General features: G+C 49.5%; 1 protein-coding gene and 1 long non-coding RNA gene across 4 annotated transcripts in view; both read left to right on the forward strand.

Moving 5' to 3' along the window:
• The first annotated feature begins 1,241 nt into the window (after window positions 1-1,241).
• LOC144674656 (flap endonuclease 1-like) lies at window positions 1,242-58,204 on the forward strand. 2 transcript variants are annotated; one of them, XM_078535912.1, is made up of 12 exons: window positions 1,242-1,321; window positions 4,750-4,852; window positions 18,459-18,516; window positions 19,603-19,697; window positions 28,943-28,997; window positions 35,015-35,112; window positions 36,084-36,220; window positions 37,769-37,829; window positions 48,232-48,363; window positions 52,472-52,623; window positions 56,598-56,742; window positions 57,878-58,204. In XM_078535912.1, the coding sequence occupies exons 1-12, from the start codon at window positions 1,245-1,247 to the stop codon at window positions 58,076-58,078; spliced, it is 1,314 nt and encodes a 437-aa protein (XP_078392038.1). In that variant the 5' UTR covers window positions 1,242-1,244; the 3' UTR covers window positions 58,079-58,204. The 2 variants fall into 2 exon arrangements, with proteins under 2 accessions (XP_078392038.1, XP_078392039.1); XM_078535913.1 differs by lacking the exons at window positions 36,084-36,220; window positions 37,769-37,829.
• Window positions 58,205-70,659: 12,455 nt separating this feature from the next.
• Window positions 70,660-71,478, forward strand: part of LOC144674870 (uncharacterized) — a 15,546-nt gene continuing 14,727 nt past the window's right edge. The window contains exons 1-2 of one of the 2 annotated variants that reach the window (XR_013574668.1): window positions 70,660-70,846; window positions 70,953-71,033. This is a non-coding gene — a long non-coding RNA (uncharacterized LOC144674870). Of the gene's footprint in view, window positions 70,847-70,920; window positions 71,034-71,478 lie in introns of those variants that run through there. The other variant, XR_013574663.1, reaches the window with a different exon arrangement.

Here is a 71,478-nt window from a genome sequence, read left to right on the forward strand (position 1 = left end):
CAAATCCGCCAGGGGAGATGGTGGAATTTGAATTCAATAAAAACCTGGAATTAAGAGTCTGATGATGGCCATGAAACCATTGTCGATTGTTGTAAAATTCCATCTGGTTCACTAATGCCCTTTGGGGAAGGAAATCTGCTGTCCTTACCTGGTCTGGCCTACATGTGACTCCGATGTGGTTGACTCTTAGCTGCCCCCTGAACAAGGGCAATTAGGGATGGGCAATAAATGCTGACCCAGCCAGTGATGCCATGTCTCATGAATGAGGGTCAGGGTCAGATTTAATATTGTCAGAGATGCCTTAAAGAGCTTTACAGCCAATGAAGCACTCTTTGAAGTGTAGTCACTGTTGTAATGTAGCAATGTAGTGGAATTCGCCAAGGCTCCTTATACAGCACCTTCCAAACCCACGTCCACTACCATCTAGAAGGACAAGGGCAGCAGATAGATGGGAACACCACCACCTGGAAGTTCCCCTCCAAGTCACTCACCATCCTGACTTGGAAATATATCGCCGTTCCTTCACTGTCGCTGGGTCAAAATCCTGGAACTCCCTCCCTAACAGCACTGTGGGTGTACCTACACCACATGGACTGCAGCGGTTCAAGAAGGCAGCTCACCACCACCTTCTCAAGGGGCAACTAGGGATGGGCAATAAATGCCCCCACCCAGCCAGCGAAGCCCACATCCCGTAAATTAATTTAAATAAAGAAAACGCAGCAACCAATTTGCGCACAGCAAGCTCCCACAAACAGCAATGTGATGATGACCAGATAATCTGAGCCCTCCGTTTAACATCTCACACAAAAGACAGCCCTTCTGACACTGCAGCAGTCCCTCAGTACTGTACAGGATATTTGTGCTGGGTGGGGCTTGGACCCGGACCCTTGTGATTCAGAGGTGGGGTTGCTGCCTGCAGAGCTACAGGTACAGGATTGATGAGGGTTAGAGTTACAGTGAGGGGTTAGAGTTTTGTTTAGAATCATAATCAGCTGATGATAGTTTGTGGTATTTGGGACAATGTGTGTAGTGCCGATAGGATTAGGAGCAGGACATACACTTTGTGTAGGATTAAAATGCCTGTGATAAGGCAGCAATTTGGCAGCCTCGTGGCCACACTCACTGGGACCAGCCCTTCAGTCCCACGCTGGGATTCGAACTCCTTTCCTCTGTTCATTAGCAGAGCAGTAACCCTGTAACTGAGGTGACGCGCGTTGTTTCTGGTTGAATCCCTAGGGAAGGTGATGGCGCTCGATGCTGCTGTTGTGATGAATCAGTTCCGCACAGCTCGCCCTGACAAACGCTACCTGCAGCACTTGAGGTGGGTGTTCCATTCATGACATCAAGCAGACCCCCCCTCCCCCGCTCGAACCAGTAAAAGCACCGGGGGCTTTCCCAGCTCCGAAACAGGGGCAGCCTTCGTCAGGCTGAGGTGGGGGGCATTCCCAGTTGCCCCATGAGTAGACTTGGTGTGAATGGTAATCCACGTGTCCAGCCACCCTTGGCCGCTTGGTTTCCCTTCCTGTTTCCGTTGCCTGTAGAGCTCTGGTTCAGGCTTCGTTTGACTGTTTTTCTTTGTCCCCAGCTGCAACAATGGGGTTTTTCCATCGCGAATTCCCTGAACTGACACGTTCGGAAGAAGCAAAGGAGGAAACTTAAGGGGAGATTTAAGGGGGGATGTGAGGAGAAAACTTTTTACCCAGAGGGTGGTGACGGTCTGGAATGCACTGCCTGGGAGGGTGGTGGAGGCGGGTTGCCTCACATCCTTTAAAAAGTACCTGGATGAGCACTTGGCACGTCATAACATTCAAGGCTATGGGCCAAGTGCTGGTCAATAGGGTTAGGGTAGGTAGGTCAGGTGTTTCTCACGTGTCGGTGTAGACTCGATGGGCCGAAGGGCCTCTTTGGCACTGTGTGATTCTGTGAGATGCAGGAGTCTGGGGTGGGGGGGCCACCTGAGGTTTGCTGCTGACACAAGTGGGGGCTTCTCTCCCCAAAGAAACATTACAGTAGATTCCCCCCAACCCCCCTCAGGCACCATCCCCCTCCCTCCCCTCTCCCAGCTGTGTGTGAATGCTTGGCTAATTCTTATTGTTAACGTTGTTCTTCAGAAGCAACTGGATTAACATATTTTCTCTTAATTCACTCTGAAATTATGGGTATTGCTGGCTGGGCCAGCATTTATTGCCCATCCCTAATTGCCCTTGAGAAGGTGGTGGGTGAGCTGCCTTCTTGAACCGCTGCAGTCCGTGTGGTGTAGGTACACCCACAGTGCTGTTAGGCAGGGAGTTCCAGGATTTTGACCCAGCGACAGTGAAGGAACGGCGATATATTTCCAAGTCAGGATGGTGAGTGACTTGGAGGGGAACTTCCAGGTTGTGGTGTTCCCATCTATCTGCTGCCCTTGTCCTTCTAGATGATGGTGGTCGTGGGTTTGGAAGTTGCTGTCAAAGGAGCCTTGGCGAGTTCCTGCAGTGCATCTTGTAGATGGTACACACACTGCTGTCACTGTGCGTCAGTGGTGGAGGTCGCAGGTTTGGAAGGGGCTGTTCAAGAGGATGTCATGTTTTCCTGCTATTAAATGGAAGGCATGTCAGGGTGTTCCAGAACTACCCTGCCAAGGAACCAGTGAGCCAAACGCACCCCTTTACTCTGTATCTAACCCCGTGCTGTACCTGTCCTGGGAGTGTTTGATGGGGACAGTATAGAGGGAGCTTTACTCTGTATCTAACCCCGTGCTGTACCTGTCCCGGGAGTGTTTGATGGGGACAGTGTAGAGGGAGCTTTGCTCTGTATCTAACCCGTGCTGTACCTGTCCTGGGAGTGTTTGATGGGGACAGTGTAGAGGGAGCTTTACCCTGTATCTAACCCCATGCTGTACCTGTCCTGGGAGTGTTTGATGGGGACAGTATAGAGGGAGCTTTACTCTGTATCTAACCCTGTGCTGTACCTGTCCTGGGAGTGTTTGATGGGGACAGTGTAGAGGGATCTTTGCTCTGTATCTAACCCGTGCTGTACCTGTCCTGGGAGTGTTTGATGGGGACAGTGTAGGGGGAGCTTTACCCTGTATCTAACCCCGTGCTGTACCTGTCCTGGGAGTGTTTGATGGGGACAGTATAGAGGGAGCTTTACTCTGTATCTAACCCTGTGCTGTACCTGTCCTGGGAGTGTTTGATGGGGACAGTGTAGAGGGAGCTTTACTCTGTATCTAACCCTATGCTGTACCTGTCCTGGGAGTGTTTGATGTGGACAGTGTAGAGGGAGTTTTACTCTGTATCTAACCCCGTGCTGTACATGTCCTGGGAGTGTTTGATGGGGACAGTGTAGAGGGAGCTTTACTCTGTATCTAACCCCGTGCTGCACCTATCCTGGGAGTGTTTGATGGGGTCAGTGTAGAGGGAGCTTTACTCTGTATCTAACCCCGTGCTGTACCTGTCCTGGGAGTGTTTGATGGGGACAGTGTAGAGGGAGCTTTACTCTGTATCTAACCCCGTGCTGTACCTGTCCTGGGAGTGTTTGATGGGGACAGTGTAGAGGGAGCTTTACTCTGTATCTAACCCCGTGCTGTACCTGTCCTGGGAGTGTTTGATGGGGTCAGTGTAGAGGGAGCTTTACTCTGTATCTAACCCTGTGCTGTACCTGTCCTGGGAGTGTTTGATGGGGACAGTATAGAGGGAGCTTTACTCTGTATCTAACCCCGTGCTGTACCTGTCCTGGGAGTGTTTGATGGGGTCAGTGTAGAGGGAGCTTTACTCTGTATCTAACCCTGTGCTGTACCTGTCCTGGGAGTGTTTGATGGGGACAGTGTAGAGGGAGCTTTACTCTGTATCTAACCCTGTGCTGTACCTGTCCTGGGAGTGTTTGATGGGGACAGTGTAGAGGGAGCTTTACTCTGTATCTAACCCTGTGCTGTACCTGTCCTGGGAGTGTTTGATGGGGACGGTGTAGAGGGAGCTTTACCCTGTATCTAACCCCGTGCTGTACCTGTCCTGGGAGTGTTTGATGGGGACAGTATAGAGGGAGCTTTACTCTGTATCTAACCCTGTGCTGTACCTGTCCTGGGAGTGTTTGATGGGGACAGTGTAGAGGGAGCTTTACTCTGTATCTAACCCTATGCTGTACCTGTCCTGGGAGTGTTTGATGTGGACAGTGTAGAGGGAGTTTTACTCTGTATCTAACCCCGTGCTGTACATGTCCTGGGAGTGTTTGATGGGGACAGTGTAGAGGGAGCTTTACTCTGTATCTAACCCCGTGCTGCACCTATCCTGGGAGTGTTTGATGGGGTCAGTGTAGAGGGAGCTTTACTCTGTATCTAACCCCGTGCTGTACCTGTCCTGGGAGTGTTTGATGGGGACAGTGTAGAGGGAGCTTTACTCTGTATCTAACCCCGTGCTGTACCTGTCCTGGGAGTGTTTGATGGGGACAGTGTAGAGGGAGCTTTACTCTGTATCTAACCCCGTGCTGTACCTGTCCTGGGAGTGTTTGATGGGGACAGTGTAGAGGGAGCTTTACTCTGTATCTAACCCCGTGCTGTACCTGTCCTGGGAGTGTTTGATGGGGACAGTATAGAGGGAGCTTTACTCTGTATCTAACCCTGTGCTGTACCTGTCCTGGGAGTGTTTGATGGGGACAGTATAGAGGGAGCTTTACTCTGTATCTAACCCCGTGCTGTACCTGCCCTGGGAGTGTTTGATGGGGACAGTGTAGGTTTATCACAGTTTCTGATGTGTCAGTGTTGTGTTTTTGCAGCCAGGTGATTGGAGTATTTTACCGAACTGCCAGTCTCCTGGAGAAGGGGATCAAGCCTGTATTTGTGTTCGATGGACCAGCCCCAAGAATGAAGTTTCGAGTGGTCAGTATCATTGTCTCCAGTTTAGACACTCTTTGTCACAACTGCCAAGCTGATCCTCACATAAACAGTGAGATAATCCCCACTGGCTGAAGCGCTGGGTGGGAATGTGCCACAAAAGTGTAGAAATCTTAGACTTGTGCATTTTCAGTCCTGAAACATCACCTCCTTTTCTGATGATTTGGGCCCTGTGGCATAGATGTATTGTCACTGGGCTGGTAATCCAGAGACCCAGGGTAATGCTCTGGGGATCCGGGTTCGAATCCCGCCAGGGCAAATGGTGGAATTTCAATTCAATAAAAATCTGGAATTAAAAGTCTAATGATGACCATGAAACCATTGCCGATTGTTGTAAAAACCCATCTGGTTCACTAATGTCCTTTAGGGAAGGAAATTACCGTCCTTACCTGGTCTGGCCTACATGTGACTCCAGACCCACAGCAATGCCCTCTGAACAAGGGCAATTAGGGATGGGTAATAAATGCTGGCCCAGCCAGTGATGCCCACATCCCAGGAATGAATGATAGAGATAGTTTTGTGTATCAGTATTTTGCACTGACAATTACAGCTCTGCTGCTGCTGTGGTGGTTACCAGACAAGGTCATGGGTTCAAATTCCAATGCAAACAAGGGAAATAGGTGCAACAGTAGGCCACTCGGCCCCTTTGAGACTGCTCTCCCATTCGATATGGTCATGCCCAATCTTCTACCTCAATTCCCGCTTCCCGCACTATCCCCATTTCTCTTAATTCCCTTAGGACTCAAAAATCTATCAATCTCTGACTTGAATGTAGCCAGGAACTGAGCATCCACAACCCTCTGGGGTAGAGAATTCCAAAGATTCACAACCCTGTGAGCGAAGTAATTTCTCCTCATCCCAGTCCTGAATGACCGGCCCCTTATCCTGAGACTGTGTAGATCTTTTCCCTGACCAGCAGAAACAATCTCTCAGCATCCACCTTCTCAAGCCCCTCAAGAATATTTCGGTGAGATCACCTCTCATTCTTAAACTCCAGAGAATGCAGGCCTGGTCCACTCAACCGGTCCTCATCCCAGGAACCAGTCTCATGAACCTTTGTTGAACTTCCCCCTGGAGCAGGTAATCGCAACAGCACGGAAAGCCGGACAGGTGGCTGAGGTGGTGGTGAGGGAGCATTTTAGCAATAGTGACCACAACATGGTACAGTTTAAATATGTTATGGACAAAGAAATAGACAAGTTGCAAAAAAATGTTTTGGATTAGGGGAGAGCGGATTTTAGTAAAATAAGGCAGGATCTGGCCAAGGTAGACTGGGAACAGCTACTTGTGGGGAAATCTACAGAGGAGCAGTGGGGGGTGTTCAAACAGGAAATGGGGAAGGTACAGACTCAACATGTTCCCCCTAGGGTGATAGGAAGGAGTAACAAGCCCAGAGAACCAGGGATGACTAGAGATATTCAGGATACGATGAGAAGGAAAAGAGAGGTTTTTAGCAGGTACAAGGGAAGCAAATCAGCAGAGGCATTAGTGGAGTACAGAAAGTGCAGGGTGGAGCTTAAGAAAGCAATGAGGAGATCAAAGAGGGGATATGAGAAAGCTCTGGCTGGTAAAAGTAGGGAAAATCCCAAGATATTCTATAAGTATATCAATGGGAAGAGGATAACCAGGGAAAGAGTAGGGCCCATTAGGGACCAAGGGGACAATCTATGGGTGGAGCCAGAGGACATCGCTAGAGTGTTGAATGAATACTTCACATCCGTCTTCACTCAAGAGAATGAGGATGAAGGTGTGGAACTCGGGAAGAGAGACTGCGAGGTTCTTGAGCAAATTGATATAGGGAGTGACAAGGTATTGGAGGTGTTGGCAGGCTTAAAAGTGGACAAATCTCCAGGTCCAGATGATTTGTGTCCCAGACTGCTGAGGGAGGCAAGGGCGGAGATCGCAGGGGCTCTGACCCAAACTTTTAATTCCTCTCTGGCCACGGGGGAGGTGCCAGAGGACTGTAGAACAGCTAATTTGGTTCCGCTATTTAAGAAGGGTTGTAGAGATAAGCCAGGGAACTACAGGCCAGTGAGTCTCACATCAGTGGTAGGGAAACTATTGGAGAAAATTCAGAAGGAGAGAATCTATCTCCACTTGGAGAGGCAAGGTTTGATCAGGGATAGTCAACATGGCTTTGTCAGAGGGAGGTCATGCCTAACAAATTTGATTGAATTTTTTGAGGAGGTGACCAGGTGTGTAGATGAGGGTAGTGCAATTGATGTAGTTTATATGGATTTCAGCAAAGCCTTTGACAAGGTTCCACATGGGAGACTTATAAAGAAAGCAAATGCACATGGGATACAGGGTAATTTGATAAAGTGGATTCAAAATTGGTTTAGTTGTAGGAGACAGAGGGTGATGACAGAAGGATGCTTTAGTGACTGGAAGCCAGTGTCCAGTGGCGTACCACAGGGATCTGTGCTCGGTCCCCTATTATTTGTCATTTATATAAACGACATAGATGACTATGTGGGGGGTAGGATTAGTAAGTTTGTGGATGACACAAAGATTGACCGGGTAGTTAACAGTGAGGTTGAGTGTCTTGGGCTACAGGAAGATATAGAAGGGATGGTCAAATGGGCAGATAAGTGGCAGATGGAATTTAACCCTGAAAAGTGTAAGGTGATACACTTTGGAAGGAGTAATTTGACAAGGAAGTATTCAATGAACGGCATGACACTAGGAAGTTCTGAGGAACAAAGGGACCTTGGCATGTGTGTCCATAGATCTCTGAAGGCAGAGGGACATGTTAGTGGGGTGGTGAAAAAGGCATATGGGACACTTGCCTTTATCAATCGAGGCATAGACTACAAAAGTAGGGAGATCATGTTGGAGTTGTATAGAACCTTGGTGAGGCCACAGCTGGAGTACCGTGTGCAGTTCTGGTCGCCACATTATAGGAAGGATGTGATTGCACTGGTGGGGGTGCAGAGGAGATTCACCAGGATGTTGCCTGGGATGAAACATTTAAGTTATGAAGAGTGGTTGGATAGACTTGGGTTGTTTTTGTTGGAGCAGAGAAGACTGAGGGGCGACCTGATCGAGATGTACAAGATTATGAGGGGCATGGACAGGGTGGATAGGGAGCAGCTGTTCCCCTTAGTTGAAGGGTCAGTCACAAGGGGGCATAAGTTCAAGGTGAGGGGCAGGAGGTTTAGGGGGAATGTGAGGAAAAACCTTTTTACCCAGAGGGTGGTGACGGTCTGGAATGCACTGCCTGGGAGGGTGGTGGAGGCGGGTTGCCTCACGTCCTTTAAAAAGTACCTGGATGAGCACTTGGCACATCATAACATTCAAGGCTATGGGCCAAGTGCTGGTAAATGGGATTAGGTAGGTAGGTTAGGTGTTTCTCACGTGTTGGTGCAGACTCGATGGGCCGAAGGGCCTCTTCTGCACTGTGTGAGTCTGTGAATCTAGTCACCTGTGATCTGCACCAAATGGTGTTGGATTATCATTCGAAACGATGAAGAGAAATTCGCATCGAAATTTTCTATAATGCCTTCCATCAGCTGAGGATGTCCCATAGTGCTCACCAGTCAGTGAAGAACTTGTGAACTCTACGCACTGCTGTGATGTAGTGTTCAGCTGTAATGTAGGGGTCAGTGCTGGGGCCTCAGATATTTACAATCTATATCAATGATTTGGATGAAGGGATTGAAGGAACAGTGGCTAAATTTGTTGATGACACAAAGACTGGTAGGAGAGCAAATTGTTGAGAGGACATAAAGAGTCTGCAAAGATAGATAGACAGGATTAGTGAGTGGGCAGAAATTTGGCAGATGGAGAATAATGTGGGAAAATGGGAACTTGCCCACTTTGGCAGGAAGAATGGAAAAGCAGCAAATGATTAAACTGGAGAAAGATCGCAGAACTCTGCGGTACAGAGGGATCTGGGTGTCCTGGTACATGGATCAGGAAAGGTTAGTCTGCAGGTGCAGCAAGTGATTAGGAAGGAAAATGGAATATTATTGGTTATTGCAAGAGGAATGGAATATAAAAGTAAGATGTTTTGCTTCAGCTGTACAGGGCATTGAGACCACATCTAGAGTACAGTGTACGCTGTTGGGTTCCTTACTTAAGAAAGAAGGTTCACTCGGCTGATACCTGGGATGGTGGTGGCGGGGGTTGGGGGTGGGGGGGGTGGGGATTATCTTATGAGGAAAGGTTGGACAGGTTGGGCCTGTATCCATTGGAGTTTAGAAGAATGAGAGGTGATCTTACAGAAACATAGAAGATCCTGAGGGGACTGGATAGACTGGGTACTGACAGGATGTTTCCTCTTGTGGGAGAGACCAGAACTTGGTGGCATAGAACTGGAGCGGGAGTGAGACTGCGTGTGTGTGTGTGTGAGTGGAAGACAAATCCATGACCCTGTGTGTCAAAGGTGATAGTGTTACCAGGGTAGGGACAGCACGTACGGGTTACAGGTGAGAGAGCCTGGGTTAATGCCTAAAAAAAAACGCCTAGTTCACTAATGACCTTCTTCCCTGGGCAGGTGCAGTTCACACAAAGGAGATTATGAAGCAGCCTAGAAAGCCACCCCAGGAGTATGAATCGTGAGTTGTGTGTGAACTCACACCCAGGCCTGGATTTTCACCCACGTGTTGGGTGCTCAGAGTCGGTAGAATTCCCAGCTCCATGAACCTGACCTCCAAAAATGGCAGCCTGAGCTTCAGATTTCCGGTCTAGGGGGTGGGGGTGGGGGTGGCGGGGGTGGGGGGAGCGGGGGGGAGGGGGCGATGGGTGGGCTATAATAGAAGGCAGGGTGGGCGACCCCGGAAGCAGTAAGATGCCAGGGGGGTGCAGGGTGGTGGTCTGGCCTGAATTGGGTGACTCAGGTGCAGGTAAAAAGCGGGCCTTCTGAAAGGCCGATTTTAGAGGTTGACCATCAATGATGAGCCTTAAAGGAGACGTCGTTGAGATGTCAGGTGAGTGTCTAAGCTCTAAATGTCCAACTGTTAACTGAGCCTGGAACAGACGGCCCATCATGGGCTTCCCCTCTGGGAGAACTGTCTGTGTTGCTGCCCATTCAAAGTGGGTTCACAAGACACAGCCATGAAGATGGCATCGTCTCCCCACCACGACCTGGCACAGGAGGTAGAAATTAATACAAAGAAGAAAAAGCACGCTTATGACAGGTGTCAGGTAGGAAATACAACTGAGAACCAAGAGGAATGCAGAAGGTTCAGAGGGGAGGTGAAAACGCATATTAATAAGGATAAGCCCAGCAATGACAGACCAGTCAGTTTAACTTCATCAACATTCTAGAAACAGTTATTCAGGATAGAATCAGTCGTCACATGGCAAAATATGGGTTGATAAGGAAGATCCAGCCTGGATATCTAAAGGGGAAATCATGTTTAACTAACTTGCTGGAGTTTTTTGAAGAGGTAACAGAAAAGGTCGATGAGGGTAATGCTGTTGATGTGGTGCACATGGACTTTCAAAAGGCATTTGACACAGTGCCACACAACAGACTTGTGAGAAAAGTTATTGCTCATGGAATAAAAGGGACATTAGCAACGCGGATACAAAATTGGCTGAAAAATAGGAAGCAGATAGTAATGATCAATGGATATTTTTTGGGCTGGAGGAAGGTTTGTCGTGGAGTTCCCCAGGGGTCGGTATTGGGACCCTTGCTTTTCCTGATATATATTAATGATCTAGATCTTGGTGTGCAGGGGACAATTTCAAAGTTTGTGGATGATACGAAGCTTGGGAGTGTTGTGAACTGTGAGGAGGATGGTGTAGAACTTCAACAGGACATAGACAAGTTGGTGGAGTGGGCAGATAGGTGGCAGATGAAGTTCAATGCGGTGAAGTGTGAGGTGATGCATTTTGGTAGGAAGAACATGGACAGACAATATAAAATAAGGGGTGAAATTTTGAAGGGGGTGCAGGAGCAGAAAGACCTGGGTGTATATGTGCATAGATCATTGAAGGTGGCAGGACAGGTGGAGAGCGCAGTTAATAAAGCAGATAGTATCCTGGGCTTTATTATTAGGGTCATAGAGTACAAGAGCAAGGAGGCTATGCTGAATTGAAATAAGACACTGGTTAGATCTCAGCTGGAGTATTGTGTACAGTTCTGGGCACCACATTATAGGAAGGATGTGAACACATGGGAGAGAGTGCAGAAGAGGTTTACAGGAATGGTTCCAGCGATGAGAAACTTCAGTTATGAGGAAAGATTGGACTATTTCCATTATTTTTAAATCTATAGCTGTAATACCCTGTCAGTCTTTCCACACCACCCCCACTAGAGCTGTACCTTGAGTGTCCTGCCATCCATTCTTAATTAGCACATTCTCTTAGATAATATCACCACCTTTTACACGTCTTTGTTCCTTTTGTCTGTGACATCTTTTGATTATCTGCTCCTATCACTGCTTGCTTGTCCCCACAACCACCCCACCCTCAACTTCTCTCTCCCCCCACCCCCCACCCCCACCTTAAACCAGCTTATATTTCACCCCTCTCCTAACTACACTCAGTTCTGTTGAAGGGTCGTGTGGACCCGAAACGTCAACTCTTTTCTTCTCCACCGATGCTGCCAGACCTGCTGAGTTTTTCCAGGTAATTCTGTTTTTGTTATAGATTGGAGAGGTTGGGACTGTTCTCCTTGGAGAGAAGGCGGCTGAGAGGAGATTTGATAGAGATGTTCAAAATCATGAGGGGGCTGGACAGAGTAGATAGGGAGAAGCTGTTCCCACTCGTAAAAGGATCAAGAACGAGAGGGCACAGATTTAAAGTGATTTGCAAAAGAAGCAAATGTGACATGAGAAAAAGCTTTTTCACACAACGAGTGGTTCAGGTCTGGAATGCGCTGCCTGGAAGTGTGGTGGAGGCAGGTTCAATCGAGGCATTCAAGAGGGCATTAGATGATTATTTGAATAGAAACAATGTGCAGGGGTACGGGGAAAAGGCAGGGCAATGGCACTAGGTCATAATGCTCATTTGGAGAGCCGGTACAGACACAATGGGCTGAATGGCCTCTTTCTGTGCCATTAAAATCCTGTGATTCTGTGCTATTGTCGTTCCCAGTTGAAAAAGGTGATGAACGCCATGGAGATGACCCAGACTGGAGTGGGCCAGCTGGGCTGAGAACCACTCGCTCGGTTGAACAGACGCCCATGGAGATTACCGGGATGTGGGAGCAGCTGTGAGTTGGTGAATTGCCGGTGGCTGGTGTTGAAACCACCTTGGCACTGGGTGGTAATGGTGGGGGTCATGATGTCAGTTCACTGAGCAGGATGGGATGTTGGCATGAGAGGGAGTGGAAGGACGGTTAGAGGCAGGGATGTTTATCAGAGCGTACTTTCACAATCAGAAAAGCCGCACCAATATAACTCCTTCTGTGTCTCACACAGGCCCCAGCTCTGCTCACCCACCCCTGCCCCCAGGCCCAGATCACCCCTCGGGCACCAAGAGGAGGAAGAGGTGTCCGAGGAGGGGGTGTCACACCCGACTGGTCCACACTCCGCTAACTCAAATGGCAGCACATCGGAGGGATGTAGCACGCAGGTAGAGTCGATGGCACAGGGTGGCACAGAGGAGGTGTCAGAGTCAGAGACGTCTGTGCACAACCCCCTCCCACCCCCCCTCTCACAGTCGGGGGAGGAAAGGCACGATGATGCCCCTCTGGGCAGGATTGTGGAGCCTCAGGAGTCACCATTCGGGTCACAGTGGTTGTCCAGTCAGGAGCGGATGTGTGGACATCTGGCAGAGTTCCCTGAGGCAGTGAGAGCTCTTGGACTGCAAATGGAGGGGTCCATCACCGACATGAGCTCCACATTGTCCCCGGGGGCTTGACCGGATGAGCTCTGACCGTGAGAGATTGGCCGATCTCAGGGAGAGACACGAGCAGCAGGTCTCGGAGTTGACGCAAGAGCAGAGTCTCAGCCAGGGGAGGGTGCAAGTTTCCCTCAGGTTAGCCTGGGTCAGTCCACTCGGAGTGTGGGCGCTGACGCCCACTGAGGAGCTGTGGACCCTTAGGGCAGTCACACGTTGGGCACAGCAGTCGCTGGATTGGACAACCGCTGCAGAGCAGCAGGCAGGCCCAGCAGCCTCACCTGTAGGCCAGCCCTGAGCTGTGGGGGGGTGGGGGGTGACTGACGAGGGGGGGGGGAAGGTACCGAGTGCTCCCCAAACCCCCCTCACCCTCCTCCACCTCCTCAGCCCCTCCACCCGTGCCCTGAGCCCTCCTCTGCTCCACATGTGCCAGTGACCAGGGCTGCCCACACAGAGCCCCCAGCCTGAAGGAGGCAGGCCCCCAGCGAGTGCCTGCACAGCAAGGCTAACCACCACACTCCACATTGCCGCTCAGAGCCTGCCTCCACCTCCTCCGAGGCAACCCGAGGGGGAGGGCAGGGTGGGGGCACTCTGTCGGAGTTAGCAAGAGTGACGGGCACCATCTCACCTCGAGCACTAATGGCCTCCCCACTTCCCACACTGTATTTAGCACATTCAGGTAGCTCTTTAATATATTTACAAACACTCATAGGTGACTCGGTGTCTGTTTATAAACTACAGAACATGAGAAATAGGAGCAGGATTAAACCACACATCCCACCGAGCCTTCTCCGCTATTCTATGCCATCGTGGCCGATCTTCTACCTCAACACCATCTCCCCACACTATCCCCATACCCCTTAGTGTCACTAGTATCTGGAAACCTATCGAACTCTGTCTTGAACGTACTCAATGGTTGAACCTCCACAGCCTCTGGGGTAGAGAGTTCCAAAGATTCACCACCCCCTGAGTGAAGAAATTCCTCCTTATCTCAGCCCTAAATGACCTGCCCCTTATTCTGATTCTGTGCCCCCTGGTTCTAGACCCCCCAGCAAGGAGAAACATCCTTCCTGCATCTCCCCTGTCAAGCCCTGGAAAAACTCTGTACACTTTTGTTGCACAGTTGTGGGCTCTTCCTGTGCAATATTCCTTACCTGCCATGAATTTGGCACATACAACCCTATCAGCATGTAGAGGGGGTAACGCCTTAAAGCCATGTCACTCTCCGCATTGTGGCCATGGTTTGATTATGGACAAGATGGCAGCTTTGGCACCTCATTTTGAGGTATTGGTGTTTATGTGAGGGGGCAGGTTGTGAGGGGTTTTTTTAACCAGGCCTGTTTGTGATACGATGAAGCCCCTGTTTGCAATGGTGTAGGTTCCAGGTTTCAGCCATTTCAATGTAACTCAGTCAAACTCCTGAATGTTGATTCTCTCTGTTGTGTGGGGGGGGTGGCCCTGGGTACTTGAGGAGTCGATGTACACATGGCTCTTTAGGCGGGAATGTGTCACCAGGGACCGGCCGATGGCAGTTGTAATATGGGAGGACCGTATGGGAATCTATTTCTCACAAGGACCGGTCTGGTGATGACCCCCTCCTCCTGCCCAGGGTCAGCCCTGGCTGTGTGACCACGCCTCCCAGCTGCTCTGCCATTGGAGGCCTCCTCCTCTTCCTCATCCCTTTGAGGGTCATCGGAATGGACAGAGGCTTCCTCCTCCTCCTCCTCCTCCTCTTCCTCATCCTCAGAGGTTGGAGCTCTGCCCAAGCCTTCGTCGCCATGGGTTTGTAACCCCCTCAGCTGTGCGGTGTTGGGCAGCACACCACCACCACTATCCTTGCTACCCTTAGCTGGGGCAGATAGCAGAGCCCTCCAGCTGAGCCATCAAGGTACCCGAGGTGCACCTTTAGAAGGTTGGTGGCCTGCTCTGCGCTGCTCCAGGTGGAGCAATGGCTGCCCGGTCTCCGTTGCTGGGCTCCTGGAGGGGGTCAGTATCCAAGTCCTTTAAAGGGTAGCCCTTGTCCCCCTGGAAGCCAACCAACCACGGATCTGCGTCGGTGGCTGAAGTAGTTGAGGGATTTGGGAACCCCTCAATACGAAGGAGTGGTAGAAGGACTTCCTGTTGACAAAGCGGGGAGCCCATGGCGTGGTGGTATTGTCGCTGGAGACCCAGGGTAATCCTCCGGGGACCCGGGTTCGAATCCCGCCAGGGCGGATGGTGGAATTTGAAAATCTGATGGTGACCACGGAACCGTTGCTGATTATCACAAAAACCCAACTGGTTCCTTTTGGGAAGGAAATCTGCCATCCTTACCCGGTCTGGCCTACATGTGACTCCAGACCCAAAGCCATGTGGTTGACTCTTAAATGCATGAATTGAATAATAATAAAAAACGCCCACATGTTGAGCTGCGGCCTATATGGCAACATGGGTGCAATCGATAACCCCCCCCTGTAGCTGAGGGAAGCCACTAACGGAGTAAAGGCTGTGGCTGTCTGTGTCTGGGGGGGATGAATGTGACTAGCAGACAGGGCATTGGTTACACTCTTGGTGCAGCCGTGTGCTGCTGACTGGGATATACCAGGCTGGCCTCCCGCTGATCTCCCAATAGAGCCTGAGGTATAAACACTGAGAGAGAGAGTTACCCACAGAGCCTGGGGGTGGGGGGTGGTCGATGGATCGTGGTCCGAGTTGCAGCTGGGCCAAGCCACAGACGTCTGGCACCACCTCACAGCCTAGCCTCAGTCGCTTTTGACACCGGTTCTCCGTCACGTTGAGCTGGGATGTCCTGGGTCTGTCACTCCCATCCCACGGGGCAGTACCTGGTCGTCCTGCCTCTCCTCCTCCTCCTTCCTGGGGCGTGGGTAGCAGCCTCTCCCCCCACTGACCCTTGTGCCCTCCCTCTGGCCCCTGGCTGCCCACAGCGACCGGCTGATACAGCCTCCACGTGCGAGGGTGCCACGCCCAACGTCTGTGCCCCTTGGTGCCCAGCGCAATGTGGCCCTTCTCCAGTAAACGCTCCTCCTGACTCCGAGGTGCATTGAGGGGCAAAGTAAAACAGCCTTGGGTTAAAGTGAGACAGTTTGAGAGTGGAGTTTCTGCCAATTCTGGGGCAGTTAAGACAAGTGAACCGCACGGGGGTCCCTGCACCTCATCCAAAGGGACTACCCGGGTTATCCAAAAAAATGCACAAAGCTCAGAGCAGGTTCACTCTGAGCAAGTCCGATTTCAGAGCCCCCCCTCCGCCCTGTGAGACCCACAACCCGACTGGAGGGGAGGGAGCCTTCCTCAGTGAAACCCACCCGCCCAAAAACCCGCCCCGTGTGAACGGTAGGCGCCACGTTTTGGGGGGCACGCGACTTGCGAACTTCCATCTGCGCACATGACGGAGAGAGAGAGGCTGTCTGTCTGCCGTTGCGGACGTTCAGGGCCCCGGAGTTTGGGGAGACGGTTGTGGCCTGTGTGACCAGCGGGTGGCAGCCTCGCTCCACTGGCACACGCACCTGCCCACCTCCGAAACCCAGAGTGAGCCAGTGATTCGAAAACCCCTTCACCTGTCCACCCCGTGGACCACCTACCGGTCCGACCCCACCCGCCTTCACATAGCACCGCAAACAATCCTCACCGGGGTCACCCAGAACTTACACAAACTGTAAATATCAGCTGCTCTTTCACTAAACAAAAACCGAATGGATTTATGTTTTTCTGAAAGGTCAGAAGTAAATTATTAATTCAGGCCAGAAACAACGATGCAGATATCCTGACGTTATAAACGATGATGCAATGGGAGAAAACATTTGTTCAGAAACAGCCTGTTATAAAATTATCTTTCATCTCTCGATCAAAGATCATCAAGAGGAGCAGAAATCTTCACTTAGGAGACGATGTTTTTGTCGGGTTGATGACGATGTGTACGCACACCGGGTGGGGGTGGGGGTGGGAGTGGGGGTGGGGGAGGTTGGCTGGTGTCACATGAACGCTGGGAGCGAGTGTTCCGGCATGTTCCCCCTTTTGACTGTGTCGGTATCCTAGACTAACACCCGTGTTCTGCTGAAGGTCATTAGGAAGGAAGCAGCAATGTGATAATGGCCAGGCTGCTGTCCTTTCCTGTTGATTGGGGGGTGAATACTGACCAGGACACCAGGGAGAACTCCCCTGCTCCTCTTCAAGATAGTGACACCACGTCCTTTATACCCACCCGAGCGGGCAGATAGGGGCATGGTCTAACGTCCAAATGATGGCACATCCGACAGTGCGGCACTCCCTCAGTACTGACCCTCTGACAGTGCGGCACTCCCTCAGTACTGACCCTCCGACAGTGCAGCACTCCCTCAGTACTGACCCTCTGACAGTGCAGCACTCCCTCAGTACTGACCCTCTGACAGTGCGGCACTCCCTCAGTACTGACCCTCCGACAGTGCAGCACTCCCTCAGTACTGACCCTCCGACAGTACGGCACTCCCTCAGTACTGACCCTCCAACAGTGCAGCGCTCCCTCAGTACTGACCCTCTGACAGTGCAGCACTCCCTCAGTACTGACCCTCTGACAGTGCTCTGTATCTAATCCTGTGCTGTACCTGCCCTGGGAGTGTTTGATGGGGACAGTGTAGAGGGAGCTTTACTCTGTATCTAACCCCGTGCTGTACCTGCCCTGGGAGAGTTTGATGGGGACAGTGTAGAGGGAGCTTTACTCTGTATCTAACCCCGTGCTGTACCTGTCCTGGGAGTGTTTGATGGGGACAGTGTAGAGGGAGCTTTACTCTGTATCTAACCCCATGCTGTACCTGTCCTGGGAGTGTTTGATGGGGACAGTGTAGAGGGAACTTTACTCTGTATCTAACCCCATGCTGTACCTGTCCTTGGTGTCTGAGATGGGAGGGTCTAGTGAAGCAATGTATGAGTCATTGTCACATTTCCCTCTACACTGTCCCCATCAAACACTCCCAGGACAAGTACAGCACGAGGTTAGATACAGTGCACTGTCAGAGGGTCAGTACTGAGGGAGTGCTGCACTGTCGGAGGGTCAGTACTGAGGGAGTGCTGCACTGTCGGAGGGTCAGTACTGAGGGAGTGCCGCACTGTCAGAGGGTCAGTACTGAGGGAGTGCTGCACTGTCAGAGGGTCAGTACTGAGGGAGTGCTGCACTGTCAGAGGGTCAGTACTGAGGGAGCGCTGCACTGTCGGAGGGTCAGTACTGAGGGAGTGCCGCACTGTCGGAGGGTCAGTACTGAGGGAGTGCTGCACTGTCAGAAGGTCAGTACTGAGGGAGTGCCGCACTGTCAGAGGGTCAGTACTGAGGGAGTGCTGCACTGTCAGAGGGTCAGTACTGAGGGAGTGCTGCACTGTCAGAAGGTCAGTACTGAGGGAGTGTTGCACTGTCAGAAGGTCAGTACTGAGGGAGTGTTGCACTGTCAGACGGTCAGTACTGAGGGAGTGTTGCACTGTCAGAAGGTCAGTACTGAGGGAGTGCTGCACTGTCAGAGGGTCAGTACTGAGGGAGTGCCGCACTGTCGGAGGGTCAGTACTGAGGGAGTGCTGCACTGTCAGAGGGTCAGTACTGAGGGAGTGCCGCACTGTCAGAGAGTCAGTACTGAGGGAGTGCTGCACTGTCAGAGAGTCAGTACTGAGGGAGTGCCGCACTGTCGGAGGGTCAGTACTGAGGGAGTGCCGCACTGTTTCAATGAAAGTGTCAGAATGTTAGTGATTCCAGTGTAAACACCTGGAAGTCGGTCAGTGCTCCTGTTCCCATGGTGATTGTGATCTCTATTCCCATATGGATCTCTCTCTGTGTTTACAGCTCTGTAAAAGGCGAGGCTGGACCCCTGTCACCAAACCTCAGGGAGCAACTTTTAAAGGTGAGCAAAGAGACAGGATACGTTTCAATCAGGTGGTTTTGGGAAATCTTCCCCTCGATTGTCTGTGAACGTTGCCTCGAAGATTCACTGGGGACTCACTGCTCCAGACTATTCTCTTCTCATTTCGGGCAACTCAACGTCTTTTATCCATCAATCCCCATCTCCATTATCCATCAATCCCCATCTCCATTATCCATCAATCCCCATCCCCATTATCCATCAATCCCCATCCCCATTACCCATCAATCAATCCCCATCCCATTACCCATCAATCCCCATCTCCAATTCCCATCAATCCCCATCCCCAATTCCCATCAATCCCCATCCCCATTACCCATCAATCCCCATTACCCAACAATCCCCATCTCCATTACCCATCAATCCCCATTACCCATCAATCCCCATCTCCATTACCCATCAATCCCCATTACCCATTAGTCCCCATCTCCATTATCCATCAATCCCCATCCCCATTATCCATCAATCCCCATCCCCATTACCCATCAATCCCCATTACCCATCAATCCACATCCCCATTATCCATCAATCCCCATCCCCATTATCCATCAATTTCCATCTCCATTATCCATCAATCCCCATTTCCATTATCCATCAATCCCCATTATCCATCAATCCCCATCCCCATTACCCATCAATCCCCATTACCCATCAATCCCCATCTCCATTATCCATCAATCCCCATTACCCATCAATCCCCATTATCCATCAATCCCCATTACCCATCAATCCTCATCCCCATTATCCATCAATCCCCATCCCCATTACCCATCAATCCTCATCCCCATTACCCATCAATCCCCATCTCCATTATTCATCAATCTCCACCCCCATTATCCATTAATATTCAATCACTGTCCACATTATCCATCAATGTCCACCTCAATCATCCATCAATCTCGATCCCCATTATCCATCAATATTCAGTGTCTGTCTCCATTATCCAGCAATTGCTGTCCCCATTATCCATCAATCTCCGTTCCGGTATCCCAGTCTCTGCCCTATGCTTTGTTCTGAAGCGTTTTTAATGAGTTTGGTGAGCGGTATTTGGTTTCTGTTCCTCTGCAGTGGGTGTTGCTGCTGACCCAGTTGGAATTGCTGAGGAGTCAGGTCCAGAGTGCGGAGAGGCACTGGAACGAGTGAGCTGTCCGACAGAGCGAGGGGTGAGGACAAAACAATAGAATTCAAACATGGAAATGCTTAGGTTTTGGGAATGTGATGAGGAAACTGGCGGTTGTGTCCCTATCTCCAAGACAGGACATCTCGGGATGTGGGATGGCGGGGAGTGGGGAGAGGGGTAGTGGTGGTAAAAGGTGCCCAGCCTGTCCCTTACCCATCCCCATGGGTATTTTACCCGAGATGGGGAAGGGGTCAGACTCCCACTCACTCATTGGCAAATGAAACCATCCAGTGGCCAATCAATGACCCTCTTCAGGACCTCTGCCCTTGGCAGCTGGGATTTCTCCTGTATCAGGAGGAGGCTGGTATCCATGCCACTCAATGAGAGCTGTTGGCCGGGGCCTGGGATGGGCTGGGGAGTGATTTATACGGTTCGGGCATTCTCTGCCACTCAGAACTTCATCCCCTTGCCCTGTCCTCATGGAATTTAAATTCAATTAAAAGTCTGGAATTGAAAGATAGTCTCAGTAATGGTGACCATGAAACTATCATCAATTGTTGTAAAAACCCATCTGGTTCACTAATGTCCTTTGGGGAAGGAACTCTACCGTCCTTACCTGGTCTGGGCTACATGTAACTCCAGACCCACAGCAATGTGCTTGACTCTTAACTGCCCTCTGAATTACCCTACTTGAGAGCGACAGTGTCCCTATTTCCCAATACAGAGCCTCTCTGAGAGTGACAGTGATTCCCGATATGGAGCCTCCTGGAGATGTGGGCTTCGCTGGCTGGGCCAGCATTTATTGCCCATCCCTAATTGCCCCTTGAGAAGGTGGTGGTGAGCTGCCTTCTTGAGCTGCTGCAGTCCATGTGGTGTAGGTACACCCACAGTGCTGTTAGGGAGGGAGTTCCAGGATTTTGACCCAGTGACAGTGAAGGAACGGCGATATGAGTACCTCTTGTAGATGGTACACACTGCTGCTACAGAGCGTGATATAGAGCCTGAGAGTGAGTGTATCCCTATTTACAATGTGGATCCTCTCTGGGAGTGGGTATGTCCACTTGCCAATATGTAGCTCCCTGGGAGTCAGTGTGTCCCTATTCCCAATATGGAGTCTCTCTGGGAGTGAGTGTGTCTCTATTCCCAATATGGAGCCTCTCTGGGAGTGAATGTGTCTCTATTCCCATTATGGAGCCTCTCTGGGAGTGAATGTGTCTCTATTCCCAATATGGAGCCTCTCTGGGAGTGAGTGTGTCTCTATTCCCAATATGGAGCATCTCTGGGAGTGAGTGTGTCTCTATTCCCAATATGGAGCATCTCTGGGAGTGAATGTGTCTCTATTCTCATTATGGAGCCTCTCTGGGAGTGAGTGTGTCTCTATTCCCAATATCGAGTCTCTCTGGGAGTGAGTGTGTCTCTATTCCCAATATGGAGCATCTCTGGGAGTGAATGTGTCTCTATTCCCATTATGGAGCCTCTCTGGGAGTGAATGTGTCTCTATTCCCATTATGGAGCCTCTCTGGGAGTGAGTGCGTCTCTATTCCCAATATGGAGCCTCTCTGGGAGTGAGTGTGTCTCTATTCCCAATATGGAGCCTCTCTGGGAGTGAGTGTGTCTCTATTCCCAATATGGAGCCTCTCTGGGAGTGAGAGTGTCTCTATTCCCAATATGGAGCATCTCTGGGAGTGAGTGCGTCCCTATTCCCAATATGGAGCCTCTCTGGGAGTGAGTGCGTCCCTATTCCCAATATGGAGCCTCTCTGGGAGTGAGTGTGTCTCTATTTCCAATAAGGAGCCTCTCTGGGAGTGAGTGTGTCTCTATTCCCAATATGGAGTCTCTCTGGGAGTGAGTGTGTCTCTATCCCCAATACGGAGTCTCTCTGGGAGTGAGTGTGTCTCTATTCCCAATATGGAGTCTCTCTGGGAGTGAGTGCGTCTCTATTCCCAATATGGAGTCTCTCTGGGAGTGAGTGCGTCTCTATTCCCAATATGGAGTCTCTCTGGGAGTGAGTGCGTCTCTATTCCCAATATGGAGCCTCTCTGGGAGTGAGTGTGTCCCTATTCCCAATATGGAGTCTCTCTGGGAGTGAGTGCGTCTCTATTCCCAATATGGAGTCTCTCTGGGAGTGGGTGCGTCTCTATTCCCAATATGGAGTCTCTATGGGAGTGAGTGCGTCTCTATTCCCAATATGGAGTCTCTATGGGAGTGAGTGCGTCTCTATTCCCAATATGGAGTCTCTCTGGGAGTGAGTGTGTCTCTATTCCCAATATGGAGCCTCTCTGGGAGTGAGTGTGTCCCTATTCCCGATATGGAGTCTCTCTGGGAGTGAGTGTATCTCTATTCCCAACATGGAGTCTCTCTGGGAGTGAGTGTGTCTCTATTCCTAATATAGAGTCTCTATGGGAGTGAGTGTGTCTCTATTCCCCATATGGAGTCTCTATGGGAGTGAGTGTGTCTCTATTCCCCATATGGAGTCTCTCTGGGAGTGAGTGTGTCTCTATTCCCAATATGGAGTCTCTCTGGGAGTGGGTGTGTCCCTATTCCCAATATGGAGTCTCTCTGGGAGTGAGTGTGTCTCTATTCCCCATATGGAGTCTCTCTGGGAGTGGGTGTGTCTCTATTCCCCATATGGAGTCTCTCTGGGAGTGAGTGTGTCTCTATTCCCAATATGGAGCATCTCTGGGAGTGAATGTGTCTCTATTCCCATTATGGAGCCTCTCTGGGAGTGAATGTGTCTCTATTCCCATTATGGAGCCTCTCTGGGAGTGAGTGCGTCTCTATTCCCAATATGGAGCCTCTCTGGGAGTGAGTGTGTCTCTATTCCCAATATGGAGCCTCTCTGGGAGTGAGTGTGTCTCTATTCCCAATAAGGAGCCTCTCTGGGATTGAGTGTGTCCCTATTCCCAATATGACATCTCTGGGAGTGTGTGTGTCCCTAGTACCAATATGGAGCATCTCTGGGAGTGAGTATGTCTCTATTCCCAATATGGAGCATCTCTGGGAGTGAGTGTGTCTCTATTCCCAATAAGGAGCCTCTCTGGGAGTGAGTGTGTCTCTATTCCCAATATGGAGCCTCTCTGGGAGTGAGTGTGTCTCTATTCCCAATATGGAGCCTCTCTGGGAGTGAGTGTGTCTCTATTCCCAATATGGAGCCTCTCTGGGAGTGAGTGTGTCTCTATTCCCAATATGGAGCCTCTCTGGGAGTGAGAGTGTCTCTATTCCCAATATGGAGCATCTCTGGGAGTGAGTGCGTCCCTATTCCCAATATGGAGCCTCTCTGGGAGTGAGTGCGTCCCTATTCCCAATATGGAGCCTCTCTGGGAGTGAGTGCGTCTCTATTCCCAATATGGAGTCTCTCTGGGAGTGAGTGTGACTCTATTCCCAATAAGGAGCCTCTCTGGGAGTGAGTGCGTCTCTATTTCCAATAAGGAGCCTCTCTGGGAGTGAGTGTGTCTCTATTCCCAATATGGAGTCTCTCTGGGAGTGAGTGTGTCTCTATTCCCAATATGGAGTCTCTCTGGGAGTGAGTGCGTCTCTATTCCCAATATGGAGTCTCTCTGGGAGTGAGTGCGTCTCTATTCCCAATATGGAGTCTCTCTGGGAGTGAGTGCGTCTCTGTTCCCAATATGGAGCCTCTCTGGGAGTGAGTGTGTCCCTATTCCCAATATGGAGTCTCTCTGGGAGTGAGTGCGTCTCTATTCCCAATATGGAGTCTCTCTGGGAGTGGGTGCGTCTCTATTCCCAATATGGAGTCTCTATGGGAGTGAGTGCGTCTCTATTCCCAATATGGAGTCTCTATGGGAGTGAGTGCGTCTCTATTCCCAATATGGAGTCTCTCTGGGAGTGAGTGTGTCTCTATTCCCAATATGGAGCCTCTCTGGGAGTGAGTGTGTCCCTATTCCCGATATGGAGTCTCTCTGGGAGTGAGTGTGTCTCTATTCCCAACATGGAGTCTCTCTGGGAGTGAGTGTGTCCCTATTCCCAATATGGAGTCTCTCTGGGAGTGAATGTGTCTCTATTCCCCATATGGAGTCTCTATGGGAGTGAGTGTGTCTCTATTCCCCATATGGAGTCTCTATGGGAGTGAGTGTGTCTCTATTCCCCATATGGAGTCTCTATGGGAGTGAGTGTGTCTCTATTCCCCATATGGAGTCTCTCTGGGAGTGAGTGTGTCTCTATTCCCCATATGCAGTCTCTATGGGAGTGAGTAACCTCAAATCTGCATCCCACCTTCTCCCCGATAACCTTTCACCCCCTTTTTTACCAAGATTCTATCTATCTCTGCCTTCAAAATATCCATAGACCCTGCTTCCCCCAACCCTTCCGGAAGAGAGTTCCAAAGATTCTCTACCCTCTGAGAGAAAACAATTCTCCTCATCTCTGTTTTAAACGGGTGACCCCTTATTTTTAATCAGTGACCCCCTAGTGCTCGTCTCCCCCACAAGATGCAACTACCTCTCCACATCCACCCTGTCCTGACCCCTCAGGATCTTACGGCCTGAATCTGTTTCTTGTCGGACACTCGCAGTCAGTGGGCCCGGGAGCGGACGGGTAACGTCCTGAGAGAGGCTCAGCACTGCCGGTGGGGGGGAGGCAGGGAGAGGGCAGGTCCCGATGTCACCCGCGGGTGCTGCAGAGTGATTCCACTGAGCTCCCCGAAGGCAGACACCTGCCCCCTGGGAGCTGCAGACCTCCAAATAATTAAAGAAAGCACTAAAAAGCTGCAAGATGTGTCCATGCAGCACAATCAAGCATAACCTCTATAAAAAAAAAACAGTCCCCAGATATCTCCCTCTATTTTATTTCCCCCGCGGAGATTTCATCCCTCCCCGGGTCGAGGTTTGAGCAAAAATGTAGAGGCTGCCTGGCCGATTGACCCGTCCGCCAACCCGAAAAGTGGACGGGCCACGAAAAATCGCTTTCAGTTGCCTCCTTAGTGGGGCTGAATGGCCTGTTTAATTGTTGGCGGGTGCATGCGGCAGTCAGAAGCGCGCCCACCGAGCGAGGTGTCGTGCGAGTGCACAATGACGTCAGGACGCTCGCCCAGCCTCATCTCGCGCTGGTACCGCGGCCGGACCGGTCAGGCACCTGTCCACCCGCATGATGTAACATTCTGGCCTCTACGTTTCAATCAAGCCACCTCTTACTCTGCTAAACTCCAGTGGATACAAGCCTAACCCGTCCAGGCTTTCCTCATAAAACAACCCGCCCATTCCTGGTATTAGTCTGGTAAACCTTCTCTGAACTGTTTCTAATGCATTTACATATCTCTTTAAATAAGGAGACCAGTACTGTACACAATGCTCCAGATGTGGTCTCACCAATACCCTGTACAACTGAAGCTTAACCTCCCTCCTGTTGTAATCAATTCCCCTCACAATAAATGATAACATTCTATTAGCTTTCCTAATTATTTACTGTACCTGCACACTAGCTTTCAGCGATTTATGCACTAGGACACCCAGATCCCTCTGCACCTCAGAGCTCTGCAATCTCTCACCATTTAGATAATAAGCTTCACTTTTATTCTTCCTGCCAAAATGAACAATTTCACATTTTCCACATTATACTCCATTTGCCAGATCTTTCCCCATTCATTTAACCTATTTATATCTGTATGTAGCCGCCTTATGTCCTCTTCACAAATTACTTTCTGACCTATCTTCGTGTCATCAGCAAATTTAGCAACCATCCCATCCATCCCTTCATCCAAGTCATTCACATAAATTATAAACACTTGAGGCTCCGGCACTGATCCCTGTGGCACCCTCGTTACATCCTGTCAATCAGAAAAAGACCCACTTATGCCAACTCCCTGCTTCCTGTTAGAGTCCAAAAATCTATCTCCTCCTCAAATACATTCAGGGACTGGGCCCCCACAGCCTCTGTGGTAGAGAATTCCACAGGTTCGTCAGCCCCTGAGTGAAGGTTTCGCATCATCTCAGTCCTAAATGGTCTACCCTGTATCCTGAGATTGTGACCCCTTGCCCTAGGCCGCCCCCAGCCAGAGGAAATATCATCCCTGCATCAGTCTGTCCATCCCTGTCAGAATTTTATGTTTCAGTGGGATCTCTTCTCATTCTCCTCAACTCCAGTGAATACAGGGCCTAGTCGGCCCAATCTCTCCTCGTATGACAATCCTGCCATCCCAGGATTCAGTCTGGTTCGCTGCCCTCCCTCTATGACAAGTGTATCCTTTCTCAGGTAAGGAGAGACAATTCCCCAGGCATGGTCTCACCAAAGCCCCAGTCCCATGTGCTTTAATTTTACACGCTAACCTCTTTATGTGGAACTTTATCCAAAGATTTCTGAAAATCTAAATACACCACATCCATTGGTTCTCCCTTATCTATTCTACTAGACTGGGGGTAATATATTGGCCTGGATTGAGAATTGGTTAGCAGACAGGAAACAGAGTAGGAATAAATGGGTCTTTTTCGGAATGGTAGGCGGTAACTAGTGGGGTACCTCAGGGATCGGTGCTTGGACCCCAGCTATTCACAATATATAGATGAGGGAACCAAATGTAATATTTCCAAGTTTACTGACGACAGGTGGGAATGTGAGCGGTGAGGAGGATGTCAAGAGACAAGTTACAGATGCAGTATAACATGGATAAGTGTGAAGTTATCTACTTATCAAAAAAAAAACTCCAGTAGGTTTGTCAAACATGATTTCCCTTTCATAAATCCATGTTGACTTTGTCTAAGATAAAGGCAAAATACTGCAGATGCTGGAAATCTGAAATAGAAACAAAAAATGCTGGAAAAACTCAGCAGGTCTGACAGCATCTGCGGAGAGAGAAACAGAGTTAACGTTTCGAGTCTGTGTGACTGAAGAAGAGTCACACGGACTCGAAACGTTAAGTCTTTCTCTCTCTCCAGATGCTGTCAGACCTGCTGAGTTTATCCAGCATTTTTTGTTTTTGTGTTGACTTTGTCTAATCCCGTTGATATTTTCTAAGTTTCCTGTTATCACGCCCTTTATAATAGACTCCAGCACTTTTCCTACTGATGTTAGGTTAGCTGGTCTTTAATTGCCTGTTTTCTCCCTCCCTCCCTTTTTAAATAATGGGGTTACATTCACCACCCTCCAGTCTGCTGGGACTGTTCCAGAATCTACAGAATTTTGGAAGATGACAACCAACACACCCACTATTTCCAGGGCCACCCCTTTAGTTCCCTGGGATGTAGATTATTGGGCCCTGGGGATTTATTGGCTTTCAATCCCATTAATTTCTCCAACACTGTTGTTTTAGTAATACTAATTTCCTTCAATTCCTCCTTCTCATTAGGCCCTTGGTCCCCTAGTATTTCTGGGAAGTTATTTGTGTTTTCCTCCATGAAGACAGAACTAAAGTAGTTGTTTAATTGCTCTGCCATTTCCTTGTTCTCGATTATAAATTCTCCTGTTGCAGACTGTAAGGGACCTACATTTGCCTTCACTAATCTTGTTGTTTTTACATACTTATAGAAGCTTTTACAGCCCGCTTTTATGTTCCTTGCAAGTTTACTCTCATATTCTATTTTTCCCCTCTTAATCAATCTCTACCTCCTCCTTTGCTGAATTCTAAACTGCTCCCAACCCTCAGGTTTGCTGCTTTTTCTAACAACTTTATATGACTCCCCTTTGGATCTAATACTATCCTTAATTTATTTTGTTAACCATGGTTGGGCCGCTTTTCCGGTTGTGTTTTTGTGCCAGAAAGGAATGTATAAGTGTTGCAATGCATACGGTCATTCCTTAACTATTAGCCATTGTCTATCCACCGCCATTGCCTTTTAATGAAGTTCCCCAATCCATCTTAGCCAACTCAATGCCTCATACCTTCCGAGTTTCCTTTGTTAAAATTTAGGACCCTAGTTTCTGTTCAGACTACTTCACTTTCCCATCCTAATGAAGAATTCTATCATGTTATGGTCACTATTCCCTAAAGGACCCCGCACAACAAGATTATTAATTAAACGTTTCTCATTGCACAAAACCAAATCTAGGATAGCCTGTTCCCTAGTCAGTTCCTTAACGTATTGGTCTATAAAAAACCATCTCATACACACCCCAGGAATTCATCCACCACAATATTATTGCTAATTTGGTTTGCCCAGTCTATATATAGATTAAATTCACCCTGGTTACTGTAGCGCCCTTGTTACATGCATCTCTCATTTCCTGTTTATTGCCATCCCCTATCTTACCACCACTGTTTGGAGGCCTATAGACAACTCCCAGTAATGTTTTCTGCCCCTTGTTGCCTCTTAGCTCCACCCGGACTGATTCTACATCGAGATTTTCTGAGCCAATATCCTCTCTCATTATTGCATTGATTTCATCCTTAACAAGGCCACCCCACCTCCTTTTCATTTTTGCCTGTCCGTCCTAAATATCGAGTAGCCTTGGATATTCACTTTGCAGCCTTGGTCACCCTACAGCCATGTCTCCGTAATCGCAATCATATTTTACCCGTTTACATCTATTTGCGCTGTTAATTCATCTACCTTATTGCAAATGCTCCGTGCATTCAGAGGCAGTGCCTTTAGACTTGTCTTTAGCCCTACTGGCTGCTGACCCTTGTTTCCTCTGCCTTCCACTTTTGCTTTCTACTTTTCTGTCTTTCATTCTTATCTTTGTTTCCCTCTCTTGTGTCCCCTGCTCAGGTTCCCATCCCGCTGCCAATCTAGGTTAAACCCTCCCCCTCAGCACTAACGAATACCCCTGCTAAAATCGCACTGTGACTATTGTGAGAATGTTAATTCAATTTAGAAAGCTGGAAATGAGTAGCTAGTCTCAGTAACGGTGACCATGAAACCATTGCCGATTGTTGTAAAAACCCATCTGGTTCACTAATGTCCTTTAGGGAAGGAAATCTGCCGTCCTTACCTGGTCTGGCCTACATGTGACTCCAGACCCACAGCAACGTGGTTGATTCTTAACTGCCCCCTGACATGACCGAGCAAGCCATTCTGTTGTATCACAGCGATATACAGACGCTGAAGAAAATAGTTAACCCCTACCTAAGGGAAAGGAGGAATGGGCGCGAGGGTTAATTGTTCAAAGTGTTGAAGCCTACTGCAGTGGATGTGCCACCAGGAGGGTTGAAACGATGAGAGGGCAGTCCCAGAGAGAGTGTGCAGCAGCAAAGGGTATGGTCAGTCATCGAAACAAGTTCAACACAGCAATTTGAGGTACAGCAAGGGAAAAGGACAGGGTTTTGGTAGGGATTCTTGTTAGACTCTCCCCAATGACTGCAGAAGGTGACTCGCTCTGACCAGACGTTCATCTCTTTTACAGGCAAATGAACAAGTGGAGTCACAGCCACAAAGATTAACCACAACAGCTAGCAGAGGTGAGAGTGACAGAAAACCGAAGAATGGGAAGACAGGATGAGTAGTTTATACAGCAAAAGCAGGCCATTCAGCCCCTTCTGCGTGTGCTGACCCTTTGCCAGAGCAACTCCAAACTAATCCCACTGCCCCACTCTCTCCCCATAACCCTGTATAAATCCCCAACTAATCGCACTGCCCCGCTCTCTCCCCATAGCCCTGTATCAATCCCCAAACTAATCCCACTGCCCCGCTCTCTCCCCATAGCCCTGTATCAATCCCCAAACTAATCCCACTGCCCCGCTCTCTCCCCATAGCCCTGTATCAATCCCGAAACTAATCCCACTGCCCCGCTCTCTCCCCATAGCCCTGTATCAATCCCAAACTAATCCCACTGCCCCGCTCTCTCCCCATAGCCCAGTATCAATCCCCAAACTAATCCCACTGCCCCACTCTCTCCCCATAGCCCTGTATCAATCCCAAACTAATCCCACTGCCCCACTCTCTCCCCATAGCCCTGTATCAATCCCAAACTAATCCCACTGCCCCACTCTCTCCCCATAGCCCTGTATCAATCCCAAACTAATCCCACTGCCCCACTCTCTCCCCATAGCCCTGTATCAATCCCAAACTAATCCCACTGCCCTGCTCTCTCCCCATAGCCCTGTATCAATCCCAAACTAATCCCACTGCCCCGCTCTCTCCCCATAGCCCAATATCAATAACCAGACTAACCCCACTGCCCCGCTCACTCCCCATAGCCCTGTATCAATCCCAAACTAATCCCACTGCCCTGCTCTCTCCCCATAGCCCTGTATCAATCCCAAACTAATCCCACTGCCCCGCTCTCTCCCCATAGCCCAATATCAATAACCAGACTAACCCCACTGCCCCGCTCACTCCCCATAGCCCTGTATCAATCCCCAAACTAATCCCACTGCCCTGCCCTCTCCCCATAGCCCTGTGTCAATCCCAAACTAATCCCACTGCCCCGCTCTCTTCCCATAGCCCTGTATCAATCCCCAACTAATCCCACTGCCCCACTCTCTCCCCATAGCCCAATATCAATACCCAGACTAATCCCACTGCCCCACTCTCTCCCCATAGCCCTGTATCAATCTCCAACTAATCCCACTGCCCTGCTCTCTCCCCATAGCCCTGTATCAATTCCAAACTAATCCCACTGCCCCGCTCTCTCCCCATAGCCCTGTGTCAATCCCAAACTAATCCCACTGCCCCGCTCTCTCCCCATAGCCCTGTATCAATCCCAAACTAATCCCGCTGCCCCGCTCTCTCCCCATAGCCCTGTATCAATCCCCAACTAATCCCACTGCCCCACTCTCTCCCCATAGCCCTGTATCAATCCCCAAACTAATCCCACTGCCCCACTCTCTCCCCATAGCTCTGTATCAATCCCCAAACTAATCCCACTGCCCCGCTCTCTCCCCATAGCCCTGTATCAATCCCCAAATTAATCCCCCTGCCCCACTCTCTCTCCATTGCCCTGTATCAATCCCCAAACTAATCCCACTGCCCCACTCTCTCCCCATAGCCCTGTATCAATCCCCAAACTAATCCCACTGCCCCACTCTCTCCCCATAGCCCTGTATCAATCCCCAAACTAATCCCACTGCCCCGCTCTCTCCCCATAGCCCTGTATCAATCCCCAAACTAATCCCATTGCCCCGCTCTCTCCCCATAGCCCTGTATCAATCACCAACTAATCCCACTGCCCCACTCTCTCCCCATAGCCCTGTTTCAATCCCCAAACTAATCCCACTGCCCCGCTCTCCCCACAGCCCTGTATCAATCCCAAACTAATCCCACTGCCCCACTCTCTCCCCATAGCCCTGTATCAATCCCAAACTAATCCCACTGCCCCGCTCTCTCCCCATAGCCCTGTATCAATTCCCAAACTAATCCCACTGCCCCGCTCTCCCCATAGCCCTGTATCAATCCCCAAACTAATCCCACTGCCCCACTCTCCCCCCATAGCCCTGTATTAACCCCAAACTAATCCCACTGATCCACTCTCTCCCCATTGCCCTGTATCAATCCCCAAACTAATCCCACTGCCCCACTCTCTCCCCATAGCCCTGTATTAACCCCAAACTAATCCCACTGCCCCACTCTCTCCCCATAGCCCTGTATCAATCCCAAACTAATCCCACTGCCCCGCTCTCCACCTCTAGCCCTGTATCAATCCCAAACTAATCCCACTGTCCCGCTCTCTTCCCATAGCCCTGTATCAATCCCCAAACTAATCCCACTGCCCCGCTCTCTCCCCATAGCCCTGTATCAATGCCAAACTAATCCCACTGCCCCGTTCTCTCCCCATAGCCCTGTATCAATCTCAAACTAATCCCACTGCCCCACTCTCTCCCCATAGCCCTGTATCAATCCCAAACTAATCCCACTGCCCCGCTCTCTCCCCATAGCCCTGTATTAACTCCTATGATGAATTTTTATTGAACTCTGCTCTGGATTTTCACATGCGATTACATGGACACTCGTAGTTGGTTGTGTTTTCATGCTGAGGAAGTCCGGAACACAGCATCACGTGGAAGGAATTGAGATGAAGGAAGAGGATAAGAGCCCAGGAGAGTGATAGTTTACCCTGGACAATCCCACACCAATTGCAGTGTCATGGAGATGATGAGACCTCCAACAGACTGACCCTAAGGACAGTTGGCTGTGAGAAAGTTGGCTTTGGAACTATAATTTAGTAGATAATTGTTGAGTAGGTTGAACACAGAGAATGATTCCAGCTAAAGCCAGGTAACCAGCACCTGTCCACTATCCTTCAAAATGTCAGCCTGAAAATATCACCCTCTTATAACAGTCTGTCCACCCTCTGCCTCACCCACTGCCTCATCCTCAATTTAGCCGTTGGGCCGTCTAATGTCCGACAGCCATGTCGGCCGGTCAGTCCCATCGCTTGGTTCAGTCCCATGTCAGTCGGTCAATGCCCTCTCCGTCAGTCAGTCCCCTGTCAGTTGGTCAAGCCCGTGTCAGTCGATCGGTCAGTCTCCTCTCCATCAGTCCCATGTCAGTCTGCCAGCCCTTTATCGGCCGGTCAGTCGGTCAGTACCCTCTCCGTCGGTCAGTCCCCTCTCCGTCGGTCAGTCCCATGTCAGTCAGTCAGTCCCCTCTCCATCGGTCAGTCCCGTGTCAGTCGGTCGATCCCCTCTCCGTCGGTCAGTCCCATGTTAGTCAGTCAGTCCCCTCTCCGTCGGCCAGTCCCATGTCGGTCGGTCAGTCCCATGTCGGTCAGTCAGTCCCCTCTCCGTCGGTCAGTCCCATGTCAGTCAGTCAGTCCCCTCTCCATCGGTCAGTCCCGTGTCAGTCGGTCGATCCCCTCTCCGTCGGTCAGTCCCATGTCAGTCAGTCAGTCCCCTCTCCATCGGTCAGTCCCGTGTCAGTCGGTCGATCCCCTCTCCGTCGGTCAGTCCCATGTCAGTCAGTCAGTCCCCTCTCCGTCGGCCAGTCCCATGTCGGTCGGTCAGTCCCATGTCGGTCAGTCAGTCCCCTCTCCGTCGGTCAGTCCCGTGTCGGTCGGTTAGTCCCATGTCGGTCAGTCAGTCCCCTCTCCGTCGGTCAGTCCCGTGTCGGTCGGTCGGTCCTGTGTCAGTTGGTCAGTCCCATTTCAGTTGGTCACTTTGTGGTCGGTCAGTCGCGTGTCAGTCAGCCAGCCCTGTGTTGGTCAGTCAGTCTCCTCTCTGTCAGTCAGTCCCATGTCAGTAAGTCAGTCAGTCCCGGGTCTGTTGGTCAGTCTCCTCTCCATCGGTCAGTGCCGTTGGTCGGTCAGTCCCGTGTCGGTCGGTCAGTCTCCTCTCTGTCGGTCAGTCCCATTTCAGTCACTCAGTCTCCTCTCTGTCAGTCAGTCCCATGTCAGTCAGTCAGTCAGTCCCGGGTCTGTTGGTCAGTCTCCTCTCCATCGGTCAGTGCCGTTGGTCGGTCAGTCCCGTGTCAGTCGGTCAGTCTCCTCTCTGTCGGTCGGTCCCGTGTCAGTCAGTTGGCCAGTCTCCTCTCTGTCAATTCGTCCCATGTCAGTTGGTCAGCCCCGTGTTCGTGGGTCAGCCCCATGTCCGTCGGTTAGCCCCTGTCCGTCGGTCAGTCCCGTTGGTCGGTCAGTCCCGTGTCGGTCGGTAAATCTCGTCTCTGTCGAGCCGGTCTCCTCTCCATCGGTCAGTCTCCCTTCCGCCGGCCAGCCCCCTGTCAGTCGGCCAGCCTCCTCTCCATCAGTCAGTCCCATGTCGGTTGGCCAGTCTCCTCTCTATCGGTCAGTCCCCTGTCGTCAGTCAGTCTCCTCTCCATCGGTCAGTCCCTTGTGTCCGTGGGTCAGTCTCCTGTCAGTCCTGTGTCGATTGGCCAGTCCCTTGTCGGCCAGCAAGACTCAGGTCCGTCGGTCAGCCTCCTCTCCATCAGTCAATCTCGTGCTCATCGGTCAGTCCAGTGTCAGTCAGTCCTGTGTTAATTGGTCAGTCAGTCTCCTCTTCATCAGTCCCAAGTCGGTCGGTCAGTGTTCTCTCCGTCAGTCAGTCCCCTGTCAGTCGGTCAACCCCGTGTCAGTCGATCAATCAGTCTCCTCTCCATCAGTCCCCTCTCCGTCGGTCAGTCCCATGTCGGTCAGTCAGTCCCCTCTCCGTCGGTCAGTCCCCTCTCTGTTGGTCAGTCCTATGTCGGTCAGTCAGTCCCCTATCCGTCGGTCAGTCCCATGTCGGTCGGTCAGTCCCCTCTCCGTCGGTCAGTTCCATGTCACTCAGTCAGTCCCCTCTCCGACAGTCAGTCCCCTCTCCGTCAGTCAGTCCCATGTCGGTCAGTCAGTCCCCTCTCCATCGGTCAGTCCCATGTCGGTCGGCCGGTCCTGTGTCTGTTGGTCAGTCCCATTTCAGTTGGTCACTTTGTGGTCAGTCAGTCCCGTGAGCAGTGCAAACAAACAGAGCAAAAATAAAACCCACCATTCACTGGATGATGCTGATTGGTAATGTAACTGCACTGGTACCAAACGTCCAACCAACAATGGGCCAATCAGTAACCAGATTATACAACGACACACATCACCGACAGTCTCTAACTTACACCCGAAATGTACTGATTCTCAGAGAATCCAGCAGCCTGCCAATGCTGGGCGCGTTTGTCCTGCTCACTGACCCCCCTCTCTCCGAGCCTGTGCTGGAGAGAGCGGGTTGAACACCTCCCCCGCCCCCAGCCACCATCACATTTATATCTGACTGTCCTGCTGATCTCTCCTAAACACTGACCACATTCCAACTCCAACTGAGCCCCGTAACATCGGGAAAACATCCTGGCCAAACCCCGGTTCCAACAAAGTGCAGTGGGAGTGCAGCGGGAGTGCAGCGGGGGTGTAACGACAGCTTCTGTTTCTAAAGCGGGGTTAACTCGGTGAAAATCAGCCCCAAGCAGCTCTCTGCAGTGATTCTCGAACTGAGTTACCTTAGAGCGGCTAACCGAAAGCTTGCTCTTAAAGGGAGGTTTTGAGGAGCATCTTAAAGGAGGAGAGAGAGAGAAAGAGAGAGGCGGAGAGAGATAGGGAGGGAGTTCCAGAGACTGGGACCCCGGGAGCTGAACGGTGGAACGATGGGAATCGGGAAATGCTCAAAGGGCCAGATGTAGAGGAGGGCAGAGATCTTGGAGGGTGGCAGGGGCGCTGGAGGAGATGACAGAGATCGGGAGGGGGGATGCCATGGAAGGATTTTGAAAACGAGGATGAGAATTTTTAAGTTTGCAGTTTTTCTGACTGAGTGCCAGTGTAGGACAGAGAGCAGAGGGAGTGAGAGGTTAACCATAGCCACCACCTCCCTCTGTAACTGGGGATAAATAAACTGGTGAGTTAACACAGACTGAGCTTGTGAATTAAATTTTCAGAAACAGATTGAAGACAGAGGACACGTTTTTCAGAAACGTTCGAAGAGATTGAAGGAAGCCGGACTCCGGGGTTAACTCTACTGGTGCCGAGTCAGAGGGGGCATGTCCGTTTCCCCTTCTTGTCAACTGTTTTAATTTCTCTCTCCTTTAGACCCCTCTCCAGCTGACTGCAGACCGGTATATGTACCAAGGAACGGCAGGAGCGACTGTCAGCGCCTGCTCACCCTCCTAGGGGTCCCTTATATTGAGGTAAATCCATCGAGCGACAGGGGTTGTACGCCACAGAAACAGGCCAAACCACCCAAGAGCTTCATTGAGCTGTTTAAAATGTGAAATGCATTGGGTCAGGTTTATAGAGAGAGAAACTATTGCCTCTGAAATGGGATAGTGGGGGGAGGGGGTGGGTGTGGGCTGTTGGGGTGGGGGAGAGTCCAGAACAAGGGGGCAGAACCTTAAAATTGGAGCCAGGCCGTTCAGGGGGCGATGTCAGGAAGCATTTCCTCACACACGGGGGAGCGGAAAACTGGAACTCTCTCCCCAAAAAAAGATTGTTGACAGTCCGAGCTTTCAACACGGCAATGTGTAGATTTTTGTTGGGTAATGGGATTACAGGATATGGAGCAAAGACAGTGAACAGAGTTAAGGTCCAGATCAGTGATGATCTTACTGAATGGCAGAACAGTCGAGGGGCTGAATGGCCTCACTCCTGTTCCTATAAAAAGATGAGCGAGACACCAAAAGTTGTGGACAGTCTTAATTTTATCACAGGATGTGGGCGTCGCTGGCTGGGCCAGCATTTATTACCCATCCCTAGTTGCCCTTGAGAAGGTGGCAGTGAGCTGCCTCCTTGACCCACTACAGTCCCTGTGGTGTAGGTACACCCACCCTGAACCCAAGCGGATGGGGTCAGATGTGAGGGGACGGGGTCGGAGGTGAGGGGGCAGGGTCGGGGCTGAGGGGAGAGGGTCGGAGGTGAGGGAATGGGTTTGGAGGTGAGGGTACAGAGTCAGAGATTAGGGGTCAGGGTCGGGGGGGAGAGGGCAGGGTCAGAGGGGGAGGGGGCAGGGTCAGAGGGGGAGGGGATGCGGTCGGGAGTGAGGGGACAGGGTCAGAGACATGGGGACAGGGTCGGAGGTGAGGGGGCAGAGGTTGCAGTCTATTTGTTAAACAAGCCATGGTTACACCAGACTGGCGGTGATGTCCTGCTTTGCCGGTGACAGGCTCCCAGCGAGGCAGAAGCCACGTGTGCGGCACTGGTGAAGGCTGGGAAAGTTCACTGCACTGCCACCGAGGATATGGACGCTCTTCCCTTCGGATGTACCAGACTCATCCGGAACGTCAGCGCCAAGAAAGATGCGTAAGTTTCAAACCGGCTGCCGGATCACAGGCAGGGCGAGAGGTCCCACAGTGACCTACAGTCCACCGCCTGTCACCCTGCGGGACAGCGGGAATCAGGAACCCCCCTCCCAGGGGAGAGCCCGAGAGGGGCGAAGAGCAGGAAGACCTGGGGAGGGAGGGAGTCCCGAGGGAGGGAGTCCCAGGTGTGGGATACCCGGATGGGGCAGAGGTCCAGAGGGATTTGTATATTATTTTCCCTATCATTGCTTTACATCATTTCTTGGAATGTGGCATTGCTGGTAAGGATGGTCTATATTGCCCATCTCTACCGGCCCTAAGAGCAGCCTTCCGACTGAATCACCGGATTCAACACAGCTGAGTGTCTTGCTCGGCCATTTCATGGGGCAGTTGAGAGTCAACCACGTTGCTGTGTGTCTGGAGTCACATGTAGGCCAGACCAGGTAAGGACGGCAGATTTCCTTCCCCAAAGGACATTAGTGAACCAGATGGGTTTTTACAACAATCGGTGACAGTTTCATGGTCACCGTTACTGAGACTAGCTTTTATATTCCAGATTTATTTAAAGTTGAACGGGTTTGAGTTCACGATCTCTGACCATTAGACCAGTAACAGAACAGCTACACAACCAGAATAATTAACTATTAGTGAGTGCTGGGACAGTGTAGAGGGAGTTTTACTCTGTATCTAACCCCGTGCTGTACCTGTCCTGGGAGTGTTTGATGGGGACAGTGTGGAGGGAGCTTTACTCTGTATCTAACCCCGTGCTGTACCTGTCCTGGGAGTGTTTGATGGGGACAGTGTAGAGGGAGCTTTACTCTGTATCTAACCCCGTGCTGTACCTGTCCTGGGAGTGTTTGATGGGGACAGTGTAGAGGGAGATTTACTCTGTATCTAACCCCGTGCTGTACCTGCCCTGGGAGTGTTTGATGTGGACAGTGTAGAGGGAGCTTTACTCTCTATCTAATGGGGACAGTGCAGAAGGAACTTTTCTACCACTGAGGCCTGTTTTTCCTCCAAGTTAGATCAGAATTGCTGGATAAAGAAAGATTCAAGTCTCATTCACTTGCTGCTGTCCTGTAATTTGGTTACTACAGGGATGAAAGAGTCTGGAGATGCTGCAGGAGGGTGGAGCTGAGGTGAAAGGTCAGCATGATCATAAAGAACAACACTATCTCCTGTGTCATATCTCCTTGTTGTAAATGTTAACCAATCAGAGGGTTAGTTCTGGGTCGGACAGTGACCGATTAAAAGTTCAGAATCTGACAGGTGTAACTGTACCTGAATCAGAACGGTCACCTGGGAAAGTTATTCATATAGAGAAAGAGGGGCTCACGGAGAGAGGGAATGTCAAAAAGAATGGATGGCCAGAGAGAGAGAGGGAAAAGGGAGGGAGGGTTGGGAGAGAGAGAAAGAGAGAGGGCAGCGAAGGGTGAGGGACCATGAGGGGGCGAGACGGGGGAGAGGGACAAAGATTGGGAGGGGGAGGGGGAGATAGAGAGCATTCTCTCGTTCTGTTGACTTGGTGCCATTTTTCCCTCGTTTCTAGGCGAGTTGAAGAAATCTCTCTGCCGCAAATCCTGAAATCTCTGGACCTCACTCAGGAGCAGGTTTGTAGAGTCCAAGTCGGCATGTTCTCCGTTTCTGACTTTTGTCGTTGGGTGTGGGTGTCCCTCAGTGTTGTCTGTGGGCAGGGGTGGGAGAATCAGCCCCTTTATTCCCATGACCACTGCCAGTGAGGCTGGAACCTCACTCAGTTAGACTGGGTCCCGCTCTCGTGGCGGAGGGTTCCAGGTGAGGGGCCCCGAGTCCCGGTGTCAGGATCAGGGATGGAATGCGAGGAGGGGAAGTGAAGTTTCACGTGTATAAAGCGCTGCTCAGACCCCATGTGGAGTCACTGTGCTCAGTACTGGGCACTGCCCCTCAGGAAGGGGAGACTGGCCTTGGAGAGGGTGCAGTGCAGACACACCAGGATGGTACCGGGGTTAAAATATGAGGACAGGTTCCAAACATGAGGCCTTTATTCTCGAGTGCAGAAGCTTAAAGGACAATCTAACTGAGGTGTTGAAGATGATGAAAGGATTTGATAGGGTCGATAGAGAGAAACTATCTCCTCTGGCGTGGGGGAGGAGCTCGGAGCCGAGGCTGACTAGAGCAGGGGTATCCGCTCACTGCCCTGACCAAGATTTATCACTGAATTTCCAATCTTGGTGAGACGAATTGTCCACATTAGCGGGATCTTGCTGTGCGCCAGTCGGCTGCCACGCTTCCTACAATACAACAGTGACTGCTCATCAAAACCTCCGTTGTTACCTACAAAGCACTTTGGGACATTCTGGGGAATAGAGATATGCCAATGTCTCTTCTCAGTCTTGTCCTCAGTGAAGATAGGGAGGAGCAGAGGGAGGTGAAGAGCAGAATTTTTTTTTTTATATATAGGTTTTAAGGATGTAGGCTTCGCTGGCTGGCCAGAATTTATTGCCCACCCCTAATCTTCCTTAAGCAGGCAGTGGGGGCACCACCTACAGCTGAGTGACTTGCTCAGCCACTTCAGCTAAGGAGTTACATGAAGGCCAGACCGGGTAAGGACAGCAGATTTCCTTCCCTAACGGACATTAGTGAACCAGATGGGTTTTTACAACAATCTGATAGTTTCATGATCATTACTGGAGTTGTACAGAACCTTGGTGAGGCCACAGCTGGAGCACTGTGCGCAGTTCTGGTCGCCACATTATAGGAAGGATGTGATTGCACTGGTGGGGGTGCAGAGAAGATTCACCAGGATGTTGCCCGGGATGAAACATTTAAGTTATGAAGAGAGGTTGGATAGACTTGGGTTGTTTTTGTTAGAGCAGAGAAGACTGAGGGGCGACCTGATCGAGGTGTACAAGATTATGAGGGGCATGGTCAGGGTGGATAGGGAGCAGCTGTTCCCCTTAGTTGAAGGGTCAGTCACAAGGGGGCATAAGTTCAAGGTGAGGGGCAGGAGGTTAAGGGGGGATGTGAGGAAAAACTTTTTTACCCAGAGGGTGGTGACAGTCTGGAATGTGCTGCCTGGGAGGGTGGTGGAGGCGGGTTGCCTCACATCCTTTAAAAAAGTACCTGGATGAGCACTTGGCACATCATAACATTCAAGGCTATGGGCCAAGTGCTGGTAAATGGGATTAGGTCGGTAGGTCAGGTGTTTCTCACGTGTTGGTGCAGACTCGATGGGCCGAAGGGCCTCTTCTGCACGGTGAGATTCTGTGATTATTAGTGAGAGTAATGGTTTATTCCAGATTTATTAATTATTTGAAGTTATGTCTCTGGAGCATTATTTTTTTCAAAAAGTCTGGAACTTGTTGATGGTCAGAGAGACTTGTGTTTACTCACACAGAACGTTCGAATGCAGATACAGCAAGCAGTCAGGGAGGCAAGTCAAACTATGACCTTTACTGCAATGAGATTGGAGTAAAGAAGTTATTCATTGTGTATTGCACAAACTCGTAATAGGGTCACAGGCCTCCACATTCAGACCTGAAAAATGCCCGGTCTGCCTTAAATTACCCTGGAAAGGCAGTATCTCAAAAATTTGATGAGGTTAAGCAAACCATTTCATGCTGCTACTATGCAGTGGTCACGCAAGTGGTATTTTCCACTAACAGGGTGCTAGCATCAGTACAGATAAACACTCTTTCCACCACACGTTGTGCATGAATTTCAGTGCCAGTGTAATGTCAGGTACTTAGGCCATACATCCCAGTGATGAATGATCGAATCAAACAGTATGTTCCTTCGGGTTTTCCTAATAGGCAGAGTACAGACCGTACTCAACCAGCCAACGCTCACAAACTGCCCCCAAAATAAATGTTAGGTGCAATTTTATGATTGTTCAGCAAGTGTTGCCCAATCCTGACTGCGCTAATAGCTACACTAACAACCAAATGATAATCAGTCAAGCTTGTGGCTCATTTACACTTGCTAGAAGCAACATACATTCATATGCAGGGTTCTCTGCAAAAGGAATATGTTCGAGTCTTGTACCTTTTTTGAATCACCCAGGAGTTTAAGAGCCTATAGTTCCCCATTGCCTTCTCCATGGCAACGAGCTGGCCAATCGGCTGACTTGCCAACCAATCAGCGCACTTTTCTCCTGTGGTGTAAATTGTTGTGATTGTTTGAAATTTGGCATTCTTCTGTTTGTCCTGATGAGTGTAAGGCAAAAAACTTCAGCAACATGTCTCTCTTTTCAGCAATATCCAAGAATAAAGAAGTCTTGCTACAGTTTTTTTATTCATTCATGGGATGTGGGCTTCGCAGGCTGGGCCAGCATTTATTACCCATCCCTAATTGCCCCTTGAGAAGGTGGTGAGGAGCTGCCTTCTTGAACCGCTGCAGCCCATGTGGTGTAGGTACACCTACAGTGCTGTTAGGGAGGGAGTTCCAGGATTTTGACCCAGCGACAGTGAAGGAACGGCGATATATTTCCAAGTCAGGAGCTTCCAGGTGGTGGTGTTCCCATGTGTCTGCTGCCCTTGTCCTTCTAGATGGTAGTGGTCATGGGTTTGGAAGGTGCTGTCTAAGGAGCCTTGGTGAGTTCCTGCAGTGCATCTTGTGGATAGTACACACTGCTGCTACTGTGCGTCGGTGGTGGAGGGAGTAAATGTTTGTGGATGGGGTGCCAATCAAGTGGGGCTGCTTTGCCCTGGACGGTGTCAAGCTTCTTGAGTGTTGTAGGAGCTACACTCATCCAGGCAAGTGGGGAATATTCCATCACACTCCTGACTTGTGCCTTGTCGATGGTGGACAGGCTTTGGGAGTCAGGAGGTGAGTTACTTGCCACAGGATTCCCAGCTTCTGACCTGCTCTTGTAGCCACAGTATTTATATGGCTGGTCCAGTTCAGTTTCTGGTCAATGGTAACCCCCCAGGATGTTGTTAGTGGGGGATTCAGTGATAGTAATGCTATTGAATGTCAAGGGGTGATGGTTAGCTTCTGTCTTGTTGGAGATGGTCATTGTCTGACACTTGTGTGGCATGAATGTTATTTGCCACTTATCAGCCCAAGCCTGGATATTACCCAGGTCTTGCTGCATTTAGACATGGACTGTACAGGGTTTGGGCGAGACTGCATCTGGAATACTGTGTGCAGCTTTGGCTCATATTCTGGAGCTTAGAAGAATGAGAAGCGATCTCATTGAAACATACAAGATTCCAAAGGGGTTTGACAGGGTGGACACAGAGATTGTTTCCATTGGCCGGGGAATTGAAAGCCCGGGGGGCACAGTCTCAGGATAAAGGGGCCGATCACTTAGGACTGAGATGAGGAGAAATTCCTTCACCTAAAGCGTTGTGAATCTTTGGAATTCTCCACCCCAGAGGGTTGTAGATGCTCCATCGTTGGATCTATTTAAGGCTGGGATGGACAGATTTTTGGTGTCTCAGGGAATTAAGGGATACGGGGAGCAGGTGTGAAAATGGAGTTGAAGCCCAATTATAGACCAGTCAGCCTGAAAAGGCGGTGGAGTTGCATTGCTGGTTAAAGAGGAAATTAACGTAATAGTGAGGAAAGATATTAGCTCCGACAATGTGGAATCTGTATGGGTAGAGCTGAGAAACACTAAGGGGCAAAAAATGTTAGTGGGGGTTGTATATAGACCCTCAAACTGTAGTGGTGATGTTGGGAATGGCATTAAACAGGAAATTAGAGACACATGTAATAAAGGAACATCTGTAATTATGGGTGACTTTAATCTGCATATAGATTGGGCAAATCAAATTAGTAACATTACCGTAGAGGAGGAATTCCTGGAGTGTATATGGGATGTTTTTCTGGACCAATACGTTGAGGAACCAATGAGAGAACAGGCCATCCTAGACTGGGTATTGTGTAATGAGAAAGGAATAATTGGCAATCTAGTGTGAGGCCCGTTTGAGATGAGCGACCATAATATGATAGAATTCTTCATCAAGATGGAGAGTGACGTAGTTGATTCTGAGACTTGGGTCCTGAATCTTAATAAAGGAAACTACGATGGTATGAGGGGCGAGTTGGCTATGATGGATTGGGAAACGTTACTTAAAGGGATGATGGTGGATAGGCAATGGCAAACATTCAAAGAGTGCATGGGTGAACTGCAACAATTGTTTATTCCTGTCTGGCGCAAAAGTAAAACAGGAAAGGTGGCCAAACCATGGCTTACAAGGGAAATTAGAGATTGTATTAGATCCAAGAAAGAGGCACACAAATTGGCCAGAAAAAACAACAGACTTGAGGATTGGGAGCAGTTTAGAATTCAGCAAAGGAGGACCAAGGGATTGATTAAGAAGGGGAAAATAGAGTATGAGAGTGAGCTTGCGGGGAACATAAAAACTGACTATAAAAGCTTCTATAGGTATGTGAAGAGAAAAAGATTGGTGAAGACAAATGTAGGTCCCTTACGGTCAGAAACAGGGGAATTTATAATGGGGAACAAAGAAATGGCTAACCATCTAAATACATACTTTAGTTCTGTCTTCACAAAGGAGGACACTAATAACATACCAGAAATGTTGGGGAACATAGGGGTTAGTGAGAGGGAGGAACTGAAAGAAATCTGTATTAGTAGGGAAATGGTGTTGGGGAAATTGATGGGATTGAAGGCCGATAAATCCCCGGGGCCTGATAATCTACATCCCTATATTCTGCTTTTAGGGCCTCATCCCTTTTTTTACCTATGTTGTTTGTACCAATGTGTACCACGACCACTGGCTGTTCACCCTCCCCCTTCAGAATGTCCTGTAGCTGCTCTGAGACATCCTTGACCCTAGCACCAGGGAGGCAACATACCATCCTGGAGTCTCGTTTGCGGCCACAGAAACACCTATCCATTCCCATTACAATTGAATCCCCTATAACTATTGCATTCCCACACTTTTTACTCCTCCCCTGTGCAGCAGAGCCAACCGTGGTGCAACAAATTTGGCTGTTGCTGCTTTCCCCTGAGAGGCCATTCCCCCTAACAGTATCCAAAGCGGTATATCTGTTTTGCAGGGGAATAGCCACAGGAGATTCCTGCACTGCCTGCCTAGTCCTCTTGCTCTGCCTGGTGGTCACCCATTCCCTTCCTGCCTGTGGACTCTTAGCCTGCAGTGTGACCACCTCTCTATACGTGCTATCCACGAAACTCTCCGCCTCGCAGATGCTCCACAGTGTCCCCAGCCGCCGCTCCAGCTCCGAAACCCGGGCTTCCAGGAGCTGCAGCTGGAGACACTTCCCGCACACATGCTGGCCCCGGGCACTGGAAATGTTCCCGGCTTCCCACATAGAGCAGGAAGAGCACACCATGGCTTTGAGCTCTCCTGCCATGACTTACCACTTTAAATTAAATTAAACCTTTTGGAAGATACTGAGTATCAAATAATATCAATTACACTAGGGCCCTTCTTCCCTGCTCCTTGTTGTTACAGAATATATCCCCTACAAACGATGAACCACAAAATAAGACCTTAAAAACTATAAGTGATAAAAGTAGTAAATACTTACCTGACTCTACTCACGATACTCAAAGGATCACCTCGTTTCCTCCTCACCGAACTCCTAAAGCAGCGCTCCAGCACAGACTATGATGCAGACTACAGGACACTCTTCCCAGAAGGAGTTACACTCACTATTTTTAGGGTTCACCTGACCACATTAAAACCGCATTGTAATATGAACTTAGACTCAGACACAGAGATTGTCTCAACTTGTGTAGGAGGACTCAAAACTAATCACTGATAAATCCAATGGAAAATTCAGGAGAAACATCTTTAGCCAGAGAGTGGTGAGAATCACAGAATTTTAATGGCACAGAAGGAGGCCATTCGGCCCATCATGTCTGCACTGACTCTCCAAATGAGCATAATGACCTAGTGCCATTGCCCCGCCTTTTCCCTGTACCCCTGCACATTGTTTCTATTCAAATAATCATCTATGCCCTCTTGAATGCCTTGATTGAACCTGACTCCACCACACTTCCAGGCAGTGCATTCCAGACCCGAACCACTCGCTGTGTGAAAAAGTTTTTCTCACCTCGCATTTGCTTCTTTTGCAAATAGTTTAAATCTGTGCCCTCTCGTTCTTGATCCTTTTACGAATAGTAACAGTTTCTCCCTATCTACTCTGTCCAACCCACTCATGATTTTGAACATCTCTATCAAATCTCCTCTTAGCTGCCTTCTCTTCAAGGAGCACAGTTCCAACCTCTCCAATCTACCTTCGTCACTGAAGTTTCTCATCCCTGGAACCATTCATGTAAACCTCTTCTGCACCCTCTCCAATGTGTTCACATCCTTCCTATAATATGGTGCCCAGAACTGTACACAATATTCCAGCTGAGGTCTAACGAGTGTCTTATATAAATCCTTGCTCTTGTACTCTATGCCTCTATTAATAAAGCTCAGCATACTATCTGCTTTATTAACTGCTCTCTCCACCTGTCCTGCCACCTTCAATGATCTATGCACATATACACCCAAGTCTTTCTGCTCCTGCACCCCCTTCAAAATTTCACTCCTTATTTTATATTGTCTGTCCATGTTCTTCCTACCAAAATGCATCACCTCACACTTCACCACATTGAACTTCATCTGCCACCTATCTGCCCACTCCACCAACTTGTCTATGTCCTCTTGAAGTTCTACACCGTCCTCCTCACAGTTCACAACACTCCCAAGCTTCGTATCATCCGCAAACTTTGAAATTGTCCCCTGCACACCAAGATCTAGATCATTAACATATATCAGGAAAAGCAAGGGCCCCAAATACCAACCCACTACAAACCTTCCTCCAGCCCAAAAAATATCCATTAACCATTATTCTCTGCTCCCTGTTTTTCAGCCAATTTTGTATCCACGTTGCTACTGTCCCTGTTATTCCATAATCAATAACATTTCTCACATATCCTTGGGCCCATCTGGTGTCTTGTCAACTTTAAGTACCGACAGTCTATTCAACACTTCCTCCTTATCAATTTTGCACCCTTCTAGTGACAGAGTTTCTTCATCTGTCACCAAGGCCTGGGTAGCATCTACCTCCTTGGTAAAGACGGATGCAAAGTATTCATTTAATACCTCAGCCATGGCCCCTTTGTCCATGTGTAAATTCCCTTTTAGGTCTCTAATCGACCCTACTCCTTTTACCACCTTTTTACTATTTATATGCCTATAGAAGACTTTGGGATTCCCCTTTATGTGGGCTGCCAGTCTTTTCTCATAATCCCTCTTTGCTTCTCTAATATGCTTTTTCACCTCCCCTTTGAACCTTCTGTATTCCTCTTGGTTTTCAGTTGTATTTTCTACACGACACCTGTCATAAGTGCACTTTTTCTTTTTTATCATAATTTCTGTCTCCTTTTTCACCCAGGGAGCTTTGGATTTGTTTGTCCTACCCTTCCCTATCGATGGAATATACCTTGACTCTGCCTGAACCAATTCTTTTTGAAGGCAACCCATTGTTCAGCTACAGTTTTTCCCACCAATCTTTCATTCCAGTCTATCTGGCCCAGCTCCGTTCCTGCCCCATCGAAGTCAGCTCTTGTCCAGTTAATTATTCTTACTCTGGATTGCCTATCGTCCTTTTCTATCATCATCCTAAAACATACAATACAATGATCACTGTCTCCTAAATGTTCCCCCACTGGCACTTGAACTACTTGGCCCACCTCATTTCCAAGAACCGGGTCCAACAGTGCATCTTTTCTTGTTGGATTGGACACATGCTGCTGTAGAAAATTCTCCTGAACACAATCGAGGAACTTTTGCCCCTCTCCGCCCTGTACACTACCACTGTCCCAGTCTACATCTACAGTAATTAAAGTCCCCCATTATAACTACTCTATAATGCCTGCATCTCTCTGTAATTTCCCTGCGGATTTGTTCTTCTGCGTCCTTCTCACTATTTGCCGGCCTATAGACTACACCGAGCGATGTAATTCCCCCTTTTTGTTCCTTACCTCTAGTCAAATAGATTCTGTCCTTGAACCCTCTGGGACACCCTCTTTCTCCAGCACTGCAATGCTCTCCTTAACCAATACCGTCACCCCTCCTCCTTTCCTTCCTTTCTTATCTCTTCAGAACACTTTGAACACAGGAATATCTAACACCCAGTTCTGCCCTTCCTTGAGCCAGGTCTCTGTTATCAACACAACATCATATTTCCACATGGCAATCTGCGCCTGTAACTCCCCAATCTTATTCACTGTACTCTGCATTCACATACATGCATAGTAGCCCTGATTTAGATTTTGTTACTTTCTCCCTTACCCTGACTTTACCTATTAATGTACTATTTTCTATTCTAGTGCTTTTTGTCCCTCCCAGTATTTTGTGCACCCTGGTATTCCTCTCTAATATTTTCTCTTGGTTCCCATACCCTTGCTGAGTTGGTTTAAAGCCCTCCCAACAGCACTAGCAAAACACCCCACAAGGAACTCAGTCCCAGCTCTGTTCAGGTGCAGCTCGCCCTGCTTGTACAGGTGCCATCTCCCCCAGAGCCAGTCCCAGTGTCCCAGGAATCTAAAGCCCTCCCTCCTGCACCATCTTTCCAGCCACACATTCATCTGTCTTATCCTCCTATTTCTGTACTCACTGGCACGTGGCACTGGGAATAATCCGGAAATTACTGCATTAGTGGTCCTGCTTGTTAATTTTCTACCTAGCTCCCTAAATTCTGATTGCAGGACCACATCCCCCTTCCTACCGAAGTCATTAGTACCAATGTGGAACACCACCTCTGGCTGTTCATCCTCCCCAAGAAGAATGTTCTGCAGCCGCTCTGTCACATGCTTGACCCTGGCACCAAGGAGGCAACATACCATCCTGGAGTTACATCTACAGCCACAGAAGCGCCTGTCTGTTCCCCTAACCAATGAATCCCCTATAACTATAGCTCTTCCTTTCTTCTTCCTCCCCTCCTGTACAGCCGAGCCGCTCATGGTGCCACCAACTTGGCTCTGACTGCACTCCTCTGAGGAACCAGTGCCCTCACCAGCTTCCAAAACGGAAAGCCAATTTGTGAGCGGGACCCCAGGGGACTCCTGCACTACCTGCCGACTTCTCTTGGACTACCTGGTGGTCACCCATTCCCTCTCTGTCTCCAGGCCCTTAAGCTGCAGTGTGACCACCTCTCTGAACGTGCTATCCACATAGCACTCAGCCTCGTGGATGTGCCACAGTGACTCCAGCCGCCGCTCGAGCTCTGAAACCTGGAGCTCAAGTTTCTGCAGCTGACAGCACTTCCTGCACATGTGGTGGTCTAGGACACAGTAAGGTAGCGTCCATGACTTCCCACATATTACAGGACGTGCATTCCACCTGACTGAGCTGCCCTGCCATGTCTTAACTCTACTTCCCTCAGGTTAACTTTATTCTACTTTGGATTATTTATATCACTTTATTATGTTGGCCCTAAATTTCCCTTATTCCTGGTGCTTCTCAGTTAAATCCAAGTATAGCAACTTTAAAAATATGACACTTTTCTAATTTACTCACCAGGTCCTACTTACCAAGGCCGCTGCTCTTCTTTCTGAGGGAAGGTAGAAAAGGAAAGGAGCAGCTCCTCCCTCCTCACCCAACTCCCTCAGTCACCTCCGCTCTCAAACTCTCGCCGCTTCCCGCGCTGTTTTTGTAGCTCTTCTGCTCTCCTCTAGGTGCTGCTGACTGCCCTTTCCCAGGGTGCTCCTCTCGCACTCTCCTCTAGCGAACTGTGGGAACTCACTCCCACGGGGAGTGCCTCAAATGAGTTGCCGAGAGACATATAGCGGGAAGCTGGATAAACACATGAGGGGGAAAGGAATAGAAGGATATGTCGATGGGGTGAGATGCGGAAGCTGGTGTGGAGAATAAACACCGGCACAGAGTGAATAGCCTGTTTGTGTGCTGCATTTCCAGTTGCATGGCACCAGGATATTCTCCGAGAAATCCCACGGCCATCACTATCGTAAGGGGTGAACATAGGGAAGATAACTGACCTCTCGATCCCACCTTGACCGCTTCCCTTCTCTCTCTTTCCTAGTTTGTTGACCTCTGCATTCTGATGGGATGCGACTACTGTGATAAGATTAAGGGTATCGGACTGAAGCGAGCTCTACCACTTATTCAAAGTCACAAAAGCATCGAGGAGATTATCAGGAACGTTGACCGTCTGGTAAGGGGCTGGTACACATCCCTCACTCTGAGCCTGGGATACTGTGTCTGATCATCAATAACTCCAAGCACCATTCGACCCTATTCACTGCACAGATCCCAGCACAGAATAAAGGGCACTTTCTTAAAATAACAGAAATATCCCACCAAACCCCAACTGGGACCCAAAGATATCCCATCAAACCCCTACTGGGACCATGAATATCCCACAAAACCCCAACTGGGACCCATGAATATCCCATCAAACCCCTACTGGGACCATGAATATCCCATCAAACCCCAACTGGGACCCATGAATATCCCATCAAACCCCTACTGGGACCCATGAATATCCCATCAAACCCCTACTGGGACCCATGAATATCCCATCAAACCCCTACTGGGACCCATGAATATCCCATCAAACCCCTACTGGGACCATGAATATCCCATCAAACCCCAACTGGGACCCATGAATATCCCATCAAACCCCTACTGGGACCCATGAATATCCCATCAAACCCCTACTGGGACCCATGAATATCCCATCAAACCCCTACTGGGACCCATGAGTATCCCATCAAACCTCTACTGGGACCCATGGATATTACGGAATCACAGAGTGCAGAAGAGGCCCTTCGGCCCATCAAGTCTGCACCGACACGTGAGAAACACCTGACCTACCTAATCCCATTTACCAGCACTTGGCCCATATCCTTGAATGTTATGATGTGCGAAGTGCTCATCCAGGTACTTTTTAAATGATGTGAGGCAACCCGCCTCCACCACCCTCCCAGGCAGTGCATTCCAGACTGTCACCACCCTCTGGGTAAAAAGGTTTTTCCTCACATTCCCCCCACCTTAACCTCCTGCCCCTCACCTTGAACTTATGTCTCCTCGTGACTGACCCTTCAACTAAGGGGAACAGCTGCTCCCTATCCACCCTGTCCATGCCCCTCATAATCTTATACACCTCGATCAGGTCGCCCCTCAGTCTTCTCTGCTCCAACAAAAACAACCCAAGTCTATTCAACCTCTCTTCATAACTTAAATGTTTCATCCCAGGCAACATCCTGGTGAATCTCCTCTGCACCCCCTCCAGTGCAATCACATCCTTCCTATAATGTGGTGACCAGAACTGCACACAGTACTCCAGCTGTGGCCTCACCAAGGTTCTATACAACTCCAATATGACCTCCCTACTTTTGTAATCTATGCCTCGATTGATAAAGGCAAGTGTCCCATATGCCTTTTTCACCAGCCCACTAACATGCCCCTCCACCTTCAGAGATCTATGGACACACACGCCAAGGTCCCTTTGTTCCTCAGAACTTCCTAGTGTCATGCCGTTCATTGAATACTTCCTTGACAAATTACTCCTTCCAAAGTGTATCACCTCACACTTTTCAGGGTTAAATTCCATCTGCCAATTATCTTCCCATTTGACCATCCCATCTATATCTTCCTGTAGCCCAAGACACTCAACCTCACTGTTAACCACCCGGCCAATCTTTGTGTCATCCACAAACTTACTAAATCCTACTCTCCACATAGTCATCTATGTCGTTTATATAAATGACAAATAATAGGGGACCCAGCACAGATCCCTGTGGTACGCCACTGGACACTGGCTTCCAGTCACTAAAGCATCCTTTTGTCATCACCCTCTGTCTCCTACAACTAAGCCAATTTTGAATCTACCTTTTCAAATTACCCTGTATCCCATGTGCATTTCCCTTCTTTATAAGTCTCCCATGTGGGACCTTGTCAAAGGCTTTGCTGAAATCCATATAAACTACATCAACTACACTACCCTCATCTACACACCTGGTCACCTCCTCAAAAAATTCAATCAAATTTGTTAGGCATAACCTCCCTGTGACAAAGCCATGCTGACTATCCCTGATCAAACCTTGCCTCTCCAAGTGGAGATAGATTCTCTCCTTCAGAATTTTCTCCAATAGTTTCCCTATCACTGACATGAGACTCACTGGCCTGTAGTTTCCTGACTTATCTCTACAACCCTCCTTAAATAGCAGAACCACATTAGCTGTTCTACAGTCCTCTGGCACCTCCCCCTTGGCCAGAGAGGAATCAAAAATTTGGGCCAGAGCCCCTGCGATCTCCCCCCTTGCCTCCCTTAGCAGTCTGGGACACAAATCATCTGGACCTGGAGATTTGTCCACTTTTAAGCCTGCCAACACCTCCAATACCTTGTCACTCCCTATATCAATTTGCTCAGGAACCTTGCAGTCTCTCTCCCCGAGTTCGATACCTTCATCCGCATTCTCTTGGGTGAAGACGGATGTGAAGTATTTGTTCAACACTCTAGCGATGTCCTCTGGCTCCACCCATAGATTGCTCCCTTGGTCCCTAATGGGCCCTATTCTTTCCCTGGTTATCCTCTTCCCATTGATATACTTATAGAATATCTTTGGATTTTCCCTACTTTTACCAGCCAGAGCTTTCTCATATCCCCTCTTTGCTCTCCTCATTGCTTTCTTAAGCTCCACCCTGCACTTTCTGTGCTCCACTAATGCCTCTGCTGATTTGCTTCCCTTTTGACTGCTAAAAGCCTCTCTTTTCCTTCTCATTGTATCCTAAATATCTTTGGTCATCCATGGTTCTCTGGGCTTGTTACTCCTTCCTATCACCCTAGAGGGAACATGTTGAGCCTGTGCCTTCCCCATTTCCTTTTTGAACTCCCCCCATTGCTCCTCTCTAGATTTCCCCACAAGTAACTGTTCCCAGTCTACCTTGGCCAGATCCTGCCTTATTTTACTAAAATCCACTCTCCCCAATCCAAAACATTTTTTTGCAACTTGTTGATTTCTTTGTCCATAACAAACTTAAACTGTACCATGTTGTGGTCGCTATCACTAAAATGCTCCCCCACCAGCACCTCAGCCACCTGTCCGGCTTCATTCCCCAGAATTAGGTCCAGCACTGCGCCGTCCCTTGTTGGACCCTTTACATATTGACCTAAAAAGTTCTCCTGTACACATTCCAAGAAAGCCACTCCATCCAAGCCCTTAACACTATGTCTATCCCAATTAATGTTGGGAAAGTTAAAATCACCTAATATAATTACACTGTTGTTACTGTTTTTACACACCTCCACAAATTGTGCACATATTTGCTCCTCAATTTCCTGCTGACTATCTGGGGGTCTATAATAAACACATAATGTGGCTGCCCCTTTTTTACTCCTAAGCTCTACCCACAAATCTTCATTCGATGCCCCCTCCAAAATATCATCTCTCCTTACTGCAGTAACTGACTCCTTAACTAATAATGCAACGCCTCCTCCTCTATTATCCCCTCCGCTATCCCGCCTGCAGATTCTATATCCTGGAGTGTTGAGCTGCCAATCCTGCCCCTTCCTCAACCACATCTCTGTGATGGCTACTATATCACAATTCCACGTGTCAATCCTTACCCTTAACTCATCCGTTTTACGTGTAACACCCCTGGCATTAAAGTAGATATCCCATCAAACCCTTACTGGGACCCATAGATATCCCACCAAACCCCTACCAGGACCCATGGATATACCATCAAACCTCTACTGGAACCCATACATACCCCATCCAAATTCTACTGGGGCCCATACATATCTCACCAAATCTCTACTGGGGCCCATACATATCTCACCAAATCTCTACTGGGGCCCATACATATCTCACCAAATCTCTACTGGGGCCCATACATATCTTGCCAAATCTCTACTGGAACCCATACATACCCCATCCAATTTCTACTGGGGCCCATACATATCTCACCAAATCTCTACTGGGGCCCATACATATCTCACTAAATCTCTATTGGGGCCCATACATATCCTGTCAAACCCCACCTGGTACCCAGCGCACCCCCACTATTTATGTTCCAGATGCCCCATTTCTGCTCCATGCTTTTGGCTACTTTGCCCCAGTGTTACTGTCAGCCTTTAATAAACCTTTTCTGTCACCAAGGGGGGAAAAGGGGCACTGAGAGGATGGCAGAGTGAAGTGAGATGATGTTGACGTGGGTAAACTCCTGAGGAGGACCCGGAGGGTCAGAAGCGATTGGAAATACGCTGTCGGCTGCAGAAAGGGCCAAGACTCAGTTTCTCTTTCTCACCTTAACAGAAATACCAGCTGCCGGAGGGTTGGCCTTACCGCGAGGCTCGGAAACTCTTCCTGCAGCCTGAGGTGGTGAACACCGACGAGGTGACCCTGGAGTGGGCGAACCTGGATGAGGAAGGCCTGGTCCAGTTACTCGTGCACGAGAAAAACGCCAAGTACGTGTGAGCAGCATCTCCGTTCGCGACCCTCGCTCACCCTGACCTTTCACCTCCACGGGAGCAACGAGTACCGACAGGAAACCCGAGCTCCAATCCTGACACAGTCCGTGTTGGAGGTCAGAGTTTACTGGCCTCTGCGCTGTGCTCTGTAGATTTTTTTGAGTTCCAGTATATAAAATGGAGACAGGTTGACCTCACTGATGTCTTCAATATTCCACTGATGTAACGCCTGTGGGATCAATGAACAGGAGCCACGAGCACTGTTCCATGAATAGTGAAACCGTGCTGGCTGTCACCATCCATGGATTCTCACTCCGCAGCTTTTACTCGCGCGCTGGTACAACTCTTCATCTGAGGGTGTTGTTCAGAATCTCACAGAATCACAGTGCAGAAGAGGCCCTTCGGCCCATCGAGTCTGCACCGACACGTGAGAAACACCTGACCTACCTACCTAATCCCATTTACCAGCACTTGGCCCATAGCCTTGAATGTTATGACGTGCCAAGTGCTCATCCAGGTACTTTTTAAAGGATGTGAGGCAACCCACCTCCACCACCCTCCCAGACCGTCACCACCCTCTGGGTAAAAAAGTTTTTCCTCACATCCCCCCCTAAACCTCCTGCCCCTCACCTTGAACTTATGTCCCCTCGTGACTGACCCTTCAACTAAGGGGAACAGCTGCTCCCTATCCACCCTGTCCATGCCCCTCATAATCTTGTACACCTCGATCAGGTCGCCCCTCAGTCTTCTCTGCTCCAACGAAAACAACCCAAGTCTATCCAACCTCTCTTCATAGCTTAAATGTTTCATCCCAGGCAACATCCTGGTGAATCTCCTCTGCACCCCCTCCAGTGCAATCACATCCTTCCTATAATGTGGTGACCAGAACTGCACACAGTACTCCAGCTGTGGCCTCACCAAGGTTCTATACAACTCCAACATGACCTCCCTACTTCAGCCAGAAGTAGCAGGATCTGGAGAATTGTTTCCAAGCCTCGGTTCCACACTGTAGAAAGGATGTTGACGGCCTTGGAGTTACTGCGGAGGAGTTTGACTAGAATGGCCCCAGGGAGTTCAGTACACGGGCAGAGACTGGAGAAACTGGGATCGTTCTCCTTGGAGCAGAGAAACTTAAAGGGGAGATTCAGCAAAGGTGTTCAAAATCATGAAGGTTTTTGATAATGCACGTTTCCACTGGCTGGGGGGAGGTCAGTAAAGGGATGGACTCAGATTGAAGAGAATCGGTAAAAGAGCCAAAGGGCGAGATGAGGATTTATTTTTACACAGTGAGTTGTTGTGACCTGGAATGTGCTGCCTGGAAGGGCAGTGGGAGCAGATTCAGTAGAAACGTTCAATAGGGAATTGGATAAATATTTGAAAAGGATAATTTTTCGGAGCTGTGGGGACAGACAAGGGGAATGGGGCTAATTGCCAAGGCTCCTTTGACATCATCTTCCAAACCCATGACCACTACCATCTAGAAGGACGAGGGTAGCAGAGAGATGGGAACACCACCATCTGGAAGTTCCCCTCCAAGCCAGGGTCCAGGGTCCTACCACTATGAATGGTAGGATCCTGGAAAGTTCTGAAGATCAGAGGGACATTAGTGTGCATATCCACAGATTCCTGAAGGTAGCAGGACAGGTAGGTAAGGTGGTTAAGAAGGCATATGGGATACTTGTCTTTATTAGCCAAGGCATTGAATATAAGAGCAGGGAGGTTATGCTGGAACTGTATAAAACGCTGGTGAGGCCACAGCTGGAGTACTGTGTGCAGTTCTGGTCACCACATTACAGGAAGGATGTGATTGCACTGGAGAGGGTGCAGAGGAGATTTACCAGGATGCTGCCTGGGCTGGAGGGTCTGAGCTATGAGGAAAGATTGGATAGGCTGAGGTTGTTTTCCTCGGAGCAGCAAAGGTTGAGAGGGGACCTGTTAGAGGTGTATAAGATTATGAGGGGCATAGATAGGGTGGATAGGAAGGCACTTATTCCATTAGTAGAGGGGTCAATAACCAGGGGGCATAGATTTAAGGTAACAGGTAGAAGGCTAAGAGGGGAGTTGAAGAGAAATTTTTTCGGGAGGTCTGGAACTCACTGCCTGAAAGGGTGCTTGAGTCAGAAACTCTCATCACATATAAGAAGTATTTAGATATTCACTTGCGTTGCCATAGTCTCCAGAGCTAAGGGCCAAGCGCTGGAAACTGGGATTAGTGTAGTCAGATCTTAGTTGACCGGCGTGGATACGATGGGCCGAATGGCCTCTTTCTGTGCTGTAAACGTCCATGAATCTTAGCCACTCACCATCCTGAATTGGAAATATATCGCCGTTCCTTCACTGTCGCTGGGTCAAAATCCTGGAACTCCCTCCCTAACAGCACTGTGGGTGCACCTACACCACAGGGACTACAGCGGTTCAAGGAGGCAGCTCACCACCACCTTCTCAAGGGGCAACTAGGGATGGGCAATAAAAGTTGGCCCAGCCAGCAAAGCCCACACCCTGTGAAGGAATAAAACAAAAATTGAAGAGCTCTTTCAAAGAGCTGGTATAGACCGATGGACTGAATGACCTCGTCCAGTGCGCTATGATATTTGGTGGTTATACAGTGACGATGGTAACTTGGCCTCCTGTGCTGTATTCACATCCACAGCAGCATGTTGATGCCACCAGTGTCACCATTAGTGCCATAGCTGGTAATATTTAAAGAGATCCTCCTCTTGGCTACAATGCTGCAAAGTTCTCCTTGAGTCTTGGGTTTGTGACATATTGAGGGTTTTAAATACCTTGGAGATGTTTGGGTTTTTCAGTGTTGTCACTGCAGTTAGCATCTGGTACAGGGGATCCTGGGAGGATTCAGGATCAGAATCTCGAAACTCCAAATCTGGGTTCAAGTCAAAGTCAGGATGTTGTGTGTGTGACTTGGAGGGAACTACACAGGATTACACAGGATTTACAGTACAGAACCAGGCCATTCAGCCAAACCATTCTCCTCTCAAACCTCCTATCCTTCCTCATCTAAATCTACCAACGATCCCTCCATTCCCTTCTCCCTCATATTCTTGTCCAGTTTCCCCTGAAATGAACCTATACAGTTCACTTCACCCACTCCCTGTGGGAGCGAGTTCCACATTCTCACCATCTCTGGGTGAAGAAGTTTCTCCTGAATTCCCCATTGGATTTATTCGTGACTGTCTTATATTGACGGCCTCTAGTTCTGCTCTTCCCCACAAGAGGAAACATTCTCTCTGTATCCACTCGATTAAAACCTTTCAGAGTTTTAGAGATCTCTATCAGGTCACCCCCCCCCTCAGTCTTCTCTGTTCGAGGGAAAAGAGACCCAGCCTGTCACTCCTTCCCTGATAAGTACACCCACACATTTCGATTATCATCTGTGTAAATCTTCTCTGTTCCCTCTCCAGTGCCTCTATATCCTTTCTATAATGTGACGTGCAGAACTGCACACAGTGCTCTGTACGCGGTCTAACCAGGATTTGATACGGAGATCAAAACAAAAAACTGCGGATGCTGGAAATCCAAAACAAAAACAGAAACACCTGGAAAAACTCAGCAGGTCCGGCAGCATCGGCGGAGAAGAAAAGAGTCCTCGAAACGTCAACTTTGCTCTTCTCCGCCGATGCTGCCAGACCTGCTGAGTTTTTCCAGGTAATTCTGTTTTTATTTAAGATTTGATACAGGTTTTATAATGTTGAAATTCATTTGCCAATTACATGGCAATTCTGGGAGTTTATTAACATCATCTTACCGTTTATTACAGTCACCCTCAGTCTGAACTGTCTCCCCTGGAGGTGCTGGAGTTGCCCTGACTCTTTGAGATGGTCAGGGCAGCCGGTACAGCAGCTGCTGCCGGACATTGTTACTGATTCCACACTGCGGCCTGTTTGATACACTAGCGTGATCAGGGTCTGCGCGTCGCTGCTCCCACACAGTGATTGCCTCTTTGTGTTTTCCAGGGAGAAACGGGTTCGGAATCGGATTCAGAGACTCCGGGAGTCATTACGTGATGTCGAACGCAGGAGCAAGACCTTCACTGTGGAGAGGCAAACACGTCTGGATGAGTTTTACACTAAGGTGAAGGCATTTCGCTACAAGAAACAGGTAAGCAGCTCCCATTATCCACCAGCACCAACTCGGGACACCCCATAGTACATCACAGACATTGCGTTGCCACACGCCAGCTGTGGCTCAGAGGGGAACACCCTCATCTCCAAGTCAGAATGTTTCCATGTGTGTCTCTCCCTCTCTCTCTGTGTGTCTGTCTCTGTGTGTCTGTCTCTGTGTGTCTGTCTCTGTGTGTCTGTCTCTGTGTGTCTGTCTCTGTGTGTCTGTCTCTGTGTGTCTCTCCCTGTGTGTCTGTCTCTGTGTGTCTGTCTCTGTGTGTCTGTCTCTGTGTGTCTGTCTCTGTGTGTCTGTCTCTGTGTGTCTGTCTCTGTGTGTCTGTCTCTGTGTGTCTGTCTCTGTGTGTCTCTCTCTGTGTGTCTCTCTCTGTGTGTCTCTCTCTGTGTGTCTCTCTCTATGTGTCTCTCTCTGTGTGTCTCTCTCTGTGTGTCTCTCTCTGTCTCTCCCTCTCTCTCTCTCTGTGTCTTTCTGTGTGTCTCTCTCTCTGTCTCTCCCTCTGTCTCTCCCTCTCTCTCTCTCCCTCTCTCTCTATCTCTCTCTCTATCTCTATCTCTCTCTTTGTCTCTCTCTCTCTGTCTCTCTCTCTGTGTCTCTCTGTCTCTCTCTCTCTGCCTCTCTCTCTGTCTCTCTTCGCCTCTGTGTGTCTGCCTGTCTGTCTCTCTTTCTCTTTCTCTCTCACACACTCAGACTCTGTATATCTCACACCACACTTTCACTCTCTCACACACTCTCACACTCTCACTTGCACTCTCTCTCTCTCTCATTCTCTCTCTCTCTCTCTTTCTCACTCTCACTCACTCTCTCTCTCACTCTCTCACTCACGCTCTCTCTCACTCTCAGTCTTTCTCACTCCTCACTCTCTCACTCTCACGCTCTCTCTCACTCTCTCACTCACTCTCTCTCACTCTCTCTTTCTCTCTCATTCTCTCTCTCTCTCACTCTCACTCACTCACTCACTCACTCTCACTCACTCTCACGCTCTCTCTCTCTCTCACTCACGCTCTCTCTCTCTCACTCTCTCACTCACGCTCTCTCTCACTCTCAGTCTTTCTCACTCTCTCTCTCTCACTCTCACTCTCTCTCTCTCTCTCACTCTCACTCTCTCTCTCCACAGGGGGACGAGTCCTATTTTAGGACAACGATGAAGAGGCGAAAGGCTGTGAAGCGAAATCTGTCCAAGGTTCCACTCCGCCGCTGTGTCCGAGTCTCTCTCCCCCGGAGTAAACCAGCTGTGCCCAGCACAGACTGTGAGCCAGCCATGCCCACCTTGCCAGTGGAGCCACAGAATATTCCAGAATCCCTCCAGGCTATCTAACCCTGATCTCTTCACATTTGTAGCTTGTCTCTGTGTTTCCCCCCATGTCAGCCCCACCTTTTCCCTCTGGATGTGAACCCCCATCACTCTGCCCAGTCAGCCAGGGTTAATGACCCCCCCCCACCCCCCCCAACCCCGGTGAAGCGTGACCACTGGATTGGGACCTGCGAACGCTGCCTTACTCGGTCGAATAGCCTGACAACTGCAGCCCTCCCCCTACACGTTAACTCACCCAATGGGTGAGCACTGCGTCGTTACAGGCCATGACCCAGTCACAAAGTCCATGAAGGAGCCTTCACGAGCTGTCCGATCGACACACAGCACCAGCCCCCTCAACACGTCCCCCATGGGATCACAGGAGCTCCTCAGGCAGCGGCCTCCACAGTTCAACACCCAGTCACCAGCTGGGGTAGCACGTGAAGAATGGCCACTCAAGACTGGAGATTTGCTGCTGTCTCGTGGTGCCTGGGGAGTATCTGCAGGAATCTGCTGGTATTTGCGGGGAAGGGTTCTTCTGGTACATGCAAGGCTCTGCCAGTGCCTGAAGGGAGTTTGCTGGTATCTGCAGGGTCTGCTGATATCTGGCCTATAGGGTCCTGCTGGTGCCTGGGGGGAGGGTCTGTGGGATTCTGCTGGTGTCTGTGGGGATCTGCTGGTGCCTGGGGGGGGGGGTGGTCTGTGGGATTCTGCTGGTGTCTGTGGGGATCTGCTGATGCCTGGGAGGGGTCTGTGGGGCCTGGGGGGGTGGGGGTGTCTGTGGGATTCTGCGCAGCCTGGGGGGGTCTGTGGGATTCTGCAGGCTCTGCTGGTGTCTGAAGATACCCAATGGTGGGTGTCTGTGGAAGCCCCATCATTACTGACCCTCTATCCAGCTCTACCTGTCCCACCCCCGCCTTATACCAGCTTATATTTCACCCCTTTTCTATTTTCCTTAGTTCTGTTGAAGAGTCATACGGACTCGAAACGTTAACTGTGTTCCTCTCCGCAGATGCTGTCAGACCTGCTGAGTTTTTCCAGGTATTTTTGTTTCTGTTTTGGATTCCCAGCCTGGTCTTGTCCACATTCCTGGAGGTTTCATCATGTGACTGGTTCCCAACGGCCCCGCCCCCACCCTCACCCCATTGGTCGCCAACCATGTCCATCGTCGTAATGCCTGTCTTTCCTGACCAATCAGAAAGCCAGCAGACTCGTATTATCTGATTGGATGATTCTTCACCATCGGTTGACCCCCACCCCCGTTCCCAATCTCCAAAACGTGTATAATTCACAAGAAGAACTGTTCAGAGAAACTATGTTCAAAAGCACAGATCTTTCCAAACTCTCCGCCCTCCCCCTGTGAGTTTATTTATGGTTGAATCCCCCGCGGAGATCGATCACACGTTCTCGGAGAGTCCTGGAGCCTGGTTCCTTGGTGACTTTGTGTTGTCCTGTATCTGGACAATTCACACTCTCCTTACTTAATGTTTACATCACTCTTGGTGCTAACCATGCTGTGACACCACAGGACTCATCCCGACACCTCACCCCACAAAGCCCCTTCAGGTGGTGGAAGCACAGAATGTGAGGATTCCCATGAAGAATTCTAACCTCAAGAAAGTTTGGATGCTGAGGAGTGAAGGACCAGGTCCCACCCGGAGCCTTCAGTCAATATTCACTAAAGTGCACAAGGCGTTCAAACTTATACCAACTTAACATTCCTCATTTCCTCGAACAGAATGGTGCTAACTTTAATACTTTTATCGGTTTTCTACCTCCCAATTATTCTCATGCTAACCCCGTGCTGTACCTGTCCTGGGAGTGTTTGATGGGGACAGTGTAGAGGGAGCTTTACTCTGTATCTAACCCCGTGCTGTACCTGCCCTGGGAGTGTTTGATGGGGACAGTGTAGAGGGAGCTTTACTCTGTATCTAACCCCGTGCTGTACCTGTCCTGGGAGTGTTTGATGGGGACAGTGTAGAGGGAGCTTTACTCTGTATCTAACCCCGTGCTGTACCTGTCCTGGGAGTGTTTGATGGGGACAGTGTAGAGGGAGCTTTACTCTGTATCTAACCCCATGCTGTACCTGTCCCGGGGATCCTCACTGGTTTGGGAAGGTTTTTCCATCCTCCATTGTAATGTCTCTGCTCCTGAGGCCAAAAGCTACAGTGAAAGTGAAAACTGATGGGCCTGGGGTTTGTTCTGACTGTAGAAACTTTGCTCTGGTGTAGGTCTCAGTCTAGTGGTTAAATTCTAATCACTATAGTTTGTGTTCTAGTCGGTTTCTGTGACTGTATATTGCTGTGTCTGAAATTAGAGTGAAATAAATTCCCTTGTTAATATAATTTGTATAAAGACCCGGTGTAGTCCACAGTCAGGATTTGGGATTGTTGATGTTAATCATTACCAGGGTTTGTTGTGCAAGATTCTAAATCAGCAGCAAAATGCCAGAGTCCATGGAGTAGCTGAACTCACTCACCAACCAGAACTACTGACAATTATTGGTCCCTTGACTTGAGGATTGAAGACTTCACGGCTCTGAAAAGAAATTAGTTTCAGAATCTCTCAGAGACAGGGTGTTTATCACCTTCAGACTTACACCACATCTCAGTTTAATCTCTCAGAGAGAGTACCACATCCTCAAAACTGCATCCTCAGTACTGACCCTCTGACAGTGCAGCACTCCCTCAGTACTGACCCTCTGACAGTGCGGCACTCCCTCAGTACTGACCCTCTGACAGTGCAGCACTCCCTCAGTACTGACCCTCTGACAGTGCAGCACTCCCTCAGTACTGACCCTCCGACAGTGCAGCACTCCCTCAGCACTGACCCTCCGACAGTGCCGCACTCCCTCAGCACTGACCCTCCGACAGTGCCGCACTCCCTCCAACAGTGTAGCACTCCCTCAGTACTGACCCTCCGACAGTGCAGCACTCCCTCAGCAGTGCACAGGAAGTGTCAATTTAAATTTAGTTCTTAACCTCTGGAGTGGGCCTTGAACCCACAACCATCAGAGTCGAGACCAACTGAGCCACGCCTGATACCCAGAGCAGTGAGGTTTCAAACTGTGCGTGTACACTTGAGATTTCACAAATCCCAGCAGCCACTGTAACAGGTCCAGTGGGGAAATGAGAGAGCTGCTGTGATCTGGAAGGCGTTGTCTGAAAGGATGGTGCAGATTCAGTAATACATCCCAGAAGAGAATTCACACAACAGTTGCATCGCAGGTGGGGTGGAGGGGGGCCATTTGGCTGAATTGGAGAATTCCTCGAAGGGGAACAGTTTGTAGAGACACAGAGAAAGACCAGGAGAGTGGAACTGAAAGCAGAAAGTGCTGGAGCTGCTCGGAAGGACCGGCAACACCTGCGGAGAGGGAAATGGGGTTAACTTTTCGAGTCCAACGTGACTTCCCCAGAACTCTCTCTCTCTCTCTCCACGGATGTTTCCGGGGCTGCTGACTGTTTCCAGGTTTTTATTTTTCAGGCCTCCCAGCCTCTGCAGTATTTTGCTTTTCAATCGCAGGGGTTCGGCGTGGGACTTAAACGGATGACTGTTTCGAAGGGGGCAGCACAGGCTCGATGGGCCGAACGGCCTCCCTCGGTGCCAGAGGATCGTGTCTGAATGAGAGGGCGCGTTGTCAGAGCTCCACTGTTAGAATAAACAACTCAGTGTTTATTCACAACCCACACTACCCGAGGTAAACAGATTCCATTCCCCACCCGACCTGCTGAGTCCATCACAGACGTTAAACCGATTCACCAACAGGCACCTGGAATTCAGTCACGCTGCCAGTTGTTGTGTGAGGGATTGAAAACACTCTGCTTAAAGCCCCATTCCCACTCCCCCAGGCCCCCACTGAGCTCCCCGGTATAACTGCTGCTTCATGTCCGACTTTGGCATTACCCTGCCCCTCGCTCTCTAACCTTGGCCGTGTCCTGCACTCCGAACTCGGGCTGTGTGCCAAGATCCACACAGTTTTGCTAACTGTCCACATTCTTTAAGCCCAGGGTTGCTGTCATCTAATCACCAGCTCCTGACTCGCAGCTTCTGGAGATCTTAAGAAGAAAATAACAGAGGGCGAGAGCTGAAATTACCCTGAATGACAGATTGATTCTGACTGAGCGCAGGGTGAGGTTCTGACACAGAGCGAGTTAGAATAACACTGGGCTGGAATCCCCGTCAGCAGCACCATGTTTATCTCCAGTTAATAAGCGGCGACCACATCAAGGTCGACTCTCTCAGCACATGAGGGGGAGGCCATTCCGCCCATCGTGTCTGTGCTGGCTTCTTTGAAAGATCTTCCGATTAATCCCACTCCCCCTGATCTTTCCCCCTAACTCTGCTTTTTTTTTTTTCCTTTTCAGACATTTATCCAATTCCCCTTTTGAAAGTTCCTATTGAATCTGCCTCCCTTTCAGGATCACTCGCCATGTGAAATCAATTCTCCTCACCTCCCCTTCTGGTTCTTTTACCGATTCGCTTAAATCTGTCTCCCCGCCCCTGGTTCCTGACGTTCCCGCTGGTGGAAACAGTTTCCCCTCATGGAGCCACAAATGACCATCCCGAGGGACTGTGACAGGGGTAAACTTTCCCCCCACCTCCCCCCCGGCCTTGTCCTTCTAGACCTGTCTGCAGCCTTTAACACAGTTTGACCTCCAACACCTCTCCACTTTCGCCCAGCTGGGTGGGTCTGCTCTCTCCCAGTTCCATTCTCACCCATCTAATCATAGCCGGAGAATCACTTGTAATGGATGCTCTTCCCTTCCCGCACACCGTTACCTCTGGCGTTCCCCAGGGATCTATCCACAGCCCTTTCCTCTTTCTCACCTACTTGCTGCCCCTCGGTGACATCATCCCACGGCACAGCGTTAGTTTTCGCATGTACATCTACCGCACCACCACGAGGTGTCAGCTGTGGCTCAGTTCATAGCACCCTCGCCTTTGAGTCAGAGGGTTGTGGGTTCATGTCCCACTCCCGGAAACCAAGAACTGTGAATGTACTCGAAAGAGTTACAACCTGTGACTGTTGATAACTCGAAAGAGTTACCCCACCACCTCTCCCGACTCCTCCCCGTTGCTAAATTATCAGGCAGCTTATCCGATATCCCCTAGCGGATGAGCAGAAATTTCCTCTGATGAAATATCGGGAAGACTGAAGCCATTGTTCTCAGTTGGCAGTCCAGCTCCATCCCTCAGCTGCTGACTCCATCCCCCTCCCTGGGCAACAGGCTGAGATTAAACCAGACGGGTCACAACCTCCGTGTCACGTTTAATCCTGAGATCAGCTTCTGGCCTCGTCGTTGCCAAGACCCTCAGTTTCACCTGACTCCACTCCTCTCAGCTCATCCGCTGCAAAAACCTTCATTTATGCCCTCATTAGCTCCAGACTCGACTATTCCAATTTTCTCCCGGCTCCTGTCCCACATTCTGTGAACATGAGGTCATCAAAAATTCACACACATTGAAATTACAGACATGTACAGTCCGTCAGTAATTGCATTTAGGATAGAAACTGATGTAAGAAATTCCCAACATTCTAGCTCAGACTCTGACCCGTTCCCCTATCACCCCCTGTGTTCACTGACCTACACTGGCTCCCAGTCCAGCAATGCCTCCATTTAAAATTCTCATTTCCAAATCACTCCCTATCTCTGTGACCTCCTCCAGCTCCTACAACCCTCTCTATCTCTGTCATCTCCTCCAGGCCCCACAACCCTCCCTACCTCTGTAACCTCCTCCAACTCCACAACCCTCCCTACCTCTGTAACCTCCTCCAACTCCACAACCCTCCTTACCTCTGTAACCTCCTCCAACTCCACAACCCTCCCTACCTCTGTAACCTCCTCCAACTCCACAACCCTCCCTATATCTGTAACCTCCTCCAACTCCACAACCCTCCCTATCTCTGTAACCTCCTCCAACTCCACAACCCTCCCTACCTCCGTAATACCCTTCAACCCTACAGCCCTCTGAAATATCTGCACTCCTCTAATTCCGGCCTCTTGAGCGTTCTCCGATTCCCATCGCTCCACCGTTGGCAGCCGGGCCTTCAGCTGCCTGGGGCCGTAAGCTCTGGAATTCCCTCCCGGAACCTCTCCGCCTCTTCTATCCTCTTTTAAGATGTTCCTTAAAACCTACACCTTAAATCAAACATTAGCCACCTGTCCTAATCTCTCCTTGGAGAACTCTATTAAATTTTGTTTGACAAGGTTTGTGTGAAGCATCTTGGGATGTTTTACTGCTTAAAGTGGAAACAAAAATGCAGGTTGGTGTTGTTGTTTCTCAAAACCCTTGGCAATCTTGAACAGCTCTGACATCCTGTCACAGCCTCACACTGTTCATTACCTCTCTCTAACCTGTGCTGTGAAGGATGGTGAGGATAGTAAAAGTGAGGATAAGGATGGAGATGATGAAGATTGTGCCCTGACGGACACCTTGTTTCACCAGCTTCATCTTGGAGTCACATGATTCCAAACGGACGTGCCCACCTCTACGCAGCCCCCCAGATTCACCATCGATCACCTGACTCATGTGGGCAAAGTCATCGCCGATTGGACAGAACCTCCACTATCCTCCCCAAATATCTGACCACAGCAATGGCCAACAGAAATCTCTGAAGGAGGTAGGGAAGGTTCAGGAAGCAGTCAACGCCGGCAATGGCATTACCATCACTGAATCCCTCACTCCCAACATCCTGGGGGTTACCATTGAGCAGAAACTGAACTGGACTAGCCATATAAATACTGTGGCTACAAGAGCAGGTCAGAGGCTGGGAATCCTGTGGCGAGTAACTCACCTCCTGACTCCCCAAAGCCTGTCCACCATCTACAAGGCACAAGTCAGGAGTGTGATGGAATACTCCCTACTTGCCTGGATGAGTGCAGCTCCCACAACACTCAAGAAGCTTGACACCATCCAGGACAAAGCAGCCGCTTGATTGGCACCACATCCACAAACATTCACTCCCTCCACCACCGACGCACAGCAGTTGCAGTGTGTACCATCTACAAGCTCCGTGCCTCAGGGAGATTGCTACACTGTTTCACGCGCATGTGCAAAAGAGCGCAGGCCCCGACTCTCCCTCCTCCACCCGCCCGCCCGCACAGGTTTGACGGGCCTTAATTGGCCTGCCCGCGTAAAATGGCGGCACGCAGCCAATCGCGGGTGGCCATCGGCTCTGCCCCGCCCAGCCCGACCTACACAGGTAAATTTCCACCCCTGGTTTCTTAATTTCAGGTGTGTCAGAACCTCCCAAGAAAGCCATAAAAATTCACCCAGCAATTGGGAACAAAGGTCTACACAGGCTGAACACATCAGGATTAACAGCAGAAGAGCTAAAGGATCCCCAAAAGATATGGATTACACTGGAGACCGGTTCAGGATCAGGTTAAACTTCCGTATTCATCGACTGGAGTTCATGTCATTTTGACAATAGCCCACAGAACCCATAGAGCACTTCATCAGTAGATGCAGAGAAAAGGGTGGGTACTGTGATTCTTCAAACGCAGAGCTAGCAGACAGAATTGTCCAGAATGATCTGCTAGACAAGCCTAAAATGTATCTTATCGAAGAGCTACTCAAGGATGGAGGTGAGTACGGAGCGATCCTCACAGCTTGATGAAGATCACAGGTCCTCAGTACAACCCCAATTGTTGACTCATTCACCAGAATAGCCAAACCCAAGGAGACATGTGGAAGGTGTGGACCTCTCCAGGCACCAAGGAAAGGCCCGGTTTTCCATCAATCCTGCAAGGCCTGGGGCAGAAAGGGCCATTGGCAGCGGCAGTGACTAGAGCAAAGGCTGATGTAGCTACAACCAGACGTGCACTGATCCAGACAGACCGTACACAACGGGTACCTTCGAGCAGTAAGATTGACTATCGGGTATCCTGTCAGATACGTGTACACGAGGTGACTGACAAACCAGGAAATGACGGCCTTGTGTACGATGAGATGAAGAGCAATGTTTCACACCTTCAATCTGGTGGAAAACATAGATGCCATCTCATCATCCAAAGTATTTATCAAGATTCAGATTATCTGCCCTAAGAAAGTTGGTATCTATTCGTTATTGGCCAAGATTGATTCTGGGGCAAGTGCCAACACACTACTGCCGCGAATTCTAAAACAGACATGTATCCACAGACATGGAAGGTCCTGGTGAAAGGTACTGCTGTGAAACTCTCTGTAATTCCATTTGCAGAATCCATAGTCCTGGAATGAGAGTACAATCAGCCCTCCTGGGTGTGTCCCATGCTCTACGCCATGGGAACTAAGGCCCAGCAACTGTAGGTCTACCAGAATGTCGCGACCTCACACTGGTGACAATCCATGGAATCAGTCAAACCTCATTGGACAGATCAACCTCAGAAACTATTCCTATTGCCTCGGTTCACCACCTAACAGCGAAATATCCAGAACATGTTGACAAAATTGGCAGTATCAAGGGAGCTGCGACATTACAATTGCAGAAGAATGCAGGTCCATCAACTGATCTGGAATATTTTTCACACCGCAGATACCAGCAGCTACGAGAAGAAGCAGTGAAAGATTCTACGCTACACAAACTGTGGAAAACCATCGTTGAGGGATGGCCTGATTCAATTCAGCAAGTCTGCAAACACACGAGACCATTTTAGCCTTACCAGGCTAAGCTAGGCATCTCCCGGGCAGTCACTTTTTAAAGGCAGGCAGATGATCATATCGGAATCTTTTGGAACCTGATATTCATCAACAACTTCATCACTCCCACATGGGTATAGATTGGACAGGAAGACTGACCAGACAGACAGACTATTGGCTGGATATGAACAATGATATTGAAGTCATCATCAAGCAGTGCCAGACATGTTGATAGTATACATGATTCAGCACAGTGTATCACTGCACATGGAGCTCCGACCCATCCTTGGTCCAACATTGATCCCACTTCTTTCACATTCATGGCACTGATTTCATCATCGTTGTCAACTACATTACCAAGTACCACATTCTTCGGCACAATACATCAAGCACAACTGTCATGCACAACCTAGGTGTTATTTTCAGTTTATCCAGTGTGCCTAGAGAGATCATTACGGATAACGGTCCTCAACTTATTGGTAAGCCATTTCAGGATATGTGTGAGAAGTGGAATATCGATCACACTACTTCTCCTCATTACCCTAGATCTAATGACCTAGCTGGACCAATGATTCACACAGTGAAACCCCTAATTCCCATATGTGGACAGACCCAGCGAGATCTGCGCATTGCAATGTTACATCCGAGAGCAACACCTTTAAGTGTAACTATTCTATCACCAGCAGAGCTCATATTCGGCAGATCAGTGCATACCAATTTACCTACATTCACCCATTCTACTCTCTCAGAAACCCAATAACAACTGTTAAAACTACAAGAGAGGAGGACCAATGTGCACAATAAAAACGCAGGGACAGAATTGTCAAGTTTACAGTCGGGACAAGTTCACAGCCAGGTTCCCACAGAAGGAATGTGGCAGTCAGCTGAGGTGACAAGGATTTGTTCAGAACCAAGGTCCTAGGAAGTTATGACACACACACAAAAGCACAACTGTGAGACATACCTGAGGGCAAATCAAATCCAATTCAGCTGCTCACCACCGTACAGTCCCGTACATCAAGGACAAGATCCCAAATGCAGCCAGGAACAACATCCAAGAATGACAATTCCACAGATCACTGTGAGCAATTAAAGAAACCACCAGACAAGGTTACCACTAAAAGATCTGGGTGTACCAGCAGGTTACCTCTTTAGACAGTCATAGTTTCATGAGCTGTATATACTCATAATGGTAACCACAGGAACATGTATTGGAACTAGTTATACTTCTTTGGAAGGAGGGAAAGTATTTTTAAAAAGAAAGCGGGGGGGGGGGGGGGGGATGTTATAATATGCCTTTAAGGGATAGCAGCATGACATCATTAGAAGGGAAGTGTGTCATGCGATCAGTCTCAGTTTCACTTTTGCCTGTGAGCGGAGCACACACACACAGCTCTGCTGCTGATGTCTTCACACTTTCTATCCGTGTATATCTGTTCCCATGTGTCTAGTTTAAATAAATGAACCCACAACATGTTTACACAATCCCTTGTGAGTCATGATGTCTTTATATCATAATAAAAACACGCCTGACTGCAGCGGTCCAAGAAAGCAGCTCACCACAACCTTCCCAAGGGTAATTAGGGATGGGCAATAAATGCTGGCCCAGCCAGCAAAGCCCACGTCCCATGAAAGGATAAAAAAAAATTGTATAGAGCAGCCAGGGTTTTATATATAAAGGCAGTGAGCACCAAAGCAAGGGCATTATGGTGAACATTAATCAAACAATGATTCAGCCTCAGTTGGAGTATCATGTCCAGTTCTAGGCTCCACACTTTAGGAAGGATCTGACGGCCTGGGAGCAGGTGCAGAGGAGATGAACCGGAATGGTTCCAGGAATGGGGGAGTCCGGTTAATGTGCAGAGACTGGAGACGCTGGGATTGTTCTCCTTAGAGCCGAGAAGGTTAAGGGGGAGATTTAATAGAGGTTTTCAAAATCATTTTGACGTAGGAAAATCCAACTTGAGTGGCAGGTTTGGTAATGACAGTTCATAGATTTAAGATAATTGATAGGAGAGATGAGGAATCATTTTTTTTTCCACAGCCAGTTGTTGTGATCTGGAAGGTGCTGACTGCAGGTTCAATAGGAACTTTCAAAAGGAAATTGGATAAATACATATTTGCAGAGCTATGGGGAAAGAGCAGGGGGGATTGGGACTAACTGAACAGGTCTTTTGAAGAGGCAGCACAGACACAGCTGGGCTAATGGGCGCCTTCTGTATGACTCATAGGATTACACAGGATACCCAACCTGGAAACAGGCCATTCAGCCCAACCACTCCCGCTCCCCTCCAGCCTCCTCCAAACTTTCCTCATCTAAACCTACCATCGTAACCCTCGAGTCCTTCATAGAATTGCCCAGTTTCCCCTCAAATGAACCTATACAGTTCACTTCACCCACTCCCTGTGCCAGCGAGTTCCACATTCTCACCGCTCTCTGGGTAAAGAGGTTTCTCCTGAATTCCCCATTGGATTTCTTGGTGACCCTCTCATATTGATGGTCTCTAGTCCTGCCCTTCCCCACAAGAGGAAACGGTCTGTCTGTATCCAATCGATCAAAACCTTGCATCATTTTAAGGATCTCTATTAGGTCATCCCCTCTGCCTCCTTTTTACAAGAGCAAAGAGACCCAGCCTGTCACTCTTTCCCTGATATGTACATCCACACATTTCTGGTATCATCTTTGTAAATCTTCTCTTTACCCTCTCCAGCAGTTCAAAATCCTTTTTATAACATAGGGACCAGGACTGCACACACTGTTCTATGTGGGCCCTAACCAAGCTTCAGTACAGGTTCAAAATAACTTCCTTACTTTTCGATTCGAACCCGATTGTAATGGATGCTCCAGGTACAATGTGGCTCCTGTTTCCACAGCTGCCCGTTGTGGAGCTGGTGAGGAGACTCCGGGCTGGAGATACGGAGAGTTTTTAACCTGGAAAAAAACTGAGAGAAGCTGTAAACATCCCCACTCCGCCCAATGGAGTTCAGCATCAGTCACTCGCCTACCTACAACCCAGTCACAATCATCACCAAGACCCCCAGCCTTCAACACTTGCCTGGATGAGTGCAGCTCCCACAACACCCAAGAAGCTTGACACCGTCCAGGACAAAGCAGCCACGCTTGATTGGCACCACATCCACAAACATTCACTCCCTCCACCACCGACGCACAGTAGCAGCAGTGTGTGTACCATCTACAAGATACACTGCAGGAATTCACCAAGGCTCCTTCGACAGCACCTTCCAAAACCCACGACCACTACCATCTAGAAGGACAAGGGCAGCAGATAGATGGGAACACCACCACCTGGAAGTTCCCCTCCAAGTCACTCACCATCCTGACTTGGAAATATATCGGCCGTTCCTTCAATGTCGCTGGGTCAGAATCCTGGAGCTCCCTCCCTAACAGCACTGTGGGTGTATCTACACCACATGGACTGCAGCGGTTCAAGAAGGCAGCTCACCACCACCTTCTCAAGGGGAATTAGGGATGGGCAATAAATGCTGGCCTAGCCAGCGAAGCCCACATCCTGTGAATGAATAAAAGACAACATGTTATCTCACACCTGAGACTGATGCCTCTCTCTGGCATATCTAAGTAGTTCTTTAAGTTCCAGTCAAGCCTGTATAGCCCCTTGAGTTTCCTGTTAGCCATGAATTGGAGACTCCCCCTTGGTGCGCTCTTAAGATCCTCTTAGGGTCCTTTAAGCTAAGACAGTCATCTTGATGTTGCTGGGGTTAAGTTCCAACCTTATTCAAAACTGACTAATTTCTCCAGGTTTTTAGTTGAGGTTCTAATCTCACCCTCAGACTGATTCTCCTCCTGGTCCCCGGGATAACTGCGGCTTCATGTCCGACTTTGGCATTACCCTGCCCCTCGCTTTCTAACCTTGGCCGTGTCCTGCACTCTGAACTCGGGCTGTGTGCCAAGATCCACACAGTTCTGCTAACTGTCCCGATTCTTTAAGCCCAGGGTTGCTGTCATCTAATCACCAGCTCCTGACTCGCAGTTTCTGGAGTTCTTAAGAAGAAAATAACAGAGCGCGAGAGCTGAAATTACCCTGAATTACAGAGTGATTCTGACTGAGCGCAGGGTGAGGTTCTGACACAGAGCGAGTTAGAATAACAGCGGGCTGGAATCCCCATCAGCAGGGTATTTATACCCAGAGAGTGAGCAGTGAAAACAAGTCTTCCTCCACCAGCACTCAGTCAAAGGTTGCCTTCCCTCCCAGGCCCTTTCACACTCTCTCTCTCATTCTCTCTCAAACTCGGAGAGTCAAGTACCTCACCATGATGAACTGGACACTCTGGCTATCGTTGGGGTCTGTGGCTTTTATCCTGATGCTCCAAGATGGGGGTAAGAGACCGTCCCATTGTTAATTGTTAGCCGTGTGCTTTTAGCCTAGCTGAGTGAAGGGGATCAGTGTGAAATGTGAAGATGTAGCAGGTAAAGATCCCCAGTTTATGCAACTAGGCAAGCTGTGTACTGGGAGAGAATATGAACAGGAACCATATCGCCGAGCACCATCTCCCTGGACTCTGTCTCACTGGCTTCTCTCTCACTGGGCTCTGTCTCACTGGCTTCTCTCTCACTGGGCTCTGTCTCACTGGGCTCCCTCTTACTGGCTTCTCTCTCACTGGGCTCTGTCTCACTGGGATCTCTCTCTCACTGGGCTCTCTCTCACTGGGCTCTCTCTCTCACTGGGCTCTGTCTCATTGGGCTCTCTCTCTCACTGGGCTCTCTCTCTCTGGGCTCTCTCTCACTGGGCTCTCTCTCAATGGGCTCTGTCTCATTGGACTCT

The sequence above is a fragment of the Cetorhinus maximus genome, chromosome 3 (assembly GCF_964194155.1).
Source record: "Cetorhinus maximus chromosome 3, sCetMax3.hap1.1, whole genome shotgun sequence".
Taxonomy (NCBI): domain Eukaryota; kingdom Metazoa; phylum Chordata; class Chondrichthyes; order Lamniformes; family Cetorhinidae; genus Cetorhinus; species Cetorhinus maximus.

Excerpts from the sequence above, each read along its gene's own strand:
- LOC144674656 (XM_078535912.1), top strand. The coding sequence starts at position 1,245 with ATGGCGCTCGATGCTGCTGTTGTGATGAATCAGTTCCGCACAGCTCGC. Across the intron at positions 35,113-36,083 it reads TAGGGGTCCCTTATATTGAG|GCTCCCAGCGAGGCAGAAGC; the intron begins GTAAATCCATCG and ends TGCCGGTGACAG. Across the intron at positions 37,830-48,231 it reads TGGACCTCACTCAGGAGCAG|TTTGTTGACCTCTGCATTCT; the intron begins GTTTGTAGAGTC and ends TCTCTTTCCTAG.